Source organism: Epinephelus fuscoguttatus, linkage group LG2 (genome assembly GCF_011397635.1).
Source record: "Epinephelus fuscoguttatus linkage group LG2, E.fuscoguttatus.final_Chr_v1".
Classification (NCBI taxonomy): Eukaryota; Metazoa; Chordata; class Actinopteri; order Perciformes; family Serranidae; genus Epinephelus; species Epinephelus fuscoguttatus.
Window position 1 is genome coordinate 48,444,657 of NC_064753.1, and position 72,089 is coordinate 48,516,745.

Here is a 72,089-nt window from a genome sequence, read left to right on the forward strand (position 1 = left end):
GTTGATTTCATCAGTTTGCCTGGTTAACGTGGTTCAGGTGACAATGACTCTGTATATTCATGCTTTTTATTGGCTAAAGGATCCTGAATCCTGTCACAGCCCATCATTCAGCTGCACATGGTGCTCTCCACAGGTGACCATGAGTGCCAGCGGCATACAGGCCGGCCTCAACTCTCTTCTCTGTGCTCCGGTGGTGGGAATGTGATAGTGAGACAGGGCTAATAAAATACTGGATGGGATTTTATTTGAGATTTAAGGTGACATATCTTCTACAATCAAAAGGTGCTTATGGGAAAGTTCTGGCTGACTGGCACAAACACAGATAACACTGCTGGATTTGAATATTTATAAAGTGGATCGATAAGAAATATGGTGAGAGATCATTATACATATCATGATTCCACTCACATCTAATTTCCACAATCTGGCTTCAGTTCACCACCTCACCATCTGTGTGGCCAGGTCACCAAAATGTGCGTACGCATGGGTCAGAGTTTCCCTAAATTTACATACATTTCCAAGTCAAGTTTTTATTTATAAATCCCAATTTATGCTTAGAGAGTGGCGTACGTTATAAATGAGTGGTTATAAATGAGGCGGCTGGTGAACATATCATTTAGTGACACTTTCCTACAGGACTTTTCTCTGTTAATGCACTGCCTCTCAGCTCCTTTTCTCTTTAACTCTTCTCTGTCTCCTGCGCTGTCTCTTTCCACCCTGCCCGATCATGTGCACTCCACTCACTGCCTGAACGTCTTGTTGATGTGTACGTGCATGGGGAACAACATAATTTAATGACAGGCAGGTTTAAGTGCCAGTAACTGTCAGTTCTCATTAACTCAGGAACTTGTTTTTTCTTGCACTTTGAAAAATAGCCAGGAGCCTAAAGTGTTGGAATGTGGGGCCCATAGCAACACAAAGACAGTGAGCAAAAAGCTTCATTCCCATTAAAAACAAACACAAAAAGCCATCTTCAGCTGCTAAAATGCTTTCTGAGTGATCGAGGTCTTAGACCGTAGATTGAGAACTCTCACATAATTTCCACAATCTGGCTTCAGTTCACCACCTCACCATCTGTGTGGCCAAGTCACCAAAATATATGAGGCTGCTAGTGAACATATCATTTAGTGACACTTTCCTACAGCACTTTTCTCTGTTAATGCACTGCTTCTCAGCTCCTTTTCTCTTTTACTCTTCTCTGTCTCCTGCGCTGGCTCTCTCCACCCTGCCCGACCATGTGCACTCCATTTACTGCCTGAACGTCTTGTTGATGTGTACGTGCGTGGGAACAACATAGTTTAATGTTTTCAGACTCCTCCCCTTCCAAGATGGCAGCATGTCTATTGTCTCTGTTAGGTGTCTGTCTGTTTTAGTATTTTCTAACCCTTTCACATAAGGCTTTTGTGCTGATGAAATGGCCAACTCCTGAAGGTCTGTGGATTGTTCATGTTTTGTCTGCTTTGGAAGGCTGCTCTGCCTTGTATGCTCTGGCCTGCTCCTTCTGCTTGTGGACTGGTTTACTGGCTGTGGCCTATTCAGAGCTTCTTGGAACTGTGCGGTGTAGCTGGCTTTCTGGCCTAGAGCTGCAGCATTATTGCAGCAAGGAGCATCAGCAGCAGTGGGGCTTGACATTGATCTTGAACTACAGCAGCATACAGCAGTTTCTCATTCACTGCTCTGGGGCCTGGGGTCCACTTCATCCATCCCGCACTGCTCCATCCATTGCATCCTGAGGCCTGCTCCATCCACCCTGCACTGCATCCTGAGGCCTGCTCCATCCACCCTGCACTGCATCCTGAGGCCTGCTCCATCCACCCTGCACTGCATCCTGAGGCCTGCTCCATCCACCCTGCACTGCATTCTGAGGCCTGCTCCATCCACCCTGCACTGCATCCTGTGGCCTGCTCCTTCCACCCTGCTCTGCAGCCTGGGTCCTGCCCCATCCACCCTGCACTGCAGCCTGATGCCTGTGAGGTAACCATCTGGACATCAACCCAACCCAAGCCTCCAGCGAAGCCTCCAGTTTTACTGTTTTTCTTCTACAATGTCGCTAATCATTGTATTGTGCCTTATTTCTTTGTGTGGGCCAGCTGGGTGGTTGCCCCACATGTGTGGCATTCCTCCTCCTCCTACAACATCGTCTCAGGAGGATATATTATCTTGGGTAGGCCACAAATCTAACAAATCTAACTATGAAAATGTGACTTTCCCCCACAATGGCTGTTGCCAAACTACTCTTGTAACTTCACTTGAGCAAAGGGTGGTGGTGTCTTTGAACATATCCAAGTGGTTGCTTAAATCTGATATGTCTCTTCAGTTTTGCTGTCTCCTTGTTTTGAGTGAGCAATTTTGTAGTTCTACAACCTCCTCTACTGCTAACACTTACTCCTCCAGCCTAGTGTGTGATGTAAAAGGTTGTAGCACCAGGCTTAAACGTTTAGTTATACTATTGCTATTGCTTTCAGGGAATGTTGAGACTAATCCAGGCCTTGATACACCGGCATATTGTTACACCCCTGTAGATTTTAAATCTAGAACTGGCCTTGGGATAATTCATATAAATGTAAGGAGTCTACTAAACAAGATGGACTTGATAAAGGTCTGGATAAACTCAACAAATGCTGATGTTATGGTTTTATCTGAAACTTGGCTCACAAAATCTGTGCCTGATAAGGATATCTGTGCTTACAGAGTCAGTATCTAAAGAGCTTGAGTTGCTTGCCCTTGAAATAGAATTATCAAAGAATCACCGTATGGTAGGATGTTACAGACCACTATCTCCTCCTAAAAATGCATTGTCCTCCCTTGTGAAGTTTTTATCACAGCTGAAATATAATGAATTACTTCTGGTAGGAGATTTAAACTGGGACTGGCTTATGCCTGTGTCCGACGATCTGAAAGCACAATGTGATTCTCTTAATCTCGCACAGTTAATTAATTCCCCTACTAGACCCAATCCCAAATGTTTTCAAAAAGCGACACTCATTTACTTAGTTTTAACCAATATGCCTTCCAAATATGTGCCATCAGGTGTCTTTCCAAACAATTTGAGTCATCTCTGTGTGATAGCGGTTGTGAGAGACACAAGGCTCCCTAAAAGTAAGTCACGTTTTGTAGAGAAGCGCAATATGAAAATGTTTGTTGTTATTTTAGACAATTAAGAAATAAATTTAGCTCTCTCCTTCGAAATACGAAGGCTGAGTTTTACTTGTCCATGACTACTGAAAGTCTGAAAAATCCAAAGAAATTTTGGAAAGCAATTAAATCTTTGTCTTCCACCTCTAACTCAGTTAATCTCCCTCCCAGTATGCTGATTGATGGTAGCAGGGTAATTGACAAAACAGACATATTAAATTGTTTTAACAAACATTTTATTTATTCTGGGTTCTTGTTTAACTCTAAAAACCCCTCTAAACAACCCTCACCTAGTGAAAAGTCCTCTAATGACCCTTCACCTGTTGACAGGGCCCCTGGCAATGTACCGGCTTTTAATTTTACCCCTTTTTCCACAATAGAGGTCGCTAAAGCTCTAAAAGACCTTGATCTCAAAAAACCACCAGGACCAGACAACTTGGAGCCTTTCTTTTTAAAACTGGCATCTGAAATTGTAGCTGCTCCATTGTGTTACATTTTTAATCTTAGCTTGTTGACCAATGTAATTCCCAAAGTCTGGAAATCTGCGTTTGTTATCCCCCTCTTGAAAGGAGGAGATCTAACTATCTTAAATAATTATAGGCCTATTTCTAAACTGTCTGTTCTAGCTAAGGTACTTGAATTTCTTGTCAGTGAACAAGTAAAAGAATACCTGGCTACTAATTCTATTCTATCGATTTCCCAGTCAGGATTTCGCAAAAAACATAGTACTACTACTGCAGCCTTGAAGGTTATAAATGATATAACAGAAGCCTTAGATAAAAAACAGTGCTGTCTTTCTCTCTTTATAGACTTTTCTAAGGCCTTTGATACTATGGACCATGACATTTTGACTGAACGTCTTACAGCAGTTGGGTTTTCTGTACATGCAGTTGGATGGATTGCAAACTATCTTAAAGACAGAACTCAGGCTGTCCAGTTAGAAGGTATTTCATCTGAGGTTCTTTTAGTCCACAAAGGGGTGCCACAAGGTTCAGTACTTGGCCCTTTGTTATTTACATTGTATATAAATAATACTGGGGTGAATATTCCAAATGCAGCCTTTCATTTTTATGCTGATGACACAATCATATATTGCTTTGCACCCACACCTACAGAAGCGTTTGCATATTTGCAGAATGCGTTTAATAGAGTGCAAGAACAGCTCTGCCAGCTGCAACTTGTTCTAAATGCTGATTAAACAAAACTTATGTTTTTCACAGATTCAAAATCAGCAAGGTCAAATCGGTCTGTCATTGTCACCCTTAATGGTCAACAAATTGAACTTGTATCTACTTTTAAATATCTGGGGTTCTTGATTGATGACCACTTGTCTTTGGGGTAAAACTGAAACTTGTGGAGTCGACCTTTCTTCCAATTATTGATTATGGTGATGTGTTATATATGAATGCCTCCGCTCACTGCCTCCACGTGCTGGATAGTGTGTATCATGGCGCTCTGAGGTTTATCACAAACTGTGGTGCTCTAACACATCATTGTGTCTTATACACTAAAGTAAGTTGGCCATCTTTATATGCGCGCCAGCTTGGCCATTGGTATGTCTTGATTCACAAGGCCATTCTTGAGATGATTCCATCTTATTTATCATCTTTTTTAATCCTGAATAATAGAGCCTACAGTATCCGTTCTCAGGACTTTTACTGTTCCTAAGGTCAGAACAGAAATGTTCTGAAAACGTTTTCTGCTCCAACTTCATGGAATAATTTGCAGTCATGAGTGTAAATGTTTTATTTGATCTCGACCTGACTGTGTAAATCCAGTTGTTTATTATTTGTATCTCTTATGTCTATGTTTAATGTGACAATGTGTTGAAACTATATGTGCTGCCATTCTTGGCCAGGTCTCTCTTGTAAAAGAGATCTTTGATCTCAATGGGACAAACCTGGTTAAATAAAGGTTAAATAAAATAAAATAAAATGACAGGCAGGTTTAAGTGCCAGTAACTGTCCTGTGTTGTTTTCATTTGAATTTTTGGTCATATACACATGCTTCATGCAGTAACCAAGGGTTTCCCATACATTTATTTGTTTCATCTTACTTCATTGTAGAGTTGCACACAGAGTGCACATGCTCAGCCCCTTCTTCTCTTGCTTCAACTCTGTTTATCAGATCACAAATGAGACAAGAATTAGCTGCTTGCCACCCCACGGTCCCTCTGCCTCGCTCCCCACCACTGTGGACTGCTTCACTAGAGGTGAGCGAGCAGCAGCTGAGAAGACAAAGCTGCGGTCGGTGGCTGTTGCAGCTTGAATTTGGTGAGCATAAACTCCACAGCACCATATGTCACAGCAGACTGGTGGCCAGCGGTAGTGCCAGGTCTAACCTGTGTAGCAGCAGCAACAGAAAGTTTGCTGAGCCAGTGGGGAGTCGGGGCTGTCTGGTTCCCTGCAGCTGGGGGCTGTGTGAGCTGGATTCAGGTTGCTGTGGCCGCTGACTGGGGATCTGTCTCAGCCAGCAAGGTGGTCTGTAGTGGCCGGCAGTGAGGCAGAGGACGTGCTGTAATTGATGATAATGATGATGATTACATGTGTGGGACCAACATAATGAGATGACAGTCAGTCTACAGTTCTGAGTGACAGTACTGGTGTGTTGTTCTCACTTTAAATTCTTAAAGCCAGTCCACACCTGTTAACAAATACCAGTGTTGTGTGTGTGTGTTTTACACCAGGCTCTTAGGAACTCAGGAACTTGTTTCTTCTTGCACTTGCAGTCTGTAATCACCTCTATTTTATTCCCTGCCAATATCAGATGATCAGTTTGAACTTTTCTGTGTATAAAAGTAAGCAGATGAACAAATCAGCTCACAGCACTGCAGACGTGTCTGAGTGAGGCTGCTGTTACAACACTGAGGAGTGCGCTTTACTTTAATTGCAGACTCCAACACGGTAAGACATGAAGTCTACTTTAATTCCATGTTTATCATCACATGTCAGAAAGGGTATTTTATCAGCCTGCATTTGGATCAAGATCAGTACAGTTTACACTGAAAGATGAGACCATAAAGATTCTTAAAAGGAGTTAAGAGTTCTTAAAAGTTTTGCTCTCATCATTATTTTAAATTCTGTCTTTTAGGATTTATAATTTCCCATTTGCTTGAGATACTTTCTTTGTCTGAGTGAGGTCCGAGGCTGCTACTTACTCACTGACCACTGTATCTGTACACAGAAGATGTTTCAGGAACATATTCGAGAGGTTCTCCATCAAGTGGACGCAAAAAAAAAACTCACCCGCCATGGAAGTTTAGAAGAAAAGGTGGATCTCCTGACACTGGTCAAAAAGAAGAAGAAGAACTCAATTTTTCCCCCTGAGTATGAGGTGGTGCCTGCCACTCTTGGTGATCTTGTCCAAGCATTCGCTGGATTCTCTGAGTTTGAAGGTACGTACACACATGCACAAAGAACACAAGCTGCACCTGTCAATACTGGGCTTAGAGTATCTACCATATTTTCCAGAAACAACCCTCATCAAGGATTACAAGCACACTGGCCGGAGCTCTGGGAGGGCCAGCGTACGAGGAGGTGTTGACATGGCTTCAGCTGGAGTCAGTGCAGGAGCACTCAGACACAGAGAGACTTCATCTGTCGACATTAATGCAAAGACAGCAAACTTAAGCAAGATGAGGGAGATATGTCTTGGCCAGTATGTCTCTGTGAGCCTGTTTACACCTGCTATTTACATGCTTTTCTGTGAGCACAAATGGACAGCTGAGACACATTGTTGTTCATACCTGTGTCTATCATGTGTCTCCTGCTGACCACTTGTATTCAGATTTCGTTACTGCCTATGTCACTTACCTTACAAGGTCAAAGGGCCCAGCACACCGTTATTATGTCCGCACATGGCTTACACACGACAATGAATAACTCAGGTCATGTGATTTACAACATCTGGAGTGTAGTGCAGGTGACATATGAAAATTATGCTCACCTTTTCATAAAAGCATGAAACATGAACGTTTTGGACCCTGAACATTTTCAGAAATTGAGCCACTGTAAAAATGCCTTGTGGTGGCCATGGTGGCCTTTTTACTTTTAACCATAACTAAGTAATGTATTTTTCATCATATTTCCTGAACCAAATATGCAGAATAGGTGACGTATGGCTCAATGTTTTAATGGTCAAGGATTACAATGATACCATATACAACATCATAAACCGTTCAGGTGAATAGTTAGGGGATAATTCAGTGATGCAAGAAGGAAATCACTGTATCTGAGAACCTATGCTAGACTTAATAATATCATGTCTCCAACAGCTCATTATCCCAAAAACAAATGCCCATTGCTCCAAAGAGACACATTTGCCCTGTAGTTAATAAACCCTGAGCCTATTTTATAGGCCTCTGCTTGAAAATTGTATAATGAAATGAGTATATCTCTGCAACCACAAGGTCTATTTGAATACTTTTGATGTCATAGTAAAGGGGGCACTTGTGAGATTTGTTAAGATGTGTAAATATCAGTATATGTGTTATATGCAAAGAGTAAATGAAAGATGGCACACAGCACAAATGAAATATTTTGAGGTTCGCCTAAAAAAAAAAGAAGAATTTTCAGGATGAGTATCCCTTTGAAATGATGCAGCTGCAGCTCTAAACCTCTATTAAATCATAGCACAATATGTAAACATTAACTCTGCAAAGGCTGATTCTGATAAAGTGAAGCAGAACAATATTAGAGAGGTTTTGTATAGAACGCCGTTGTGGGGGAGGTGCCAGCTGTTGTATGCGGCCATTGTAATTCTTCCCCCCAAAGCCTGTCATGTTCACCCGGATTCATTTGAACACAACACAACATGTCCGTCTACCAGGGCCCTATTTCAGGAGGCAGGCTCAGCAAACTCAATGGCCCAATTCCAATCCGATCCCTTACAGACTCACTGACTTAGAGGCGCGTTCATGTGAAGTGCATGAGTGTGTGAGGGCTGTCCCATTGTCATATTGTCAAGTCAGTGAGTCAGTGAGTGAGCCCTTTATGCCCCCTTACCGTAGGTCAGCATCGATGTGGACTTACGGTAAGGAAATTGCCCACAGTTCATAGCGTTGTGATGTCAAATACAGGGATTGCCCTCCAACACCGGAAGTGTTATCCACCTTATTTTTCACGGAAACACGGAGGCAAAACAGAACGCAGCCAGCTTCCGTTTTTTTTTGTGCGACACTTCCGGTCCAGCACTCTTACCACTGTGTAAATGGGAATCGCCTTGTTGTTTACCTTGCTGAGTTTAGCTATATATATGTATATCTCACATTTTTCACGTCACTATATCACTGTTTAGACTAATCTCATGTTTGTAAAGTCTATATAAACACAATGACTGAACAAACATTAGTATTTTCTCTGTGTGTAATTAATAACATGGTTATCGTAGACAAGCTGGGCTAACCGTTAGCTGTTAGCCGTTAGCCGTGTCTGTAATAATTCACTAAACTCACAAAGTGGCCCATGAAAAAAATATTTTCTCCAGTGGATGTCTTAGTTACAACATGATTGAGCTAACTGGAGTAGTTTCATGTCGTATCCGACAACGGGAGGCTTTTAACGGATGACGATCCTGATGTTAGCTTTGCTGCTAGTGTTAACGTTAGCTGTCCCTGTCAGCTGCAGTCACTGATGCTTTCTAGACATCGTGATTTCCCAAAACTGAATAAATACCACACATAGCAACACAAAACCGCTTTGCTAGCTCAATCATGTTGTAACGGCTGGATGGTTGATGCGTACATGCTGATTCAGGTGCTATCAGAGCCGATCGGTGCATCACTATGGCTTAATGATCAACTCAGTCAATAAAAACAACCCATGCTGTGTTAGGAGTGTATGTCGCTGACAGAAAGAATGAAAGAAAAGGGAAAAAAACATAGAAAAGCAGCGTACACCTCACATATTTATTTCTCACAGGTGCGCACACGTGTGGCTGGCATGCAGAAGCACTGTGTGTCGAGGGCGTGAGCCGCAGCTTCAGCTGCTCAGGTAGAGAGGCTGTGTAGCACGGTGTGTTTTTTCGCTGATTTGGTTCTGCAGGTTCTCTGCTGGTACACTGGAGACAGGGATCAAGCAGTTTGTCTCACTCGGGATAGATTGTGCTTTTTTGGTTCATAGTTTATGATTGACGTGCGATTTATTCGCGTTTAGAGGGAATAAATTTCCGTTATAACGGAAACGTGGGCACAGTTATCTATACAAAATACACAGACTAACTAACTAACTGATTGACTAACATAAATAACTAAAAATTGAAAAAAAAAATAGCTTGCACTGTTAGCTCTGGTAAGGGAAAGCATGAGGGAAAGCGGCTGACCGGAAGTCACACACAAAAAAAACGGAAGTTGATCACTATTTACTTCTGTGTTTGAAAATGAAAAAAAAATGAAAACACGGTCAGCAGATATGCAAATGGTAACGTTATGGAAGGAGAGTGAAAAAAACAGATAGATAAACAATGAAACATTACATTTACAAGGATTTAAGATGGTACATAAACACACAATAAACAGTAAAATTTTAGAGAATAATTCCAGGGGGGGACAAGGAAAAAAAGTTGTAGCCTGTCTTTTATACAGCATCTTTTACCACAATTTGATGCTTTAATCTTCTCTCTATCTCTCCAACAGGCAGAGTGAATGTCTATACTAACTACACTAAAACTAAAACTAAACATTTCCTGCAATTAAACTGGTAAACTGGTTTATAAACAGTGTGCTGTGAGATCTGCCGCTGCGCACCTCACAACCGTGCGTAATAGTCGCGCATAATGACCGCTCTTCGTCGGTTAAACTGCACGTCTTTCATGTTTGTCTCACTGACAGGTGGAGAGCCTACAGACAGGTACCCATTGCTCCGCCACTGACTGCTCTTGTCCTGTCCTCTCCCTCTTCTTTCTCGCCTGTCCTCTCTATCACTAAACTTTGAGCTTAATCATTAGCTTTTAGCTTAGCAGCACTCGTAATTGAGTAGGCTTTTGAACAATGCAGGAGAAATGTTGCAGTATATTATCAGCCTGGGCCTGGGGCTTGTTCTAACAGTAAATGGGATGTGTTGTAACTTGTGAAAGTTAAACTGTGTCTGTGTGAGTGTACATCTTACCCCGTGATGCGCCATGTGGACAGCCGGGTCCAGCCACACGCTGCTACTGCTGCCAAGTACTAACGGCTGCTTGCCCCGCCCGTTGGAAAGAGTGTGGGATATACCACTACTAGGAATAGGAGGGGGGGGACTAAATCTTTTAAGATCTAAATAGCACATTATTGCGCGATTATAATGAGCACCGCTTATATTGTACTTTCAATAAATACTACTGCATTGTTCAATGTATATAGATATATATATATTCTTTGTGTGTGGAATATATGCTGACAATAACCGATAAATGATCACGCCCAGAGCTGCCAGTGTCAACAACATTTGGTAGCACTTTATAATACAGCCCGTGTTTTACGACGTAACTCCCCGTGTCTGACGGCGTAACTCCCCGTGTCTTACGACGTAACTCCCCGTGTCTTATGGCATAACTTCCCGTGTCTTACGGCATAACTTCCCGTGTCTTACGGCGTAACTCCCCGTGTCTTACGGCATAACTTCCCGTGTCTTACCATATACTTATTGGGACTTTCATGGTAACTCTCTGACATCTACATGGCATTTTAGAGGAACCTGTTGTGTAGTTTCGCTTGTCTTACAGTAGACCTGCCGGGGTCGGTACAGTGGAACTGCTACTGTCTTATGCTGTCACTCCCAGTGTCTTATAATGGAACTTCATGCGTCTTACCTTGCACTTACTGGGACTTCCCGGGTGACTCTCTGACATCTACCATGACATTTTGGGGGAGCCTATATGGTTTAGTTTCACTTATGACTTACAGTGTAACTCGCTATGTCTTACAGTAAAAACGTCTTACAGTCCAACTCTGATGTCTTACCATGTAGGCCTACTTATTAAAACTTATAACTATAAAATCAGATATGATTTACAGTTTTAAAATACACGAAAATCATACTGCAATATGTAACCTGTTTAATCACACAATGACAACTTCAGAGTTCTAAAATATCTTTATTCTTTACCACGCAGACACCTGGTACTTACATGCTAAGTGCCCAAGACTTCCCCTGTAAGTACCAGGGACCGGGCTGTATTGTAAAGTGCACACTGTTCACCCTTCCTTACCATGCAGGTACCTGGTACTTACACTCTAAGCACCCGAGACTTCTGCTGTACCTACCAGGGACTTTCCCTGTAATTACCAGAGACCTACACTGTACTTATCAGGGACCGGGCTGTATTGTAAAGTGCACACTGTTCACCCTTCCTTACCATGCAGGTACCTGGTACTTACACTCTAAGCACCCGAGACTTCTGCTGTACCTACCAGGGACTTTCCCTGTAATTACCAGAGACCTACACTGTACTTATCAGGGAGCGGGCTGTATTATAAATTGCACTGTTCACCCTTCCTTACCATGCAGGTACCTGGTACTTACACTCATTGTGTGATTAAACAGGTTACATATTGCAGTATGATTTTCGTGTATTTTAAAACTGTAAATCATATCTGATTTTATAGTTATAAGTTTTAATAAGTAGGCCTACATGGTAAGACAAAAGGAGTTGGACTGTAAGACGTTTTACTGTAAGACATAGCGAGTTACACTGTAAGTCATAAGTGAAACTAAACCATATAGGCTCCCCCAAAATGTCATGGTAGATGTCAGAGAGTCACCCGGGAAGTCCCAGTAAGTGCAAGGTAAGACGCATGAAGTTCCATTATAAGACACTGGGAGTGACAGCATAAGACAGTAGCAGTTCCACTGTAAGACCCCGGCAGGTCTTAGAGGAGTTACGCCGTAAGACACGGGAAGTTACGCCGTAAGACACGGGAAGTTACGTCGTAAGACACGGGGAGTTACGTCGTAAAACACGGGCTGTATTATAAAGTGCTACCCAACATTTTGTAGAGAGGGGGATAAGTGCTGTCCCATTCCTATTTGAGCCCTTTCAGACTCTCACACTCAATCACTTACAGCTGACGTCAGTTAAGTCAGTGACGGTTCAGGGCTTGAGTCTTTAGGGGCCGGATTGGAATTGGGTCTCTGAGTCTAATCCCGACCTCTGAGTTGACTGAGCCTGAGCTGAGAAACTCTGAGTTTTCGGTTCCAGAACAGCTGATCAGAATCAGTTCAATCAACGCTGAGTATGTTGAGCCTGAGAGAGGCGCGTTCACAGTGAGCACTGAAAGCCATCATCAGTGGAGTGCAGATAACGTGATATTCAGTGGCCGAAAGCAGAAAGCCACTTGTTTCATCCCAGTTCAGTCGGAGATTTTAATGGCCGTGAAATTAAAAAAAAAAAACCCAAAACAAAAAACTAATACATCAGCTGCAGCTAAACAGCGTGAGGCGTGATGGGAACAGACTGCAGAGTGTGTTAGTAGGTTATGTGAAGTGATGTTATGTAATGTGATGTGTTAATGTGTCTAATATACAGAAAATACAGAAACATTACACAGATTCATATATCTTAATATAATTTGCTGTATCATCTTATTCAGCTGTAATCTGATGGAGCCCAAACACACTGGGCAGCAACACAATATCAACCACAAAAATGTTGTACAGACTGGTAAAAGTTTTGCTTATACTTTATTCATTCTGTCAATATCAGGCTGAGATTAATTGAATTGCTGAACTACTGTGAAATGACTTCTGATTCACGTAATCCCTTTATGCTCAGATGGAGCTATTATGGGATGCTGAGTCTCATAAATGAGCCAATTACACCGCAAAATCTTTGAATAGCCTAAATGAAAAGTATTCATGAATCACTGCATCATGTAGGCTAACGTAGATTAATTTCTGATTAACACTGACAAACCTGCAGTTCTGTGGAATTCCTCTTTTTTTTCAAGATTATTTTTGGGGCTTTCGTTGCCTTAAATGGCAAAACAGTGTAATGTGGAGGGGAGAGAGGGAACAGCGCGCAGCAAGAGGCTGCAGGCTGGCTTTGAACCCGCGGTCGCTGCATCAGGCGCCGGGCGTCTGATCATAGGGTGTCTGCTCCATCCACTACGCCACTGATGCTCCGTTGCAAATACTTTGATAATTGATTCTGATTTATGTCCAGGGAAAACCACAAAAAAGGAGTCAAAAGTCTTTTCAGAGCCAGAGTCACTTTTCTTATGGCCCGACAAACCAGTGAGACAGTGGGAATGCATAAAATTTGCTCCGATGATAATGCAAATCCACAATGTGTAATATTTGATAGACCTGTATCTGGGTGCACAGATTGTTAGATAAATAAAAGACTGTGAGATGATATTGTCATAGAGACAGGGAGACATCCAAACTGGGTCTAATCACTTTCTCCTTTTGCAACAGCCTCTGTATAAACTCTGCACCAACGTCCACGACTTCATTCATTAAAGGAAACGCCATGTTTCTCCTACCTGCTACACGCTCAGCCTCAGGCTTAGGTGAAGCAAACCTGCCAGCCAGCAGGTTTGCTTCACGAAGTAAGTTGCCATAGATACACTGCTGCAGATCTGATGATACAACCACAGTCAGTCATCGATCTTTGGCCTAGGGTGTTCTGGTACCAGGTACACTTATCAACCTCCCTGTGCTCGAACATGGTGTTTGTTATGGCCAGTCCATGACGTCCAATAACAAAACACCACTCGGGTTTAGGTCAGGCAGGCTGTCCTCCCAATCACCCCGCTCCAGGTTTCTCTGTCATTGCCCATGTGAGCGTTGAAGTCCCCCAGAGGAACTATGGAGTCCCCGACCAGCACCCCTTCCAGGACACCGCCAAAAGACTCCAAGAAGACCGAGTACTCTGTACTACTGTTCAGTGCATTCGAGGCTACCCTCTTGTTCACCGGGGAGAACCCCAACACGGTGGCACTCAGCGGGGGGCTCTTGAGTATCCTTGAATCCAGCCCCTCTCTAGGAGTTTGGTTCTGGTTGTAATAGTCAGACAATAAGTCTGACTATTACAACCAGCAGTCTAAATCTGCTGCTTTAACCTCTGCTTCTCTCTTTCTTTCTCAATAACCATAGGACATAGAAGCCCAAAGAAAACTTCACCTGTTTCCCACCATCTGTATCCTCTCTCACCCGTAGGAAGATAAACCATGTCCACATGCCAACACTGAGGAAGGGAGAGGTGTTGGGTTTTGTGAGCAAGATTGTGTTCAACACAAACGACGTCCACCTCTGTGGAAGAACTGAAGTGGACGGCTCCTGCGAAGCACGTTGGAAGATAATGAATTTCTCTCTGAAGGTGAGCTCTGAATAATAACCACGTATGAAACCACAGCAGAACGATGGTGATGAGTGTTAAACAGAGCGGTCTGTCCTCCAGTCTGTGACCTGGAAATCATTCCAAGTCCAACACCTGGAAGGACGTCCCAGTCTGTCACATGTCTGTGAAAAGGCAACACTTACTGATGGCGTCTTCATCAGCATACACACCTGTTCTGTACTCACTTCAGAAAAGCAGCAGCTTCATCACAAAACAAAGAAAGGTCGGGTTGGAAACCAACAAGAAAAAACAGTAACTTAACATGATAATCATATGTCAAAAAGCCAGTTGCGATTTGCATGTAAAATTGACATTTTCAGTTTCAGAGTGTTTGTGTTGTGTGCCTTTTGCTTTGTGTTTCTAAGTTGTGGTGTGTGTCGGTCTTGTTATTTATTGGTAACATGCTTTGGGTTAAGTTGGTTGGACAGCATTGACAAGATGTCGTGGTACACCTGTTTGTTTACCTGCTGTATTTATTGTTTAATCAGGGCAAGAAGAAGGACAACAGTTCCTTTACTGTACCAGCAGGACACATCTATGGCTACAGGTTCAACGAGATCAAATTCAAGGAAGAGGAGGACATCCGTAAGAAACAAAGTGTCTGAGCGTGTTTACACACCTGCAGCATCTGTTATTTTTTGATATCAATAGGATCCCAGATTATTAATGATTTATTGCAATTTCTTTCTTTCAGAAATCCTGAATACGTGCCGTTATGAAGCGATGGAATGGGTATCAGGAAGAAGTAAAAAACTTTTCACACTGTTGCTTTGCTCTGTTTCATCTTGTATTTCACAGTATGCGAGCCAATCAACTGTCAATAACTCACTCTGTCTCTGACACTTAAAGTTCTTTCGTTACTTACAATTTGCTGACACCTCAGCTGCTTTCACTTTGACCTTTAAAACTGATTTCTGTTGTTTAAGTGACAGTTCAACTAACGGCCAGGCTCCACCGGGCACGTCAGCGGCGCGACACATCTGCAGTGCGAGTCCTGTAGCAGTTCACCCCCCTGTTAATCAATTACAGCGGCTCCACCAGCAAAGGGAGCAGCGCAACAACCCCCGCCTGTCGTGCGACTACTCTCTATTTTACGCGGCTCTTCTATTTTTGTCACGCTATGCTCCCCTACGCGACCCTCCAGCAGATAAAAACTACATGAAATAGTGTGCTAAACGAGCACAATGTGTTTTTAAATGAATAAACCATTATCAGAGGTGATATGTGATGATTTTTTTTTCATGCATTTACCCATGTTTATCCGTGATCCTACCGTTTAAACTATGTATTTTAATACAGTTTAAACTGTTTATTGTATTCTGTGGAACCCTGCATAAAGTAATAACTTCATGCAGCCTACATGCAGCCTCTCGGTTCAGCAAACGGTAAACAACCCCGCTGGCTTCTCTACCTGTTGCTTCTGTACGCCGTCAGTGGAGCCCAAATGGATACGCCGCGATGCTATGCTGACATGACGCTTACGTTTGCAGCTGGTGGAGCCAGGCTGTAACAGTTAAAACACCATCTGATATTTCAGTCCGGAGAGACAAATTTTCATCAGAGAAGGTAGCTAAGTCTTATCTGTGTGTGTGTGTGTGTTTAAACTAGTGGCAGAAATAACCCGGGAACCAAATATATTTAAATCTGGTGACTCCATTAAAGTGACCTTGAACTACCTGCAAAAAATGCAAGAAGGTAAGAGAGTGCAGATTTTACATTCCCTGCAATTCAAAGTCAAAAGTCTACAAACAAAAACTTCAAAGTGTTTGAGCGTGTTTACACACCTGCAGCATTTGTTATTTTTTTTTATATCAGTAGGATCCCAGATTATTAATGATTTATTGCTCTTTTCATTCTTTCAGGAAAACGGAAACCCAGCCTTCCCAGTCCGATAAGATGTAAAACACTTTTCACACTGTCGCTTTGCTCTGTTTCATCTTGTATTTCACAGCATGCAAGCCAATCAACTGTCAATAACTCACTCTGTCTCTGACACTTCAAGTACTTTCGTTACTTACACTTTGCTGACACCTCAGCTGCTTTCACTTTGACCTTTAAAACTGATTTCTGTTGTTTAAGTGACAGTTCAACTCACAGTTAAAAAACATCTGGTATTTCAGTCAGGAGAGATGGGTGAATGAAGTTAAGATAATGTTTATTACAAATTACAGGTGTACAGATTAACAGATGATGTGATGATAAACATTAGACAGACAGTTTTTGGTGCTTAGACTCTACAAGGAGATTTTGTATTCAAGGGACATCTGAGCAGCAGCAAGATAAATCCACCATGGAGGCTAGACACTGGTGGTGGCGGTGGCTGGTGACTCTGAGACTAATGCAGGATTTTATACTTCCATGTCAAATCGCTGTTGTACCTATGGCGTAGCTTCTTGAGATGTGCACCTATTAACACTAGCCATGTTTTATTTGTGGAAAATGTCTTTAGTATAAGACAGTTTCTATTGTTGGCGAATGTTGTGAGCTGTAATGGAGCTGAATTTTGTAATGTTATCTTTGTGAAATGTTGCTGTTGTCCCTGGCTTCATATGAGAAGAGGAAATCTCTGCTAGCTGCTAGGCTAATTTATGCAATGTAAAGTGTCATAGGCTTGTGCTAAAATCATTAGCATGTTGTATTGGTGGGGAAAATTTGTCCAGATAAAGACAAGTGTTTGTCTGTGAATCCTGTGAGTTGTAGGGAGCCAATCAGTGTACTAGTGTTTAAAACTGTTACTGCCAAGCCATGTTTACCATGTGCTTTTGGTGTGTTTTGAATCAATCAAACTTTACTGTACTTCACAGAAACCCAACTGCTGACTCGTGTTTTGGAGGTGTAACTGTAGAGCGACACAGACACACAACTGCACAAGTATAAATATTCACAATGCAGTGGGGCATGTGACATGGAATAGGCTCTGCACAGAGCTGACACACAACTATAAATCTGCCCTAATGGCTGATGAATCTGCAAGGACTAGGTGGCGATGGGGGGCTGGAGTGTGCGCACAACTACACAAATTATCTCATCCTCTGCTCAGAGGGTAATGAGCCCCTGGAGCTCAGTGTTTTTCCAATTTATGGACATTTACGGCCACTGTTCTTCTTTGAGTTAGCTGCTAACTGCTATCAGCTACTTTAAAAATCTCCCACAGTGGATCATGAGCACATGTCGTCAAACGTCACACCTGTGCTGACCAGCCTTGCAGGCTGTCCTGTTTATAAAGACATCGTTTTAGCACTGTTACTGCCACTGGTGGAAGCTTAAAGCGACTGCCAACTCCACTTCAACCTTTTTTTTTAGAATTTCAACTATTTCAAATGTTTCAACTGCAAATTTTCATCAGAGAAAGTAAGTCTTATCTGTATGCGTGTGTGTGTGTGTGTGTGTGTATGTGTGTGTGTGTGTGTGTGTGTGTGTGTTTGAACTAGTGGCAGAAATAGCCCTGGAACCAGGAACATCTGAATCTGACGACTCCACTGAAGAGACCTTGGAGACCCTGCAACAAATGCAAGAAGGTAAGCGAGTGCAGATTTTACATTCCCTGCAATTCAAAGTCAAAAGTCTACAAACAAAAACTTCAAAGTGTTTGAGCGTGTTTACACACCTGCAGCATTTGTTATTTTTTTTATATCAGTAGGATCCCAGGTTATTAATGATTTACTGCTCTTTTCATTCTTTCAGAAAAACTGGAACCCAGCCCTCCCAGTCCGATAAGATGTAAAACACTTTTCACACTGTCGCTTTGCTCTGTTCCATCTTGTATTTCACAGCATGCAAGCCAATCAACTGTCAATAACTCACTCTGTCTCTGACACTTCAAGTACTTTCGTTACTTACACTTTGCTGACACCTCAGCTGCTTTCACTTTGACCTTTAAAACTGATTTCTGTTGTTTAAGTGACAGTTCAACTCACAGTTAAAAAACATCTGGTATTTCAGTCAGGAGAGATGGGTGAATGAAGTTAAGATAATGTTTATTACAAATTACAGGTGTACAGATTAACAGATGATGTGATGATAAACATTAGACAGACAGTTTTTGGTGCTTAGACTCTACAAGGAGATTTTGTATTCAAGGGACATCTGAGCAGCAGCAAGATAAATCCACCATGGAGGCTAGACACTGGTGGTGGTGGTGGCTGGTGACTCTGAGACTAATGCAGGATTTTATACTTCCATGTCAAATCGCTGTTGTACCTATGGCGTAGCTTCTGCGTAGATGTGCACCTATTAACACTAGCCATGTTTTATTTGTGGAAAATGTCTTTAGTATAAGACAGTTTTTATTGTTGGCAAATGTTGTGAGCTGTAATGGAGCTGAATTTTGTAATGTTATCTTTGTTAAATGTTGCTGTTGTCCCTGGCTTCATATGAGAAGAGGAAATCTCTGCTAGCTGCTAGGCTAATTTATGCAATGTAAAGTGTCATAGGCTTGTGCTAAAATCATTAGCATGTTGTATTGGTGGGGAAAATTTGTCCAGATAAAGACAAGTGTTTGTCTGTGAATCCTGTGAGTTGTAGGGAGCCAATCAGTGTACTAGTGTTTAAAACTGTTACTGCCAAGCCATGTTTACCATGTGCTTTTGGTGTGTTTTGAATCAATCAAACTTTACTGTACTTCACAGAAACCCAACTGCTGACTCGTGTTTTGGAGGTGTAACTGTAGAGCGACACAGACACACAACTGCACAAGTATAAATATTCACAATGCAGTGGGGCATGTGACATGGAATAGGCTCTGCACAGAGCTGACACACAACTATAAATCTGCCCTAATGGCTGATGAATCTGCAAGGACTAGGTGGCGATGGGGGGCTGGAGTGTGCGCACAACTACACAAATTATCTCATCCTCTGCTCAGAGGGTAATGAGCCCCTGGAGCTCAGTGTTTTTCCAATTTATGGACATTTACGGCCACTGTTCTTCTTTGAGTTAGCTGCTAACAGCTATCAGCTACTTTAAAAATCTCCCACAGTGGATCATGAGCACATGTCGTCAAATGTCACACCTGTGCCGACCAGCCTTGCAGGCTGTCCTGTTTATAAAGACATCGTTTTAGCACTGTTACTGCCACTGGTGGAAGCTTAAAGCGACTGCCAACTCCACTTCAACCTTTTTTTTAGAATTTCAACTATTTCAAATGTTTCAACTGCAAATTGTCATCAGAGAAAGTAAGTCTTATCTGTATGCGTGTGTGTGTGTGTGTGTGTGTGTGTGTGTGTGTGTGTGTGTGTGTGTTTGAACTAGTGGACGAAGTAGCCCTGGAACCAGGAACATCTGAATCTGACGACTCCACTGAAGAGACCTTGGAGACCCTGCAACAAATGCAAGAAGGTAAGAGAGTGCAGATTTTACATTCCCTGCAATTCAAAGTCAAAAGTCTACAAACAAAAACTTCAAAGTGTTTGAGCGTGTTTACACACCTGCAGCATTTGTTATTTTTTTATATCAGTAGGATCCCTGGTTATTAATGATTTACTGCTGTTTCATTCTTTCAGAATTTACTTACAAGTCTCACACTGAGTACGTTAGTGGTAAAGCGGAGGAACAGCAACTCAGCCCTCCCAGTCCGATAAGATGTAAAACACTTTTCACACTGGCTACGGTTACATGATAGCTTCTCATTCGGAATGAAATAAATCTGAATGAAATCACTCGGAATTAAAGTCTTTCCAGCTGATTTCTGTTGTTTAAGTGAGATCAGTTCAATCACAGTTTATTCATCTGCGCAAGGTTTGGGTCAGGGAAGGTTTCTGATTGGATAGGGGGCAGGGCGGATGTTACGTGTTTACGTTTACCGGAAGAAAACACTGTAGTCCTCGCTCCGGATAAGAAGATGTTTGACGATGCCGTTCTTAGTGCGTTTTTTGGGCGTGTTTTGCTTATATTCTTGAAGCAGCAGTACGACAACAACCTTGTTCTGCTAATGCTTCATCTGTTGAGCAGGAGAAGGGAGGTAGAAGACCGTGCTGTGGCGAATGGAAACCGGTGAGTGCAACGAGTCCGACTGCTCTATCTCAGCCTGTTGCTATGCAGCCCGTTGCTATGTACGCTATATACGTCATCGCGCCAGAAGGGCAAGGAAACGAGCATGCGCAGAAAGACTGGAATGAATTTAAAGAGGAATGAGTGTATACATGCACACAAAATTCTTTCATACGGAATGACAAACGGAATAAACCACCCCCTTTAATCGGATTTAACTTTCAATCGGAATGACCGTTTTTCAATCGGAATGACCGTTTACATGACCACTTTTAATAGGAATGGCCTTTCATTCCGATTAAAAGTGGAATTAAACTGTGCATGTAAATGTACTGACTGTTGCTTTGCTCTGTTCCATCTTGTATTTCACAACATGCGAGCCAATCAACTGTCAATAACTCACTCTGTCTCTGACACTTCAAGTACTTTCGTTACTTACACTTTGCTGACACCTCAGCTGCTTTCACTTTGACCTTTAAAACTGATTTCTGTTGTTTAAGTGACAGTTCAACTCACAGTTAAAAAACATCTGGTATTTCAGTCAGGAGAGATGGGTGAATGAAGTTAAGATAATGTTTATTACAAATTACAGGTGTACAGATTAACAGATGATGTGATGATAAACATTAGACAGACAGTTTTTGGTGCTTAGACTCTACAAGGAGATTTTGTATTCAAGGGACATCTGAGCAGCAGCAAGATAAATCCACCATGGAGGCTAGACACTGGTGGTGGCGGTGGCTGGTGACTCTGAGACTAATACAGGATTTTATACTTCCATGTCAAATCGCTGTTGTACCTATGGCGTAGCTTCTGCGTAGATGTGCACCTATTAACACTAGCCATGTTTTATTTGTGGAAAATGTCTTTAGTATAAGACAGTTTCATTGTTGGCGAATGTTGTGAGCTGTAATGGAGCTGAATTTTGTAATGTTATCTTTGTGAAATGTTGCTGTTGTCCCTGGCTTCATATGAGAAGAGGAAATCTCTGCTAGCTGCTAGGCTAATTTATGCAATGTAAAGTGTCATAGGCTTGTGCTAAAATCATTAGCGTGTTGTATTGGTGGGGAAAATTTGTCCAGATAAAGACACGTGTTTGTCTGTGAATCCTGTGAGTTGTAGAGCCAATCAGTGTACTAGTGTTTAAAACTGTTACTGCCAAGCCATGTTTACCATGTGCTTTTGGTGTGTTTGAATCAATCAAACTTTACTGTACTTCACAGAAACCCAACTGCTGACTCGTGTTTTGGAGGTGTAACTGTAGAGCGACACAGACACACAACTGCACAAGTATAAATATTCACAATGCAGTGGGGCATGTGACATGGAATAGGCTCTGCATAGAGCTGACACACAACTATAAATCTGCCCTAATGGCTGATGAATCTGCAAGGACAAGGTGGCGATGGGGGGCTGGAGTGTGCGCACAACTACACAAATTATCTCATCCTCTGCTCAGAGGGTAATGAGCCCCTGGAGCTCAGTGTTTTTCCAATTTATGGACATTTACGGCCACTGTTCTTCTTTGAGTTAGCTGCTAACAGCTATCAGCTACTTTAAAAATCTCCCACAGTGGATCATGAGCACATGTCGTCAAACGTCACACCTGTGCTGACCAGCCTTGCAGGCTGTCCTGTTTATAAAGACATCGTTTTAGCACTGTTACTGCCACTGGTGGAAGCTTAAAGCGACTGCCAACTCCACTTCAACCTTTTTTTTAGAATTTCAACTATTTCAAATGTTTCAACTGCAAATTTTCATCAGAGAAAGTAAGTCTTATCTGTATGCGTGTGTGTGTGTGTGTGTGTGTGTGTGTGTGTGTGTGTGTGTGTGTGTGTGTGTGTGTGTGTGTGTGTTTGAACTAGTGGACGAAGTAGCCCTGGAACCAGGAACATCTGAATCTGACGACTCCACTGAAGAGACCTTGGACACCCTGCTACAAATGCAAGAAGGTAAGAGAGTGCAGATTTTACATTCCCTGCAATTCAAAGTCAAAAGTCTACAAACAAAAACTTCAAAGTGTTTGAGTGTGTTTACACACCTGCAGCATTTGTTATTTTTTTATATCAGTAGGATCCCAGGTTATTAATGATTTACTGCTGTTTCATTCTTTCAGAATTTACTTACAAGTCTCACATTGAGTACGTTGGTGGTAAAGCGGAGGAACAGCGACTCAGCCCTCCCAGTCCGATAAGATGTAAAACACTTTTCACACTGTTGCTTTGCTCTGTTCCATCTTGTATTTCACAACATGCGAGCCAATCAACTGTCAATAACTCACTCTGTCTCTGACACTTCAAGTACTTTCGTTACTTACACTTTGCTGACACCTCAGCTGCTTTCACTTTGACCTTTAAAACTAATTTCTGTTGTTTAAGTGACAGTTCAACTCACAGTTAAAAAACATCTGGTATTTCAGTCAGGAGAGATGGGTGAATGAAGTTAAGATAATGTTTATTACAAATTACAGGTGTACAGATTAACAGATGATGTGATGATAAACATTAGACAGACAGTTTTTGGTGCTTAGACTCTATTTTTGCTGTTTAAAGGGACATCTGAGCAGCAGCAAGATAAATCCACCATGGAGGCTAGACACTGGTGGTGGCGGTGGCTGGTGACTCTGAGACTAATGCAGGATTTTATACTTCCATGTCAAATCGCTGTTGTACCTATGGCGTAGCTTCTGCGTAGATGTGCACCTATTAACACTAGCCATGTTTTATTTGTGGAAAATGTCTTTAGTATAAGACAGTTTCTATTGTTGGCGAATGTTGTGAGCTGTAATGGAGCTGAATTTTGTAATGTTATCTTTGTGAAATGTTGCTGTTGTCCCTGGCTTCATATGAGAAGAGGAAATCTCTGCTAGCTGCTAGGCTAATTTATGCAATGTAAAGTGTCATAGGCTTGTGCTAAAATCATTAGCGTGTTGTATTGGTGGGGAAAATTTGTCCAGATAAAGACACGTGTTTGTCTGTGAATCCTGTGAGTTGTAGGGAGCCAATCAGTGTACTAGTGTTTAAAACTGTTACTGCCAAGCCATGTTTACCATGTGCTTTTGGTGTGTTTTGAATCAATCAAACTTTACTGTACTTCACAGAAACCCAACTGCTGACTCGTGTTTTGGAGGTGTAACTGTAGAGCGACACAGACACACAACTGCACAAGTATAAATATTCACAATGCAGTGGGGCATGTGACATGGAATAGGCTCTGCATAGAGCTGACACACAACTATAAATCTGCCCTAATGGCTGATGAATCTGCGAGGACAAGGTGGCGATGGGGGCTGGAGTGTGCGCACAACTACACAAATTATCTCATCCTCTGCTCAGAGGGTAATGAGCCCTGGAGCTCAGTGTTTTTCCAATTTATGGACATTTACGGCCACTGTTCTTCTTTGAGTTAGCTGCTAACTGCTATCAGCTACTTTAAAAATCTCCCACAGTGGATCATGAGCACATGTCCAAACGTCACACCTGTGCCGACCAGCCTTGCAGGCTGTCCTGTTTATAAAGACATCGTTTAGCACTGTTACTGCCACTGGTGGAAGCTAAAGCGACTGCCAACTCCACTTCAACCTTTTTTTTTAGAATTTCAACTATTTCAAATGTTTCAACTGCAAATTTTCATCAGAGAAAGTAAGTCTTATCTGTATGCGTGTGTGTGTGTGTGTGTGTGTATGTGTGTGTGTGTGTGTGTGTGTGTGTGTTTGAACTAGTGGACGAAGTAGCCCTGGAACCAGGAACATCTGAATCTGACGACTCCACTGAAGAGACCTTGGACACCCTGCTACAAATGCAAGAAGGTAAGAGAGTGCAGATTTTACATTCCCTGCAATTCAAAGTCAAAAGTCTACAAACAAAAACTTCAAAGTGTTTGAGTGTGTTTACACACCTGCAGCATTTGTTATTTTTTTTATATCAGTAGGATCCCAGGTTATTAATGATTTACTGCTGTTTCATTCTTTCAGAATTTACTTACAAGTCTCACATTGAGTACGTTGGTGGTAAAGCGGAGGAACAGCGACTCAGCCCTCCCAGTCCGATAAGATGTAAAACACTTTCCCAGTGTTGCTTTGCTCTGTTCCATCTTGTATTTCACAGCATGCGAGCCAATCAACTGCCAATAACTCACTCTGTCTCTGACACTTCAAGTACTTTCATTACTTACACTTTGCTGACACCTCAGTTGCTTTCACTTTGACCTTTAAAACTGATTTTTGCTGTTTAAATGACAGTTCAACTCACAGTTAAAAAACATCTGGTATTTCAGTCAGGAGAGATGGGTGAATGAAGTTAAGATAATAGTTTTAACTTAACTAACATGGATTTACCCACAAACATTTGAAAGAATTTGTACTTAAACACTTATTTTTCACTTTAACTTTTAACTTTTTAACTTTTAATTTAAAGAGCTGCACATTACCCCCACAATCAAAACCCAAACTTAAATCGCTGCAGCCACTGTTTGCCTAACACCTGTGCCAGTAATTTCAGTATTAACACAAATATTTCTAACATCATCATAATCAACATCAAATATCAAATATCATAAATTCAGTGTCTTCTAACGATACCAGAGACGTCTTTGGGAGGAACCACAAGTTGAATTGCCTTCTTCTGTTTAGATGTTTCTCCATTCCCAGTGCAGGGTGAGTGCTGCTTGTCTCACAGATGTCCTCACTTTCAGTGATGAGCAGCCTGTTCTGCTCTGCTTTGCATTGCATTATGGGACTTGTAGTTAGTTGTAGTTGTGGAGGGTTTGAAGTGAAGTGAAGTGAAGTGAAGTGAAGTGAAGTGAAGTGAAGTGAAGTGAAGTGGTTTGATTTGAATCTTCTGCATCTCAGATTTATCTCAACATTATCCCCCTTATTTGCCCCCCAGGTCACCTTTACCCACCACCTTTCTAGAGGAATAACATGAAAATAATAACATGAAATAATAACAGAAATCTCAGCGCTCCTGCCATTGGGAACAAAAAGTTCTTTCAGAGCTTAATAATTAATACATCGGAGCTGGAGGACCCACCTGCCGGTTCCCAGTGTGCCGGTCAGCTACAGCAACACCAGAGAGAGAGAGTAATGAATAAGAATGAGACTGTGTGCCGGTGTTGCTCTGCAGTTGTGGGGGATGTGAATGGAAACATATCCACCATAAACTAACATCACCCAGATGTGCTGATCACTGGGATGAGGAAACACCAAATTGGAGGCCAGCTCCTTATCCCCACTGCTTTCAGGCAGCCTTAGCACTTAAAAGCAGAACGACATACTGTATGTTGTAGACATTGCAGATATATTAATGAAAACACACTGAATGCACAATACGGCATGACCCAGATGTACCGATCACCAGCAACCTTCTAGTAGTCTATGATGACAAGACACAACACACTGTGGGAGACAGGTCTATTTTTTCTGGTGGCACACTGGTGGAAGTGGAGCGGTGTGGATGAATGAAAAATGCAAACAATAAACAGTTGATTTCGTGTGGTAACCTGTTGCGCATTCCCAGGAAGCACCACTGTGTTTGCCCAATACGCAAAATGCGAATGAGTCTGGACACAGAGTGTACCTTTCCTCTATTCCCGAGGGGCGGTATCAACAGCTGTCACTCAAAGTGCCCCTACATGCAATTGGAAAGACGGAAAACCAATCAGAGTAAACGAAACGTGTGACGAAGGCTAGCACAATGCCACTGTAAACAGACCAGCAAGCAAGTGCAGCATGCAGCAGAGATGAGCTGTGATGATGTCTGGGAAAGACTGCTGCCGTCTTTGCGGATTTCCTCCTCACTGTGGACTCCGAGTTGCATGGCTGTGATTCCCAGCTTGGTTGCTTCCCTGACCTGCTCCTCCATGAGAGCAACTAGCAGAGAAACAACAATAGCCACTGGGTTTTCACTGAGTCCCATCTTTTTATCGATCAACGGAGCCAGTTGGTAAATTAAACTTTTACCAAACCCCGTAGGAAGGACGGCAAACACATCCTTTTTTTCAATAAAAGCTTTTAGTGCAGCCATTTTTTCTGCTTTTAAAGAAAATGTACCTTCCAGTTCATTCAACACATTTACCATTGCAGTTTCAAAATCAGTAGCCATGTTGGTTCTTTACAAAATGCATTCACTCCACTCCTTGTCCCTCCTATTCTGATGACGGGATTTCAAATAACCCAGCCCAAAGTAATAAACAGCTGTGATTGGCCCGGTAAGCTTTAACTGATGCCAGAATGCGCCTTAATGATTGCATAGCCAGATTGATCTGTGGAGCAAAATAGAATATGAGCTCCGCAGATTAGGATGGTTTCACCAGGCTACCACTGTGGTCCTTTGACTTGTTGACTTGTGTTGTCCTGCAGGTGAGCAGCCTGATGGAGGACGGTCAGGCTCATCTCTCTGAGTCTCTGCCTGCTGCTCTGCAGGATGGAGGGCAGCTCCACTGGCTCGCCGTGTTCCTCTGCTCCTCCGACGAGTCCCTGAGAGAGCCGTCTGAGCAGACGATAGTGGCAGGAGATGAACCGGGAGTGCTGCTGTTGGCCCTGTGTGTTGCTGTGCGGGGACTCAGCATGTTGCGGCAGTAGAATTACGCTGACCTGTTGCTTAGTCTTATAGCTGCAGTTATGATGATGGGAGACAAAGGGATTCTGGGTACATTTATGTGTCCTGCATTTAGGACCACTGGGAGTCAAAGTAATGGTCAGACTAAATTGTCTTTGTGTTCATCACCTGTTCTGTATTTTGATCCTGGGTATTTCTGTCTTTTGTATTTTTCATATAGTTTTCTATAACTGTTTTTTCTCCTGCTGTTGGACAGAACATTTCCAATCCTGTATTCTATCATTGATTTAAGACGTAGTTCTAATGGTCTTTGAAATGTCAGTCACTGATTATGTTTGACACTTTTGATGTTACAGTATATGCTTTTAAATTTGATCAGGTGTTGTACTAATTTTCTGTCATGTCGTATTGGTTAACCTGGTCCAGTTACCTGTCTATAGAAGGAGGAGCTAACCTTTAGTCTTGAGGACAGGAGGAAGATCCTGGTTGGCTAGAAACCTTGTCTTGGTAGTAAATCATGAAAGGACCATTGCTCATTGCTCATCTTAATTTTGGCTTTGTGCAAAGACTAAATAAAGTTCTTCAGTGACTGTGGTGTTGGTTTCCTTGGGACACTGGGACAGGACATTGAATCTCTCCTGGTTTTCACTTCAGGGTCGTTACTGTGTAACAGCAGTGTCAGTAAACCTGTACCACCTCAGGCTTTTGTAGGTACAATGTTGCACTGTAAGTAGACCTACTTTACAACATAAAGACCTACAGCATGTCCTGACTCTTTTCCAAGTATTTTAACAATGATAAATAGCTCTTTGATCAATGGCTGTGTACCAAATTGTTTTAAACATGCTGTCATTCACCCTCTGATCAAAAAACCCAACTTAGATCCATCTGTTCTTAATAATTACCGTCCAATTTCAAAGCTCTCCTTCTTATCCAAAATCCTTGAAAAAGTAGTTTTTTCACAACTTATCAACTTTCTGGATCAATCAAACACACTCGATAAGTTTCAGTCAGGATTTAGGAAACATCACAGTACAGAATCTGCTCTCCTGAGGGTGACAAATGATTTGTCATTGTTTTTAGATTCAGGAAATCACTCTGTTTTAATTTTGTTAGATCTGTCGGCAGCATTCGACACAGTCGATCACTCGATCCTCCTGGATCGCCTTAAGCATGTTGTTGGCATTCAAGGCCAGGCCCTTAAATGGTTTGCTTCCTACCTTCAGGACAGATCAGCCTCCGTCAAAATTGGAAATGTGTAGTCGTCTTCTGCTCCAATCCCCTGCGGGGTGCCTCAGGGATCTATTTTAGGCCCTATTTTATTTTCATTATACATGTTGCCTCTGGGGTCTATTTTTAAAAAACATAACATTTCTTATCACTCCTATGCTGACGACACCCAGCTTTACCTCCCTCTGAAACCCTGTGATCCATGCAGTGTCTCATCCCTTTTAAATTGCATTGAGGATGTAAAAACCTGGATGGAAAAAAGCTTCCTCCAGCTGAACCAAAACAAAACAGAAATCTTAATCTTCGGCTCTGCAAACTGCCCCACGTCAATAATTGATGCCCTCGGGCCTTTGTCAGAAAATGTAAAATCCCATGCAAGAAATCTTGGTGTCATATTTGATTCTGGTTTAAAATTCGACAAACAAACAAATTCAGTTGTTAGCACTGCCTTCTACCACTTAAGATCAATAGCAAGAGTTAAATCACTACTGTCCGCCAAAGACTTAGAGACCCTACTCCATGCATTTATTTCCTCTCGCATCGATTACTGCAATTCCCTTTATACTGGACTCAGTCAGTCAACACTTTCACGCCTGCAGCTGGTTCAAAATGCAGCAGCAAGACTCCTCACTGGTACCAGGAAGAGAGACCATATCTCCCCTGTACTGGCCTCTCTTCACTGGTTACCAGTGAAGAACAGAATTGATTTTAAAATCCTTTTATTTGTTTTTAAAGCACTGCATGGACTGTCACCAGGGTACATTTCTGATATGGTCATCCCCTATTCCACTTCCAGACCCCTTAGATCTGCTGACCAATCACTGCTCCTCATTCCACACACCAAGTTAAAAACCAAAGGTGATCGTGCATTTTCAGTTGTCGGCCCAAAATTGTGGAATAGTTTGCCACTAAATATTAGAACTTCCCCGTCCATCGAAGTCTTCAAAGCACGTCTGAAGACTCACCTTTTTTCTTTAGCCTTTTAATTATTATCGTGTAAATAGGCTCTTGTGTTTATTCGATTCTATGTTTTATTTGTTGGTTGTCCGATCGCTCTTTACTAATTTATTATATCTTCTTATTTATGACTTTTGCTTTGTTTTGTTGTTTTTTGATTGATAATTTCTGTGTTATGTGAAGCACTTTGGTCAACTTCTGTTGTTTTTAAATGTGCTATATAAATAAACTGACTTGACTTGACTTTTCCCTGCACCTGTTTGTTCCAAAGTAAAAACACAGTTGTACCCTGCAGTACTTTAGTTAAGTACACAAGAACTTTGTAGTTTGACTCATTTCCTCTCTTTGTTGTCATCTGTCCCCCCAGTGTTGTTACATTATATATGGTCACATTCAAATATATCAGATTTTATGACAGCACAGTCTCACTCAGAGGGCTTCAAAATATGCCACTTGGGCAGAGTTCCCACGCCAGGGCCACCTGGCTCAGAGGTAGAGCGGGTTGTCCACTACTCAGAAGGTTAGTGGTTCAATCCATGGCTCCTCCAGTCTGTATGTCAAAGTGTCCTTGGGCAAGATACTGAACCCCAAATTGTTCCTGATGACTGTTTGATCAATGTGTGAGAGTGTGTGAATAGTTACTGAGCAGCAGATGGCACTGTGTATGGTATCCTGTGTGTTAAGAGGCTTGTTTGAGATGGACTGCACCTTGCATGGAAAGCCAACGAGAGCAGGCGGCTGCAGCAGGGGGCGGTGACGAAAAGCTTCGGTGAAGTCGGACAGCTGAAGCTAGGAGAGCCAGATCCTCTGCAAAAACCAAAGATGAAATTGTGTGGCAGCCATACCTGACAGTCTCTGCACCTTGACGGCGTCCAGGCCTCTGTCCACCACAATCACAATAAGATAAGGCAACACAATGCCTGGCATGACTTCATGCCGAGAACACAGAGGAAGTTCTGACTCTGGTTATATATTAATTACTGCCTGGAAATTCACACTGTGCAGCTACAAGTTAGGTGTGGAGGTACAGGTAAACACTGTGGCTGATATCAAATTACAAACATTAACACTGGCTCACATGTTGCATTAGTTCCTGGGAATCCTTCTCATTGTGGTCTGCAAACTGGATCTGGTGCAGGATTGGTGGTAATTACTGAGTTTAATTACAACTTCAGTGCTCATTGCTGAAAATACAGACCATAAATAGATTCAAAAAATAATTTAGATTTTGTTAAAATCTAAAGGAGTATGACTTTAAAGATGGGGTTTGCAGAAATCTGGAAAAAAACATATGCACACGCTTTATACAGTGACCCAGTGTTTTCCAGACTCTTTTTCATGAGTCTGTCTTTCTTCTTTGGGTTGCTTTGCAGTATAGGCAGATTTATTAAAGCCTGAAATCGAAGCCAAGAGGAGGTGCAGAGGTCGTTTTCTCTCAGTCCACTTGAATTAGAATATGTTTAAAGTTTCTGATACAGTGACGCTAAAATCAATCTGCCCTCCCCCAGCTTTAATTAATTCAACATGTTTGCAGCCAAATGTAGATTTTTAAAAAACATTTATTTGATTTAAAAAAAAACAACAGTTTATATTTGATCATGTTATCAGTGATTGTCATCTGTTGTTTTGTGTAGTTTCCTCTCTGTTTGGAAATGAGTTTGTATAATTATAATAGCAGCCACAGAGAGGAAATGGTTAACACAAAGGAAACTACAGAGAGCAGACTGTGGCATCAGTGAGTCATCACAAAAAATCTTATCTTATGTTAACAACCAGAGTTGGACCGGGATGAAACATAATCTAATGTCAGCTCAGGACAAATTCCACCCATTCACATCATGTTTTCCCTGTTTACTGTTTAGTTTACTGTTTACTTTTGTTTTTAGTTTTATTACTACACACAAAGAGTGCTGTTAAAAACATTCAGTTTCAGGTGTTAGTCAGTGTCACTTTCAGATTAAAAACTGCAGGAATGAATCTAAAATGTTTGTTTAGCAGCTCTGACTGGAGTTGGATTTGGAGCTACTTCCATTAACAGAAACCAGCACAGCTCTTTGTTTTCTACAGTTTGTCATGCAGATGCATCTCCTGATTTTAAACAGATCATCGTTCAATGTTCTTTGTTAAAAGACAGAATCAACTCAGGAAGGGACGTTGTGATATTTATATGTATGATATAGATATGTATATAAGACAGCATATATCTTTTTAGACACTTACCCATGGATGTATAAAGAGAACTGGATACAGCGTTGGAGGCAGGGCAGCATTCATCGCCATGACAGTTGCTCAGTTTGACTTCCTGGGTAGAAAATTTACCAGATCTTCTGCATGTTTGGCCCATACAGTAAGCACACTACAGACTTTAGCAAGCAGAGCACCTAACTTCCACTGGCTCAGTGGCTAACTTTTGGTTTAGCACTCTGCTAACTTGAATGGTAATGAAATGATTTAATCTTGTGTCTCCTTTAGACTTTTGAAATGTTATTGGACCGAATGGATCAAATTCTGATATTGAAACGAGTCATTTCATGGGGGTTATTATGCTCAAGCAAATATATTTACTGATTAACAGACGCCTGTTTTACAGTGTAATGGCCCTCTGGTATAATGTGACAGACCCAGAAGCTGTAATTCCCCTCATTCAAAAGCACATGCACCATGCACTGCGCTGTCAGTCCTTATAACTTGGTGCAGGTGACGACAGGAAACATCAGACTGATAGTAAATAAGCAGATACTCCGCACACAAGAGGGCTGAATTGCTTCTTCTTTTAATTTAGTCTTCATTTGAAATGTTACGAACAAAACGTTTCACCCACGACGTCATCAGGTTTGATGATGGAGCCACTGTAATTCCACAATTTGGCCACTATGAAAACTGGCGCACTTCCTGGGGGGCTACATTAACAGTTGGTATTTTGGCTGAATTTCACGGAGGCTACAACAATGGATCAGAGAACTGTTCCAAAGTCAAGAATCCTTCGAATCCTGCCGAGGATCAAGTCCTTCCTTCAGAGCATTTTCAAGGATGCATGTGTGTATCTTCTGCGGGCATCAAGTACCCGCAGTTCTTTCTTTTGCTTCAGTGATACACACCTGGGTGCTCGCTAGCCTGTTGCAATGAATGTTCACTGACTGTTAGGAAGGATTCTTGCCTAGCCTCTGTAGGACCTGATTTGGAGGACCCGTCCCACCAAGGAAGCATCCTTGACTTTGAGAAGCACCATGAGCGTTTCTCAATACTCAAGTTCAGCGGTTCGGACTTGTGGACTTGCCAAGTTGGTGCAGTTATTGCAGCAGGATTGCTTTACCTGCAGGCTGAGGAGGAGGCTGCCCAGGTGAGGAGGCAGATCCGAGAAAGACAGCAGAGAATGAGGTGGAAGATGAGGATGAGACGTGCTATGCTTGCATGTCTCTTTTGTTTGATATGTTTGTCCAGTTGTGGACAAAGTACCCAGGAAGAGTAGTAATATCACAACAAAGAACAAAAAATCAGTCACAAGTCAAAGTGCTGCAAATCTGACTTGAGTAAAAGTATCTGGGTATTGTCAGCAAAATGTAGGCCTACTTAAAATTAAAAGTTCAAAGTACTCATTGTGCAGAGTGACCCAATTTCAAGTGTTGTAATCATCATATACATGAATATGTATTGAGTATTAATTGATCCATTTACACGTAGGCTACATGTAAGCAGCATTTAAATGTTGTCATGGTAGAACTAATTTTAACACCTGTCACTGGTGCACTAGTCTCATCTATAACAACACACAGCAACTTGTAAATATGAAACTTACAACATATAAAACAAACTATCTGAAAAGTAACTATAGCTATCAAATAAATGTAGCTTGAGTAGAATGTACAGTATTTCCCTCTAAGGATAAAGTAGCACAAAATGGAAATACCCAAAGTACAAGTACATCAATTTTGTACTTAAGTACATATACTTAGTTACTGTCCATCACTGCATTTGTCTCATCATTATGTTTTTATTCAGTCTGACATTTTATTGAAGTGTTGAGTTGTAGATTGTGGTGCTGTTGAACTGTACTGGATTATACTGACAGCAGTTTGTCATTTAGTCTGTCCTCACCAATATCAATGGATCAAACAGGTCAGATGTGAAGAGGAAAAGTTTATTCAGCCACACTTCAGACATCAGGTATACAATTCATATCAGATAATCAATATTTAAAATGATGTTGAATAAATACTACAATAAAGACAATTAATCTTTAAATACAATAAATTCTTAAAATCATTACTGAATGGTAAAAACACACAAATAAGCAAAAGAATACAAAGAACAACAATAATATAATAATATAATAATATATCTTATGCACTGAGACTTAATATTGCCCATTAGACATTCCCCAAACGAATTACATTTCATATTTAACCACTACAGAGATTTTAGCGACAAATTTCAAAAGGACTACCCGAGAGAGGCTGCTCTCGGTGGGGCAGCCTTAGCGCTCATACACACGTTTATTATCTATGAGCACTGACACCGCTGTCATCTGGCGGGACCTCACATTCAAGTGGGCTCTATATTAATACATCGACCACAGGTCTGAAGTTTAAACTACACATGAAAACATTCTGTGACAAAACAACAGCAACATATCGGTAATTACAACTTACAATTGTGCGCCTTTCCCTCACTTGCCATTTCCAATGATTGCTGCGAAATGCATGCTGGGATACCTGGCTGTCTGAAGTCCACACAAGTCTGCTCCGATGCATCCCAGTTAAAGGGGCGTGGCGAGAACACGTCCGGGCATTTGGACTGAACTTGGCTACATGTGGACTTTGAATTGGAACAGTACTTGGGCTGTGACTGATGACGTGTCACAAGTCCACAAGAACACAAATCCGCACATTGAGAAACGGCTTATATGTTGCCTGGTGAACATATCATTTTGCAGCATTTAGTGACACTTTCCTGCAGGACTTTTCTCCTCTACATGCACTCCCTCTCAGGGCCGAATTCACAAAAGGATTGCGTGGCTTTTGTGGCCACTAAACCGGTAAAAATGGAGCAAACAGATACCGTCTAATTCAAAAAGCATGCGCAGAGGGTGAAATGCTCCACTAACTGCGCTGCCAAGCAGATTGTGTCTCGGTGCTCCGGTGTTATTTGCACATATTTAAATGAGGTACTATGCATATATTTGGCGCAAAAATTGCCCCTTTCTATGCAAATGAGCCTCATTGATAAACAACGTCTAATTCACTAACACCAGCGCTAATAGCCACACGCAGTTTGAGCGAAGTAAATAACGTCTTTAGAAAGCTGGTGTAAACTGGGCGCTCCTCTGTGGAAGCCTCTCACCCAGACTTTCCAGTGAATATTTTGACATTATTATTATAATCATTATTACTTTAATGGCATCCGAAGATACTGATGTGTTGAACAGGTGACAGTCTGCGGTCGTTCTCAAAATGCACTTCTGTCACGCACTTCAAAAGCAACTTTCAATAATTTATTTTACGAAACAGGGGAAACAAATGTGAAGAAAACCGGTTCCATAATTCATATTAAATTCAAAAGATAATGAAAAAACAGCTACAAGTGAGAGGGAATAGTGATAAAGTGGTCAAACTGGGTCAAATCCACGGCCTCAACCCATCCGACACTGTTAGACTGACTCACCAGCAGACATCACTACATGAGGGTCTACAGTATTCAGTACCAGAGTTGGGTATAATGCATTACTTTGTAACGCGTTAGAGTACTTTGATTACTTTTTGCAATAACGAGTAACCTAACGCGTTAGTTTGCTGTTTGAGTAATCAAATACTTAAGTACATTTTCAAACAAGACATCAGTTACTTCTGTTACTTTTAGAACGCTGGTCCTTCAGCTCCGAAACAGCAACGGCTGTCGTTTGGTTCTAATAACGGAGATAACGTTAAACCTATCAGTCTGAAAGAAGCCATGAAGCTTGTGGCTCGCTACGTGGTAGAGGAAATGCTGCCGTTGTCTACGGTGGAGTCTAAATAGGTGGAGTAGGACTCGCTGACAGACATATTTCAGACTCAGGTGTGGTGAGCATGGACTTTTGGCTTTTATTTTTGTACATTTCCGGAGTCTACTTCCTGTGTGGGTTGTTTGCTGCTGTGTTTGCCTGTCCCCAGAGGCTTCCCCCTTCCCCTGCCCTGCACTGAGGCTGAGTGCGCACATCGGTGACTCATCTGTAATCAACGGGCTGTTAAGACTGCCACCGTCTCTAGCCTCAGTGCCAGAGTATTTGCAACTGCACGCAGTGGTATCTCGGCTCCTCTGATCCTCCAGTAAATTAAGTATCTTGCAAGTTTGATGGTATTTCTTGCTCCTCGTGTGTTAACCCTCGTTCTCCTGCTTTTTTGTTCCAGTGTCTCCCTCCGTGCCTCTCAGCAGCCCACAGCTCAGCACTCTCACCTGGTTTCCTCACTCTGAACCTCGACTCCGGATCTCCCCAGTTCTCTGCACAATTCTGACACAATAAACCTGTTAACCCTCTTCCCTTTGTGTCTGCATTTTGGGTCCTATTCCTCACTGACATCAAATCAGGACTTGCATTATGCCTGGTACACGCTACACGCTGGTACTCACCAGTTATCCCCGGTCGTCTTTCATGACGTGTGTGATGTCATCGGGTTATTCTTGTCCTGTTTTTATTACTCTGACTATTATTTGAGTCCCTGTGTGTTCATGTGCCAGCTGACATGTTGTAGTAGTCACCTAAAAGCGTCAGCGATGGCAGGAGCCACATTTGAAGCGCCATATGTAAACTATCAAGCTACTGTATCCTCCACAGGAAGTTCTGACATATGTTTCAGAATAAAAGCCTATTTAGAAATGGAGGGATTCTCTCAGCCGAGGTTATAAGGGGCTTTTAATTTGAAACGAGTTTGAAATGACGGTGCGATATGTTAACTTTACAAAGACAACGGAGCGGATAAAAAGTAAATATATAAACACACAGAGGGATTAATAAATAACGGAGCGTCTATAATGTAGTTTGTTTCAAATGAAGCTGGGAGCCTCTGCAGTTGTGGTGAGTAAAAGCCCCGCCGCTATTTGTTAATGTTATTTCTTTATGTCCGACCGTGAGGATGTACCATTGTTTGCTAGCTTGATGCTAATGACAGTAACGTTAACTCAGCGGGTTGACAAAGTGCCTCTGCTGTTTCACACCATCATTTCCCCCTTTTACTCTGTGTGGTAACATCCCTAGAGGAAATATTAAAACGCTGGGGTGTTGTTGTCATATAGTTGTCTACGGCAGCAGATCGTTGTGTGTTTCTACTGGTCAAAGTGACGGCTGTGATGGGAGAACTGGATCTCAGTGAAGGGCGAGTGGTCCATAACTTTAATTTTGGAGACAAAAAAATGTAGGCTTAGCGCCCTGTGGTCCATTTCTCAGGGAGTAACGCTGGAAGTACTTTAAAGTAATTGAGTTACTTTAATCAGGGAATAACGCAATAAAGTAACTGGTTACTTTTTTAGAAAGTAACGCAGTAACGTACTTTGATTACTTTTAAAGTAACCCTTACCCAACAGTCTAATTAGCCTAACTAATACCAGCGCTAATAGCCACATGCAGTTGAAAAAAATAGCTTCTCCATGTGGCTAATTGCAATTAGGGGCAAACTGCACTCAGCTGCCAAACTTTGTGGGCGTGTTTGCGCTGGTATATCATTAGCTTTGTGAATAGGACGTTAAGACGGAGCAAACTGCAAGTGAAGTGCAATTCAAGGTGCTATCAGTGGCCGCAGTTCATTCTTTGTGAATTCGGCCCTCAGCTCCTTTTCTCTTTCACTCCCTCTCTCCTACTCCACATGCACTCCACTTACTGACTGAAGTCAGGAACTTTTCTTCTTGCACTTCTTGCAGTCTACAATAACCTCTATTGTATTCCCTGCCAATATCAGATTATCAGTTTGTACTTTGCTGTGTATAAAAGAAACCGGATGAAGCAATCAGCTCACAGCACTGCAGACGTGTCTGAGTGAGGCTGCTGTTACAACACTGAGGAGTGCGCTTTATTATAATCGCAGATTCCAACATGGTAAGACATGAAGTCTACTTTAATTCAATGTTTATCATCACATGTCAGGAAGGGTATTTTATCAGCCTGCATTTGATTCTCATCATTATTTTAAATTCTGTCTTTTAGGATTTATAATTCCCATTTGCTTGAGATACTTTCTTTGTCTGAGTGAGGTCCGAGGCTGCTACTTACTCACTGACCACTGTATCTGTACACAGATGTTGTTTCAGGAACATACTCGGGACGTTCTCCATCAAGTGGACGCAAAAAAAACCCTCACCCCCCATGGAAATTTAACTGAAAAGGTGGATCTCCTGACACTGGTCAAAAAGAAGAAGAAGAACTCAATTTTTCCCCCTGAGTATGAGGTGATGTCTCTCACTCTTGGTGATCTTATTCCAGCATTCGCTGGATTCTCTGAGTTTGAAGGTATGTACACACATGCACAAAGAACACAAGCTGCACCTGTCAATACTGGGCTTAGAGTATCTACCATATTTTCCAGAAACAACCCTCATCAAGGATTACAAGCACACTGGCATGATCTCTGGGAGCGCCGGCGTACGAGGAGGTGTTGACATGGCTTCAGCTGGAGTCAGTGCAGGAGCACTCAGACACAGAGAGACTTCATCTGTCAACATTAATGCAAAGACAGCAAACCTTCGCAAGATGAGGGAGATATGTCTTGGCCAGTATGTCTCTGTGAGCCTGTTTACACCTGCTATTAACATGCTTTTCTGTGAGCACAGCTGAGACACATTGTTCTCCTGCTGACCACTTCTGAACATTTTCAGAAAGTGAGCCATTTTACTTTCCACCACAACTAAATAATGTATTTTTCATCATATCTCTATTTTAACATTCAGACACAGAATAGGTGATGTATGGCTCAGATATCCCTCTGCATATCAATCAATCAATCAATCAATCAATCAATTTTATTTATAAAGCCTAATATCACAAATCGCAATTTGCCTCACAGGGCTTTACAGCATACGACATCCCTCTGTCCCCATATGTATTTTGAACTTATTAACCTTATATTCATGAACTGATCAGCTCACTCACTAAAATGGGCTGGGGAATTACTAAATTCTCCTGGTGTGCGACATGAAAAAAAGTGTCGAGTGACTTTTTTTTCCATAGAAAATGCATAATTTGTGTCAAGTGTCAAGTGCTCCAACATAAATTAGGCTTAAAGGAGACATTGAAGAACAGGTTTAACAACAACAAAACAATCAAACATGTTTCTGAAATATATTTCTCTGAGTAAATCTTTGTGTTTGACACATTCTTTTAAGCCATGTTGCTACGGTCATGTTGAATATTGTTTTACTTTTTAAAGTCACTGTATTGTCAGGGTTAATGAACACATGATTTACGACAACATGTATGCAACAGACATGATATAAAAAGTCAAGCAGAGGTTCTCAGATACAGTGATTTCCTTCTCGCGTCGCTAAGACTACTTTCCCACTCTTCAGCACGATGTAATTTAAGTCTCAGATAACGCTGCATTTTTGGGTGGTGTTTTCAATGTGTCTAGATGTTCCGTTTTAAGATTACAGTTTGTCGTTTACATCCTGCACCACTGACATTTTACTGTCTAGTCAACAAAACACTGTTGCTACCATTTCATCTCATATGATATAAAGTAGTCTTCTTCATTCATGGTTCTGATGATGACGCTCACAGTTAACAACCCCGCCCCTTTTACATGAATGCGCTCATGGCTGGATAGCAAAACCCAGAGCTGACCGACCTAGTTGATAATCAGCTTTGTATTACAAGTTATCCAGAAGGCCAATATTAGGGTTAGTCAAACCTTATACGAGAAGATATCCTGGGTAAGTTCAACTGTCTTCATAGTACAGGCCTCTGGACGAGTGTATTTTGTTTTGTATTTGTCCCGTGAACTATGTGCAAAGTGCGGGGAGTGTCGGGGAATATGTTGTCAACACTTGTCCACCAAATTAAACATAAAAAAGACAACATTTGTCCCACTGTCCATTCGATAGGACTGGGAATCGGTACTCAGTACCTTTAAGGTATCAGCTGAAATAACCCTGTACCAAGTAGTATTGAAACCTCTCTGGACAAATGACCGATTTGATCCTTTATATGTCAGGGCTTCTGATCTTACTGAATTTTGGGCCAATCGGAGCGCAGGGCAGTCCACAGTTTGGAGTGTTAGCATGCCGACATTTGCTAATTAGTATAGTGCAGCTGAGGCTGATGGGAATGCCATGGTATTTGGTCACATGCAAGTGAACATTTCGACCGGGTTACATGGCAATGAATTGAACAGTTTTCAAGACATTTTAGGCCTTCTTAGTCTTTGTCCCTGCAGAGTGCTGGTTGTAATAGTCAGACTTATTCTCGCAGTCTAAATCTGCTGCTTTAACCTCTGCTTCTCTCTTTCTTTCTCAATAACCATAGGACATAGAAGCCCAAAGAAAACTTCACCTGTTTCCCACCATCTGTATCCTCTCTCACCCGTAGGAAGATAAACCGTGTCCACATGCCAACACTGAGGAAGGGAGAGGTGTTGGGTTTTGTGGATAAGATTGTGTTCAACACAAACGACGTCCCCCTCCGTGGAAGAACTGAAGTGGACGGCTCCTGTGAAGCACGTTGGAACATAATGAATTTCTCTCTGAAGGTGAGCTCTGAATAATAACCACGTATGAAACCACAGCAGAACGATGGTGATGAGTGTTAAACAGAGAGGTCTGTCCTCCAGTCTGTGACCTGGAAATCGTTCCAAGTCCAACACCTGGAAGGATGTCCCAGTCTGTCACATGTCTGTTATAAGGCAACACTTACTGATGGCGTCTTCATCAGCATACACACTTGTTCTGTACTCACTTCAGAAAAGTAGCCCAGTGATACCTTGAGGTGTCTGCATCTGTCACATGCCTCACAAATCTGGAGATCTCAGGCACAGCAAGAGTGTGGCATACACCACATGACAAGTCACACAAGAGGCGTAACTGAAATAAGACCTCAGATTTATTGGCTCTTCAAGTTTTTACTCATTAATAAATTCATTTACATACATTCTTTTAAATACTCATTTTCAGATTCTTTTACAAATCTTTTGCATGTTTAGAGCTTTTTGCACATGTACCGTGACGTGTTGTACAGCATGGCTGGCATGGCTGACATGGCTGGCTGAGTTGACGCTGGACGACGACAGGGATTTGCTGAGGTCTGATGGACTCTTTGCAAATGTTTTGTTCATTCTTAAATCTAAAATACTTCCAAAAGGTTTGATAAAGTGATGATTTTCAAATTTGCCCGTCTGCAGCTGTGACATTCAGCAAAGTTTTTCATAGGCTGCCACTGCAGGGTGCGTATATAGAATGGCTACTAGTTCAGCAGGTGCTTGATTTGATATGCAGCAGAGTTTTCTATGAGCAGAGCATGAATTTTATAGGTCAATATCACAGTCAGTCATGTTCATTTATTTGTGCATCCATCCATCCGCCTATTTTCATCCTCTTATCCGGGTCTGAGTAACAGGGACAGCCGGCTGAGCAAGGTACTCCAGACATCCTTCTTCCCAGCAACGCTTTCCAGCTCCTCCTTTGCAGATGACCTCCTATTCTCCTTCTCTCCACACACATTTCAAATGGTGTAACTACAGTGTTAGTCCCATATGTTTTGCTCAGGAGGAGGGGTCCTTGAGGCTTTGTTGCTGTTTCAGACTTTACAAAAGCCTTCCTGTTCAGCTTAACCCTATGGTCCCTAGGCGTTTTTGGGGTATTTTTACTGCCTTTACTTTTAAGCTCATATCACAGTCATTATAAAGGCTACATACACATGCTATATCTTGTGTTTTTCAGGACAATCTGGGCTAACCAGATTTGCCATCATTCCATGTCCTTCTATGTGCCTGTATTTTATATTAATTTTTATATCAATGAAAAAAACAAATCCATGTGACTAAATTCTTACATTTTTACATGTATCTCATCATAGCAAGTTGGAAGTTGACATATTCTGCCATATATGAAGAGGGGAGACTCTCTGGAATCTGGCAATATAAGAACCATGATGGTGGGACATTCTGTCACTTCACAGCTGTCCAAAACATGTGGTTTGTGCCAGGCGGACATGATTGCCAGTATTTTTTCATTATTGCAAGAAATTCCATTGACTCATTCACAAGTCAAAAATGTGTTTTATCTGAAAGAAACATGCAATATTTACATCTAAGATCATAGAGGAATAGTCAACCAAGTGCAATGATGTCCTCCAAGATAATATTTGTTTTTCAGTTTCAGTTATATATTGGGGAGACATTTTGGGCATGGGGGTGGGCACGTGTCCCCCTCAATGTTATGGTGACTACGGCCCTGTCAGCATGCATAATTAGGCTACAGTTGTCTGGGTGTGCAAAGGTGAAGTGGCTGGTCTTGTCATACAAAGTTTGATGGAGTGTCAACTGGACAATATGGAGATATTTGCATCTTGAAAGCCGGACTACAAATGTGGATAGACAGGGAGAAACACACGCAAGCCTAAGACGTGGTAAGATAAGATATTCCTCACTATATGAAGTGACTGATAACAAGATCTGTATCATGGATTGTAAAGAAATTCATCAGGTTTTTATTTTGACAATTTGGACAATTGATCTGTAATTATAGTGGGTATTTATGATGGGATGACAGCACAATGATGTGTGTGGTCCTGCGCTTTCATGTGATACGCGTGGCATTTCTGTGCGAGCCTGCATTCGCGAGTAATCCATCCAAGAGTAATGTGTGTGCAGAGCTGTATGAAAGCTCTGTTATACATCATTTTAGTGTGGCTTTATCATTTTTTTTCGCTGTGAAAATATTGGACTATCGACAAGGCCTTGTCGAAAAGCTACGATTCCGCTATTTCATGTGATATGCGTGGCTTCTTGCTATGACGCATGGTCGCGGAGAAAATCAATAGAGAAGAACCGGTGTGAATTTGGACGCACTATGCGTCATTCGGGCCCATAGGGTTAATAAATCCCAGGCAGGCATCCAAAGGCAGCAGGACTGATATGAATGCATTTAAATTTGTCCGTTTAAAGACAAAAACAAAGAAAGGTCGGGTTGCAAACCAACAAGATTTGTGTTGTGTGTCTTTTGCTTTGTGTTTCTAAGTTGTGGTGTGTGTCGGTCTTGTTATTTATTGGTAACATGCTTTGGGTTAAGTTGGTTGGACAGCATTGACAAGATGTCGTGGTACACCTGTTTGTTTACCTGCTGTATTTATTGTTTAATCAGGGCAAGATGAAGGACAGCAGTTCTTATACTGTACCAGCAGGACACATCTATGGCTACAGGTTCAACGAGATCAAATTCAAGGAAGAGGAGGACGTCGGTAAGAAACAAAGTGTCTGAGCGTGTTTACACACCTGCAGCATCTGTTATTTTTTTTATATCAATAGGATCCCAGATTATTAATGATTTATTGCTATTTCATTCTTTCAGAATTTACTTGCAAGTCTCACATTGAGTACGTTGGTGGTAAAGCGGAGGAACAGCGACTCAGCCCTCCCAGTCCGATAAGATGTAAAACACTTTTCACACTGTTGCTTTGCTCTGTTCCATCTTGTATTTCACAGCATGCGAGCCAATCAACCGTCAATAACTCACTCTGTCTCTGACACTTCAAGTACTTTCATTACTTACACTTTGCTGACACCTCAGCTGCTTTCACTTTGACCTTTAAAACTGATTTTTGCTGTTTAAATGACAGTTCAACTCACAGTTAATATTTCAGTCAGGAGACACAAATTTTCATCAGAGAAGGTAGCTAAGTCTTATCTGTGTGTGTGTGTGTGTTTAAACTAGTGGTAGAAAAAGCCCTGGAACCAGAAACATTTGAACCTGACGACTCCACTGAAGAGACCTTGGAGACCCTGCAACAAGTGCGAGAAAGTATGAGAGTGTTTAAGTGCAGATTTTACATTCCCTGCAAGTCAGGGTCAAAAGTCTACAAACCTAAACTTTAAAATGCATGTGGGACTGATGTGACTGTGTTGTAGTTGCTAATAACAGCACTGTTACTGCTCCTGTAGAGTTACTGAGGACAGAAACTGTTCTCCGGCCACTGGCTCATCTTCCCCGGGTGACTCGTTTCGCTTTGTTCCAGAGTCTCAGTGTGCTCTCAGAGGACAGAGACGCTCTGACTCTTCTGAAGAAAAAGGTATTTGGGGTTTTTACTGTTGGCCTCCACACACACCTTCATCACCCTTGTTGTTAGATCAGGAGGAGGACACGGGTTAAATGAACAACTCAAGATCCAAACACACCCCTACTACAGTACCACCATGCTCTGCAGCCGACACAATCTAACAGTCAGGTGTGGTTTCATACAGCCAGCCACCCCGTGACCTCAATCTTTACTAAGAGACGTGGGTTTGTAAGCAGCTCTCAGGACTAGCAGGCAAACAGGCAGGCTACAGGCTGGCAGGTCTGCTGCTAACACCTGTCATGGAGGTCCTCATGGTTTGCATACAGTCAGTCACTTTTTCTCCACTCACTCATCCCTGCATTCTTTATGATTTGGTGGGTTGGACGTTGTTGACCACTCGCAGACAACAGCACTGGTTTATTTTTATCTATAAAGCAATATTGGGCAAACTTCTAGCCTACCTCTGCTGCACCCTTCTGTGTGTCAGCTCTGGTAGTTTCCAGCTACACTCCTCCAACTCTTTAATGAACCCTGGGTTTTAATAGATCTGGGGAATGTTTCCTACTCTGCACCTTGGGCATGGAACAATCTTCAAAAAGATCTTAAATTAGAAAAGCGGATATCCATTGATGAATTTAAGGGCATCATAAAGAATGTGATGACAGAGCCATGCGCTTGTTTTTCTTCAGAGGGCACTATGTTTGAATAGTTTTTGTTTCACTGTGGATTTTTGTAATTGTTGCATTTTAACCTCTTGCACTCCACCCCCATTTTGTAGCGAAAACGCCTAAAATGACATACCCAAATTAAAATGACTGTAGCTTCTGAACCGCTCTGACTACATGCATGCATGAGGTCTTGCCAGAAAGAAAACTCCCTGACGTTTCTTGTGAAAGTGTCAGAAACACTCTAGGTGATACAGAGACAGAGTAATGCGTCTCTGAAGTCAGTAAAAAATTGAAGATTTTGCCTAAAATAAAATAAAAAATGTTTTTCAGGATGAATAACTGTCTGTGGCTTCATCTGAGCAGGTAAATGACACTGTGGAGCTGCAGGCACACTATCAATGAACACTTGTTTCAAATTTGAAGAAGACTGCTCAAAGTATGACCATTCTACAGTGTGTTTTATCCATGAAAAGATCCAGGCGGAGCTCCAAATGACAAGAGCACTTATCACTCCCTCCAGGAATTAGACGACACCATTGGGTTTCAAATACTGATGGATTTATTCTCATTTCTCCGCCCTTCATCACCGTCATCAAATCCACTGTCAAACTGTTCAAATATATGACATTTTACAGAATGACAACATATTAATATTCCTTACACGCTGTAGAAACATGACAGTAAAAATGCACAATGAACACACAGTAAATCCCAAAATGAAACATACCTCGCTGGCTGCACACAACCGAGAGGGAATGAGTCCACTTCAGCAAAATATAAAAATAAAAACTTCAAAAAACGGCAATAAAATTACTGCTTCTTCCTTTGTCTGATGATGAAATGTTACTTTAAACTCTTAACTTTCTCCGCTCTCAAGTCGTTCTTTGAGGAGATTACAATCGCAGCATCTCTGTACCTGCTCTGCACCTCATGTAAACATCTTGCGCAACACCCAAAAAAGTCCCTGTGCAACACAATACACAACCACTACCTCTGCAGCCCTGATACAAACCAAAATTGAAATTCAGGAAAATAAATCATTTAAATAATATATGTAAACAAAACATATCAAATAATGACATAAATAATATTTATGGCAGTTAAAGCTCTCACTCCGCTTCAAAACAGTACTATCAGTGATCAAACAACACTCAGCCAGCTTCAAACATTGTACCATATTAAAATCAGGTGTGATTATGATAGCTGATGTTGTTTATGACACAGAAACACCATAAAATATCACCAAATAAAGCCATATGAAACGTGAAAGTTATGATCCCACTTTCTAGCCTCTTGCACTCCACCCCCATTTTGTAGTGAAAACGCCTAAAATGACATACCCAAATTAAAATGACTATAGCTTCTGAACCGCTCTGACTACATGCATGCATGAGATTTTGCCAGTAAGAAAACTCCCTGAAGTTTCTTGTGAATGTGTCAGAAACACTCTAGGTGATACAGAGACAGAGTAATGGGCCTCTGAAGTCACTAAAAAGTTGAAGATTTTGCCTAAAATAAAATAAAAACTGTTTTTCAGGATGAATAACTGTCTGTGGCTTCATCTGAGCAGGTAAATGACACTGTGGGGCTGTAGGCACACTATCAGTGAACACTTATTTCAAATTTGAAGAAGACTGCTCAAAGTATGACCATTCTACAGTGTTTTTACCATGAAAAGATCCACGCAGAGCTCCAAATGACAAGTCGGTCACTCTGCTTCAAAACAGTGCTATCAGTGATCAAACAACACTCAGCCAGCTTCAAACATTGTACCTTATTAAAATCAGGTGTGATTATGATAGCTGATGTTGTTTATGACACAGAAACACCATAAAATATCACCAAATAAAGCCATATGAAACGTCCTACTTTCTAGACGGTATATCTCAGCCAAAAATAGTGGTAGGAGTGAGACTCTTACCTTCTGTAAACCAGCTAACTCCCCGCTAGCAGCTCCACAAAAGATTGCCAGTAATCCTTTAACTTTTCCCCTCGAAAAACAGCATGCCTTGGACTCGCGATTTTGGACTTTGTGTGTTTAGGCTGCTCTGGTGTGAAATACATAAGAAATAAAAGAAAAACGATTTTTGAAAAGTCGAGAGCTTCCCGAATCCGGCAATACCAAACATCACATGGTTTGATGATGTAGTGCGCCTGGGAGATACCATTTAACAGAGGAGGGGGGGGGAGCGAATAAATTTAAAAAGTTGCCAATATATCTCTGCTGATCATCTCATCAGTTAACTGACTACTTATTACAGATCTAGTCGACAACTACAGAATTTAAACTGGAATACAAGGTTGCTGAGATCAGATTAACACAGCTTAGATTTGCTGTGTTTATCGACGCCAGCATTGTGCTTCTAGAAATGTCTATTGGTCATCATGTTGCTTTGAAATATCACAACAGCTGTTGCATGGATTGCAATTAAACTAATGATCTGTTATAATTTATAGCTGACTTCATCCAACGCATTCATCAGGTCTAAACTTTGATTTTTCCTGTACTTCAGTTTATCTTTGTCTCCTCTCAGCTGGATCAGTGGCGTGCAGGTGAGCCTCTTGAGCAGCCGCAGTCCCAGTCGGTGTGTTCTGTTCTTCATCTGCTCAGTGGCTTCGCAACCCCACCGTCACACACAGGATCTCGTATGACTGACTCGACCCTGGAAGCTGTTTACCTGCTGGTCAGCGCGATGGACAGTGAGTCAGCTGTACAGTGCTCTGAGTCTGACTGGTTGGCCGTGTGCATGCTTTCTCTGTCTGGATGTGAAAGGTGGATTATATTCTCAATACAAAATGAGAGTTTGTGTGTTCTCACGGGTAGATGTGCAGATTTGAAAGATGAAGTGTAAATAATGATCAGACCTCGAGTTGTACTGCTTTAAAGTAACTAACCAACAGCAGTCTGACATGTTGTCTGAGTCAGCTCACATGTACCAACAGTTTCTGTGTGCTCCACAGAACTGCCAGAACATGTGACATCACTGATCGCCAAGTACCGCCCCGACACACTGAGAGGCCTCAACCAACTGGTAAGTCCACTGGTTAACAAAGATCACTACGCTCTGTCTAAAATACACACATACAGTGTAGAGATCCTTTCTTTTGGCACATTTTTATTCATCTTTAATAAAAAATACAAAAGAGACCAAGTTTCTACTTCTGTCTGAATTTTTCCTTATTCCTTATCCTCCTTATTTGCCCCCCAGTTCACCTTTACTCTCCACCTTTCTAGAGGAAACTGTCTGAATAATAACATGTATGAGTGTGAATCAGAAATCTCAGCGCTCCTGTCACTGGGAGCAAAAGTTCTTTCAGAGCCTTGATCGCATCCGTCCATATTTATTTCTCAGTTGAGAGGTGTTGATCCTGATCTTGCATTGATCCTGAAGACAGTCCCAGATATAAAATATTAAATAGACAGTATTTTGGTTAATTCATGTAGAGGCTTCCAGCGCTGCAGTCAAACTTGTCAGGCAGATTTTACGTGTTCTTTTAGAAATGGAAACTTTAGAGTCAGCATTGAACTGTGGTGGAGCAGGGGCCATTGGGAAGTGGGTGTTGTATTTCAGATCTTGATGGACAGCAGCATAATCTTTACATATTTCATTCTACAGTATTTACTGCAAATCATGTACAGTATGTCACATTTCACCAAAATAAACAAAATGTTTTGCTTTATTTTTCCCAGAGGGAGATTTGTTTTCTCAGCCAGTACCTATTCCACTCAGGACCATACAGTGTTGGACAAGTTACTCCCAAAATGAAATATATATACATACTTAGTTTGAAAATAACAAGTAACTTTACAATATTACTCTCTGTGGCGAGTAATAAGTTACTTATCACACTACTTTTGTATTACTTTCACCAAAATGAGCTCAGATGTTGATTTCACAGCAGCTCCAGTTTATTACGGTTCATTTCAAATCCAGTGCTGTGCAGGTCTGAGCGGTGTGGATGAATGCAAACGATAAACAGCTGATTTCAGGTGGTAACCTGTTACCAGGGGCGGACTGGGACACAAATTCAGCCCGGGACATTCAGGCACACCGGCCCACACACTGGTCCACACACTGGTCCACACACTGGTCCACACACTGGTCCACACATTGGTCCACACATTGGCCCACACACTGGTCCACACGTTTCTACCTATAATCCTCTATTATATATGCTTGAACTACACAAACACTGTCCTCAGAATCAACTGCATAAGAAAATCAGCAGTTTGTTTAATTCCAGCTATAAAATAAATGCAGTAATGAATTGGCCACAAATGGCCATGTGCTTATTATTTAACTTAAAATAAGAGCCTATGACTCTATCCTAATGCATCTAATTTTATGCACAGTATAATTGTCTGCCCTGTCCTGCCCTGCTCTTGTATTACATGAGCCCAGTTTATATCTCCATGGCTCACAGCCATGAACTAAGGAGGTATAAATTGAGCAATAGGCCCTATAGTCAACTTGAAGTCAACTTATTATTCCAACAAAAGAATCCCACTTAGTACTACTAAACAGGTTTTCCTCTCGCTAAAATGTAATGCATAGTAGGCTGTGCCTTCACTTTGCACCTGTCATATTTCTGGTCTCATCCTCCTCCTCATCACGACTGGGGTTAGTCTGTCCCTCAGCTTCATGGTCCTTGGGACTGGGAGCACCACATAACGTTAATTGCATGATGCATCCACAGGAAAAAGCAAGCACATATTTTATTTTAATACAGGTTTAAATTATAATGACTTAATGCAATACCTAGTAGGCTAGCTGGCCTCTTGAAACGGACACCTAGAAGAAATACGCAATTTGCCAAAGCCAACCTTGCACATTAAACACTGACGAACGTTAGCTAACGTTAATGCACCTGCTTTCATGGCCCTGTCAGCTCCAGCTCCATCTCCGTTGTTAGCAACACCAGCAGCCTCAGCCCGTCGACCAACGCCGCGGCCAAACAGGTCGGTTATACTGGAGCACTTTGCTGCCTCTTCTTGTAAAGATTTAGGTTTTTTTATTTGCGTTTTTTCCGCGCCAACCGTTCTGTTTTCAGTGTTTTCTGTCTAACGGTCAAACAAGCCCGGTCTGCCATGAGTAATGGCTGATGACTGCAGCCAATCAGATTTCAAGAAGAATGAGGGCCTCTTTCATATTGGAAGAGGCCGCTTTTATCTCCTCCTTCAAGCATCAAAGCACAAGATTGACACCTATGTTCCCTCTGAACATCTCACAGCAAACAAACAACATGGGAGGGACGCGTATTGCAGCAATGACTGCTAGCAACTAGCTTGACATTCACCAGTCTCACCAGGCCGGCCCCCACCAGCCCACTTGGTGACCGGCCCATCGGGATTCGTCCCGAACGTCCTGATGGCCAAGCCACCATTGCCTGTTACGCATTCCCAGGAAGCACCACTGTGGTCCTTTGACTTGTTGACTTGTGTTGTCCTGCAGGTGAGCAGCCTGATGGAGGACGGTCAGGCTCATCTCTCTGAGTCTCTGCCTGCTGCTCTGCAGGATGGAGGGCAGCTCCACTGGCTCGCCGTGTTCCTCTGCTCCTCCGACGAGTCCCTGAGAGAGCCGTCTGAGCAGACGATAGTGGCAGGAGATGAACCGGGAGTGCTGCTGTTGGCCCTGTGTGTTGCTGTGCGGGGACTCAGCATGTTGCGGCAGTAGAATTACGCTGACCTGTTGCTTAGTCTTATAGCTGCAGTTACTATGATGGGAGACAAAGGGATTCTGGGTACATTTATGTGTCCTGCATTTAGGACCACTGGGAGTCAAAGTAATGGTCAGACTAAATTGTCTTTGTGTTCATCACCTGTTCTGTATTTTGATCCTGGGTATTTCTGTCTTTTGTATTTTTATATAGTTTTCTATAACTGTTCTTACTCCTGCTGTTGGACAGAACATTTCCAATCTTGTATTCTATCATTGATTTAAGACGTAGTTCTAATGGTCTGCTTTTAAATTTGATCAGGTGTTGTACTAATTTTCTGTCATGCCACATTGGCTTTACTGGTCCAGCTACCTGTCTATAGAAGGAGGAGCTAACCTTTGGTCTTGAGGACAGGAGGAAGATCCTGCTTGGCTAGAAACCTTGTCTTGGTCGTAAATCATGAAAGGACCATTGCTCATCTTAATTTTGGCTTTGTGCAAAGACTAAATAAAGTTCTTCAGTGACTGTGGTGTTGTGGTGTTTAGTTTGAATCTCCAACTCTGAGAGGACACAAGTTTAAACCTCCAGACTAACATGTTGCAGATGAAGAAATAATTCAGGCTTTAATGAAGTTAATTTTCTGCTTCTTAACAGTCAGATGGATAAGTTGAGTTGAGTTGAGTTTACAGTGCATATTCTAGCATGTTTATTGTGAATGAAAATGATGTACCATCTTAAGATTTGTTTTATTTTGCTTTTGTGTTGCATTTATTTTTTTTTTGCATTTAAATTTTTATTTACATTTTGTGCTTGCAATATGTATTTGACTCCTTGTATGTTGAGCATGAGGGATTTATCAACACATCTGTTGTATAGGAACCCTCCCCAGAGCTCTCTGCAGGGAGCTGCTGTGAACTTCCTGTCCTCCCCCATCTGGCTGTGGTAGCCAGTGAAATCTAATCCTGTAAAGAGGTAATCCCGCGGGGCGTTTAGAAGACGGGCTAAGTCCTTGTAGCCCCTCTAGCTGCTCCACACAATTCATAACACATTAAAAAGCTGACAGCTTCACCTCTGACCCTCCGTCTTCAGTTGTCCAACTGCCTTCTCAAGTATTATTCTGGCACAGCTGGACTCCTCTGAGAGCGCAGGGATTACACCGCCACTGCTTTGCCACAACTGTCGTCTGTTCAAATCCCCAAAGAGGTCGATGTCCATCCACAAGTTCACATATAACTTCACATGTATGCACTCTGGAACACACACAGATGTATATGTGCTCCCTGAAGACTTCTGTTCAGCTAAAAATAATACCAATTACATTCAGCCTCTGATCATGGCCGCATCCGGGAGCATTTACAGTGCAGATATCTTTAGTTTGAGTTATGCAACTTATGATTTGAATAGAAAGATCGGGAATTACAGTTAGCAGGAAAAAACTGACAAAATTAGTTTCTATGGTGCTATTTCCTATTTGTTTTTAAACTTCTTACGAATGTTCACTTTTGTCATTTCAAATCAAGAGAAAGCCAGGGAAGCAGCACCCCTGCTCTCACCTTTATTATTTCTTTGTTTTTATTGAGCCAGTGAGGAATTAACCAACGTATCCTCATACTATAATGGCTCCAACACACTCTCACGCCGATCTCGTCACATATTGATGTTTAATCATGGACTTTCCACGTCCAGATATGATGTGCAAGGTACCCTGGGTGTGTTGGTTTCTGACGTTCTGGGACGCCGGCTCAAATTCTGCCTGTCACATGCATTGTCTGTTTTCAAAATACGCTTCTGTTTTCACAGGAAATTTAACATTTACATAGTCTCTTTCAAAATAAAAGCACTACGTTAGTAGAAAACTGTGAATTTTTTTTTCCTTCAACAACAAACACACATGGTTGGGTTTAGAAAAAAAGAACAAGATTTGGCTTTACAATATTATGGGACATGAACCGCTCTACCAGGTGAAAGTGGACCCATCCACCACAGCTCCCACCCACCCTACTGGGACTTTCCCCGCCTCAACTTTTGCTCTTGACTGGTTTGTATCATGCTGACATTAAAGGACGGCTTTGTCGTGACGCTGCAAGTCCCTGCACATGCACTGACTTTTGTCGACTTCAGACTGAGAACAGGCCCACAGTTCATACAATATCTACGAAATTAGCGCCCAACGTATGACCTCATTAAGTTATGCATTTAAACGTAAACTTAAGCACTTACTTTAAGTTACATAGATCAGGTTTAGGCAAGTAAAGTTACATAGGTTAAGGAAAAAAGAAATGGGACAATGTATCTTCTCGTAGATAAACATACAAACAGTGCATGAAAACAGCATGGATTTCCATCCATCATACTGATACGTCAATGCTCATTTCAATCGACAAAAAAGAGTTTTAAATAATAAGTTCACGGATGTAGGACAGATGATGCAAAGGACAGGATTTTATAGACATTATGAAAAACAAGCAATTAAAAAGAGAAAGGTGTTTTTGTTTTTGTAAATAAAGGAAAGAATAATTAAATTAAAAGAACTTACAAAAACAAAATAAATGTGCAAATAAAGGAGGACATAAAGTGAATCAAAGTTTAGCAGCATAACTCAGATAAAGGGGTCTAGAAATGATGATTCCTCTCCTTATCTCCTCCATTAGTCTTCCTTATCTTCCTGAACCTCCATTGGTCCTCTCTCCCCTCCCCTTCTCTCACTCATTACCTTAATAATAAAAATGAAACAGTGGATAAGTTCACGCTACAACTCAGGAACACCTACGTTTTAAGGCGTGATATGGGGGGTCGCCTGTTATACTGTGGGAGTCTGCCCTTTAAGATGTATCTTATTCTTTCAAAATGAAACTTACTGATTAGATCACATTGCCACATTTGAAGGTAGGATTTGTCGTCCCTTTACTGGACATAAGAATTTTTTTTTCTTTTGCTTTTTGCTGCAATGAGGCAGTAAGAGAGGAATTGTTATCTTAATGCTTCAGGTACACCCAGAATGATTAATAAAGGTTCTGGTTCTCGTGAAATATTAATATTTTTTCAGAGATGTTGTTGAAGAAAAGAATCAACCTTGAGGCATAATAAATACAAAGCTGAACATTTTTACCTTGTAATGGCAAAATGGTTTCACTCACTCACCTGGAGGAAACCCACGCTGACACAGGGAGAACATGTCAGAGCACCTGGAGGAAACCCACGCTGACACGGGGAGAACATGTTGGACCACCTGGAGGAAACCCACGCTGACACGGGGAGAACATGTCCGAGCACCTGGAGGAAACCCACGCTGACACAGGGAGAACATGTTGGACCACCTGGAGGAAACCCACGCTGACACAGGGAGAACATGTCAGAGCACCTGGAGGAAACCCACGCTGACACAGGGAGAACATGTTGGACCACCTGGAGGAAACCCACGCTGACACAGGGAGAACATGTTGGACCACCTGGAGGAAACCCACGCTGACACGGGGAGAACATGTCAGAGCACCTGGAGGAAGCCCACGCTGACACGGGGAGAACATGCATACTCCACACAGAAGGGCTCCCCCAAATCAGGATTCGAATCCTCCACCCTGGATTTGAACCAGGAAACATCTTGCTACAAGGCGACATCGCTAACCACTGCACCACTGTGCTGTGAGACTCTTTCAGTGATTCTTAAAAGGGATGTTAAAGTTATCGGAAAAAAAACCCCTAACATTTTCTATAGATATGTGATTGGTAGTTAAACATTCTATATCAACAGTTTCTAAGTTTTGCTCTCATGTTTTAATGTTTTAAATTTTCCATGTGCTTGAGATACTTTTGTTTTCTTTCTGTGCCTGTGTGAGGGTATAGGTTGCTATGCTTAAGTTCACGATGAAGTTACATCAAGTAAAAAACAGTGAATCCCCCTGCTTTGCAGTTTCAGTCATCTTGGTAGCATTACTTGCAAAGCACAGGCCCAGATTTGAGAGATTGTTCAGTATGAATAAATGATCTCATGTCTCGCTAATAGCCATCACCTCTCGCTGAAATGAACCACAGGCAGACTCTCCCTCTTCCATCCTCTCGGTCTTTATAGATTTGCCTCCTAATACATTTCTCCCCAGAGAGCCAAGGGCACCTTCAAAGGCACTTCCTGTCCTCTGAGATGTAGGAAGCCTCGGGATGTAGAACTGAGTTAGGAGTCGGAGGGGGGACCACAGCAGGGATTGCAAACTATGTGCAGAGTGCCCAAGGGAAGGAGGTAGAGTGGTCAGGAAAATGACTGCAAAGGGGTAGGAAATTTTTATTGCCATTGTGATTTATGGATTATAGGTTTTTAATGGTTTGCTGTATACGCCTGCAGATTTTTCTGGGGGAAAGGAATTTGTATCTTACTGCAGGGCTATAGGGACGCAGAAAAAATGACACTTCTATTTTCCTTCCTATAAAGAGGCCAACCACGCCATCCCCTGGTTTCTCTTATTTGCATTGAAAAGAGCTTATGACACAGTTTTGATGTATTTTAAAATAACAGATATTATGCAACATGTGTGACGAGTTGGATGCAATATGTTAGCTTTGATGTGCAGCAGGGGGTCAGCAGTTAGGTCCTACCATGGGCCCTTTTTCAGCATTATTCATTGTGGGGCCAAGATTTTACAGATATGGAACAAATTCTGACCCACACATTTTTACTATATCTAGTTTTTTATTCATTTACTGTTTCTAATGTAATGTTCCCATTAGCATGTTTGGCTGATAGAGTCACAGCAGCTTATGTTAATTCTCATTTGGCAAAACATGATTCATATGTGCAAATATGGTTTGTGATGCACAATAAATCAGTGCTCAAAACTTCAGCAGTACAGTCCAGGAGGATTATTAATGTGCGCCTCCTCCTGTACTGCCTTCATATGCATATTCCGTGCATCTACTGACCAGTAAACACTGACCAGCGGGACCAGACTGGTTGACCCATATGTACATGTGTAGCCTACAGCCCTGTGGTGGCGAGTCATGTTTTGGTTCCAGCTAAAAAAATGACTTCATTGTGACGTCGGCTCTAAGAGGGTCTATATAGTACTAACTGGACAAAAATCTGCAAACAAACAGGAGGAAACTCACATTTGTCACATGGTCCACAAATGTGTCAGTCTGACTTTACACGTATTTATTATGGTGAAACTTCACATTTGTAAAACAATTTTACGTAAAACTACAACACGCGTTTACACAGTATGTTCTATGTATTTTCAAATCACTCGTTTGTGGAACAAAGAACACAACTGTGGAGTCTCTGTTGTGGGTTACAACCATTAAAGTCCACTAACAACTTCCATATTTTGGAGTTACATTATGGTACTGTGCATTTCTGCCACCACCACACAAGGGCAACATTCGGTCTGCCTGGTGCACAAGAGAGACTCCACATGGAGCAACTTGCAGCCAAACAGTCTCCAGCAGTGATTAGACTCCTGATGTTGCTTTATATCTAGATCAGGGCACAGCAACCCCATTTTATATTCTCCTCACCATTTAAGTGAGAAAAATAATGCAGCTATTAGGGCATTCTTCCGTAAGTCAAGAGGAGGATAAAACTGAAACTTTTAGACGTATTTGAAGAAACAGTATCACAGATCGAAGCATCTGAGGTTGTGTTGATGTTTGTTAGAGACACACTGTAAACCTCTGTAGCAACTTACACAGACTGCAGTGCACACAGAGCTGGTTGTAAAACTGTGGTTAGTTAAAAATAAAAAGTGGGTCAGTAAGAAAGTAAATGTTACTCAATTACATTCAGTGTTGGGCTAGTTACTCTACAAATGTAATTTATTACTCATGACTCTCTCCTTCTTTTCGTTACGCTTTTAGTAATAATATTACTTTACTTATTACTGTCTGCCAACAGCAATTCATTACACTACTCGTTATATTACTTTTCTGTTACACCCGATTAAATTACGAATTGTGTATCCCCCCAAAATTCAGATGTGTGTCTATGTGTGAATGTCAGGATAATCACCAGTACGTGTCGCTGAGGCTAGATAGATATTTTTACCTGGTGATCTTCAGTTACCTGTGACCGGTATTTTCCCAAAGATGTGCCTGAAAGACGGAGAATCACTCGTGGAGCAACATTTCATCCACAACATATCCAACCACAAGCTTCTTTACTTCTCTGTAGCTGCAGCCGTCCACGAGTACAATCCAGTCTTGGTTGTATATCCAGTGTGGAGCTAACAGCCAATGTCTGCGGCCAAGGAGGGCTCACCTTTGGTGGGGTGTATTTCCTGGAGTTCCATGGTGCTGTGCTGTCGGTTGTAGTAGCTAAGGAGGGAAAGAGTTTCAGTTCTCCTCCCTGCAGCAACAGTGTTACTGTCGTATTTCCTCGCGACAAAATTAAAGTAATGGGAATATTGACAGTAGCCAAGGTACGTGTTTCCATCTTTCAGATTAGCTTGCTGCTTTGTGTCATGTGTGCGTGGCGCGATGATTATGGAAATTAGTCTGCTAATGTGATGTAATACAAGTCAGTAGTGATGTGATAACAAAAGTAACGTTGTAACGAGTATTTTAGTTTTGGGGTAACTGTAATATAAATTACTGAAATTTTAATAGTAATTAGTTACACTACTTGTTACTGGAAAAAGTAATATTACTGTAACACGTGACTGCCCAACACTGATTACATTTTTGTGAAAAAGTGTTTTATGATTACAACCATCTCCACTGGGTGTAAGCCTGAAGGGGATCATGCATTTGGTTGTGTGTGTATGAGTGTGTGTATCTGTCTATCTGCAGCTAATCTTGCAAACTACTGGACCAATCAGCCTAATATATTTGTGTGCACATTTATGACTGTATACTCAAGGACCTCTCTTGCGTGTTCCACAGTTGTTGAAAAATCTGTTTGACTGTTTTATATCATCATTGACTTCTGACTCCTCATTCCTCTTAGCCGGCTGGTAGGGGCCGTATATTTTCTGGAAATCAGCCCCACTTAAAACACCAAACCTTACTGTCTGTAGCAGGACACATGTTGGCTTTCGTTGTGTCTTTGTCAGTGGATTTTCACGTCTAAGTATGATGTCCTAGGTGGCCTCCTGTGTCTGCTGTTGACGTTCCAGGATGGCATGTTAATTGATGTTTGTTACATGAATCATAGATTTTCAAAATACACTTCAGTTTTCACTGGAAATCTTGGTTTCTGCTCATAAGATGGATACAGACTTTTTCAACATAGACTTACATCAGTAAAGCACCTTGTATTTATGTTTATTTCCTTGTGCAATAAAAGCATGTGGTTAGGTTCAGAAAAAACATCATGGTTTTTGGCTCAACATTTACATGGGAAGCATCCAGTGGGCTCCTGGGTGAAAGTCTGGGGTTCGTTGGACCATCTATCTTCCCTCCTGCCCACCTTTAGGGACTTTTCAGCTCTCTTTATTACGATGTTGCCGGCGGTGTCACAACCTGACACCATCCATAGGTGTTACACACTGACAGCGTATGACACTGCCGTTAAAAGGTGCCTCTTTGAGTTGGCGGTTCGAATTAGCCCCCGATTTAGTCATCTTCATTGCCATCTTGGCTGCAATGCTGTGTTCACATTACATGCGACAATGCAACAGTGTGAACAGCTACAGTATCGCTGAGTCACCATCGAAACGTTGCTTGAATGCTCCTTAATGTTGCTACGTCATCACAGGCTTGTATGTGTCTGCTACATGGCCACAAAGGACCTTGACTCTAAAGCTTGTATTTTGTCACAAAATAATTTGTGCTGCAGAACGTGGTTGGTCTCAAAGAGAGGAGCCTGACAACAGCAGTCACACAGGTAACTCACCTTGACCTGCCACTCTTATCCTTCACGCCCTGCAAATTATGATAATGTACACACAACAGCATGACAAGTGTCCCTATACACACCAACGTTTGCACACTAGGATGTTCAGCACCACTTTCATGCCTACACTTATTACTTACACCCCTCGACTACTCAGCCATTTGAGAAAATAGCTGTTAAACTCTCCACACAGAGCTCAGCCTTTAGAGGATACACATCCACACTGCTGGAGCATCCCCCATGTCTATCTACACCTGATAGTCCTCCAGCTGTCGCCGACTCTCTTCAAACCATCACTGTCATCACTTTCTCACTCCACCCTCCCCTCAGCTCTGCCCTGCCTCCACCCTCACGGCCTGTTATTGGTCGGGACTTACGTGAGCTGAATGTCCACGGAGGAGAGTAAACAGTCCAGAGACTTGAAGCTCTTTCTCTGCCCTGATAGGTCAAGTTTACCTCTGGGCCCAGCCGGTGCTCTGCAGTCTTCTCACAGCCTGGTAACAGCTTATGGGACTACAAACTCCCAGATGTACACATGGCAGATAGGGTGAGACAGAAAGCTCAGTTTGTCAGTGTAGAGTGAAGATATATTTATTAAAAACACAAAACAAACCTGAACCAGTCCCTGTTTTCTGCTTCTGCTGTAACGGACATGATACACTGAGTGCGTTTGTATTCTTCATCATATAACATAGTGTTTGACTGTATGACAGACATACAATGACACTGCACTGTGCATCATGCGATGCGTGTCAAGTGCTGCCCCAGCACACACTGGACGCTTCGCGCTGCAGCTCTGCAACTAAAGTGAAACAAACAGGGGAAGCATGATGAACACAGGGAAGAAATCCAAAACTGAACACAAGAGGCAAAGAAGAAATAACGCCATGAACACAAAAATAAGCACAGACAAAGTGGCAAGGAACAAAGGGACACACTCAGGTATATACACAGCAAACTAATCACCAGAACGAGACACAGGTGGAGCAGGAGGACACGGGCACAAGGAGGGAAATGGGGATTGGCGGACAACAAGGGTGTGCAGGGGAACACTAGGGTGGAGCAAACAAGACTAACACAGAGCAGGTGTGAAGGGAAGACTCTGGGAACAGGGAGGGACTAACGAGACAGGTGTGACATTAGGAAACACATTAAAGATGAATAACATGAAACAAGGAAGAGCGCAAACAGAAACCCCCAAAACATTCTATTGTTCTTCATCAGAATATGGAGGCATCGCATTGTTATGTTGCTTGTGACAACAACCCTGAAGTCATCTGTGTCAGGCAAACATGCCAGTTTTTTCCGTAAGTACTGAAACATGTGAGGGTGTTTCTGTTGTAAATTTATTTATTTAAACCACACGTTTTTGATATTTTACAGCTGATATTTACACCGGATCTTCTGTATTTGGAGTGTGCATGCAATGATGAAGCAGTGAATCAGAAGACCCTTTACAGTCGCAGCACTGAAGCCTTTTCAGAAATAATGGCTGCTAAAAAACACGCTTGCTACGAGCTGCACAAAAAAGGATGCCACAAAAGATAAACACATTGAACACATTGAAGGGCTTGCCAAAAAAGATCAAATGATACTGAGTCTACAACAAAACTGGAAATAAAGGAGGCTTGTGACATCTGTGCCCAAGACGGTTAATATATGTGTACATACACAGAGTGTGCAGGTTCATCTATGTGTGATCTTACTGTATAAATAAGATTTAATGCTGATAAAAAATCCTTGAAACAGGCAGGCAAGAAAACACAAGTCCAAAAGAAAGGAAAACCAAAACTAAACTGAAACAAACAGGGGAAGCATGATGAACACAGGGAAGAAATCCAGAAGAGAACATGAACACGGGAATGAACGCAGACAAACTGACAAGGAACAAAGAGAATAGGAGGATTTGGAATCCATGGATAGCCTTGCTAAAGAGACTCCGGGCTACTGCTACTGAAGCTCAGCAAACTTCAGAGTAAAAGGCACCAGGTCGTAGACATATGGCGCACATTTTAGTTGATGAAACGTTAAAACATTTTCTTAAATTTGATTTATAGGCTACACATTTTTACAGATGTATAATGCAATAATCACTCTCAGCCTATAACAATGACAAATGAAAATCAGAGTGTTAAAAAGTAGCCATTATTCATTTCAGCATAATTTTATGTCAAAGCCACAGGGAGCCAACAGAGAGGGGCTAAAGAGCCGCAGGTTGCCTACCCCCGGTCTACATCTGCACGGTTCAGTGCTGCATTCAGTCCCTAACTTGCCTTGAACACCCACAAGTACCAACACTTTTTGGGGCTGCAGAAAATAAGCAGAACAGTCAAGCAAGTAACCAGTGAAAATGGAGTTTACCCAGAGTGGATGTGAGTGTGCAGTTTGAGCCAAACTCCCCTCAGAGTGCCTCCTTTTTTTAGATGACGATTTTGTCCTCAACATTTAAGAGCTGAATTTTTAAAGTGCAGGAGGTTATTTACTGGATCCCAAACACACGGCACACAGGCCCTGCTGCCCTCTGCACAGAGCTGCGGGGGGGGGGGGTCCTGTGTGTGACTCACGCACACACACACACACACACACACACACACACACTTTGTAATATTTAGGGAGAACATTTTGACACAAGTCTGCTCCAAATCTTTGGGGAACAGGAGGTTTTTCCTCCAGTGTTGCTGATGCTTTTAAAGGCACTCACCACGGTTAAAATATGTCAGCATTTTCAAAACATCTTCCAGTGCACCCACCGGGGGAAGAGTAAAAAGATGCATGGAATCCCAGGGAGTAACCAGACTAAAAGGCTAAAGCCTCATCGCACATGCACACCTTGTTAGATTCAGCATCCTCCATAGGCTGCAGTGTTTGTGGCATCCACAGGAAAGTTCTGCTTGTAAAAAACATCTTGACAGTGCGTCTGCTCTTGGAGCTCTGTAGTTGGACTAAACATGTAAAGGCAATATTTTTAAATCAAAATTAGGTGGTTTATTTCTCTCCTGTTATTTACCTGGTGTCTGGCTGCCTGGAACAATTCACAGAATCAGTCTGTCAGATTGTTATTCAGTAAGTTTATGACATTTTGATTCAAACAAACATTTAATAATGTTGCTTATACATATTGTTAAAGCTTAAAGTTCTCATGCTCACACCACAGACTGAAAATAATGGACATGGCTACCGTGACATCCTCCATTGGTTTGTGGACTCCTACTTTGAAGCACAGAGTTTATCATTTCTTGTTTTTTTGGGAGGTGGAGGCGGACCATATTTGGATGAGAGCCTGGAAGTGTGGTGGAGTGAGGGGTGGATCTGAGTGAGAAGCCGAGCACACTATCAGCAGACAGCCTGTCACTCAAAGCCCTTATTTATGCACAACTTTAAGCATTAATAAAATGTAAAAAGGGGAGTTATACAGAACTTTCTTCCCTGTACATGTGTCATGAATGTTGGAATTAGCTACAGAGACCAATCCTGTTTTTGTACCAGGTTGTAAACATGTTTATTTCTGCTGTAAATTTGGGCATTGTAACATGGGGAGCTATGGGGATTGACTCTTTCTTGGAGCCAGCCTCTAGTGGCCATTAGAGGAACTGCAGTTTCTAGCAGCTGTGTTGAGGGTAGGCGATACCATAAAACTTGGTTTCTATATGATATAATACAATACAGGGCCAGATTGTGAATACCGATGATGATAAGATTCTTTTTTGATTATTAAAAGTGGCTCTCAGTTGCTTTCATGTGAAGTAGTGTGTCATGATTTATGAGGTGAATAATCAATCTGCCAAAAAACATCTAAAGATGACCAATACAGCTTGAAAATGTAACATGATGCAATGCTGAAGATCTGATTTGACCAAAATATTAATTTCACTATTGTATCCCTGGATATTCCTTGTCTCAGTCTCTCTGAACAGACTGACAGTAAGCTCTGCCTCTGTGTCAGGGGTCTGGATGATGAAGGCATTTCCCTCCTCCTCCTTTCTTTTGCATTGTGATTCCGAGTTCTCCCTCTTGAGTTTTTATTCTCTTTTGTTCAGCCATCACTGCACTCGTGTTGGATTAAAGAAGTCAGGTTGTGTTGGGTGTGTGTGTAACCTGCAAGTTGTTTATGCATGTTGTTATAGTGCAAACAACACGATACAAACAGGGAAGAAGCAGAGAGCACATGCACTAGTTGTATTTGTGACAACAAAGTCACACAGAGTCAGACTCTTGAAATGCAAATGGGTATAATGTAGGGCTGCAATGATTAGTCGACTAATCGATGACTATTTTAGCAGTTGACTAAACGGTTTGAGTCATTTTTCATAGAAAAGTACTATAAAAGTACCCCAAAATACTCTTATTGCAGCTTCTTGCATTCAAACATTGGCAGCTTTACACACTCTCCCATGACGGTGAACTGAAACCCTTTGGCGTGAGAACGAATCAAGACATTAGATGACATAATTTGGGGGTTTGGGAGAGACAGACCGACATTTTTCAACATTTTAACACATTTTTCGATAAAATGCATTCAAACAACTTACTCCAGATCCAACAGTGTCTGCTTAGTTTTACTTTGACCCGGTGTCAGCATTGGGCGAAGGCGTAATGAGAGTTTACTCAATTTGCCATGGCAGAAGAGAGCAGCAGCATCAGACGGCCAAACTCCTCCCAGGAGGAAACTGATGTTTTGGTCCGGGAGGTCCAAGCTCGCAGTGTCCGAATATATGGAACTGTGAGCAGACCTCCACGGGCTGATGATGCAAAGGTAGCCTGGGAGGAGGTCACCACAATTGTAAATCAATGCTGCGTTTCTCTCGTGCGCGCGCTCTCTCTTTCTCTCTTGTAGTCTCACTCTGTTTCTTTTCTTTTGACTTTTCTAAGATGACAGATGCTGAATATATACTCCCTAACTGATGCTGTGGCTGTTTGTGGTTGGCTGAGAGGGATGTGAACTCATTAGTTTGCAGCTGTGTTAATCAAATCAGGTTGGGTTTCCATTACGCGTGCCAAACATGCTAAACGGTGCCAGTCCCCTTTGATCTGACATCAGATGTGACGGGACAGTCGATACAGAGATACATTTATGTGCTGATTGCAGATAGTTGCATTGAATAGTGGTTTTGTGGGTATTTATTGCATCGTTAATGTGTCTGATATTCTGGAAACCTGCCTGTGAGGTTTTGGTGACGTGTGCGCACTGTCCGCCGGTCAGCCAAACTTCGGCTTACACCAGCTGCGCTCCCCCTGCGCTGACAGTAGACCTGGTTTCAGCTGGCGAGCTTTTAGCGCGCCTTCGGCGAAGCCTTTTGGCACAAAACTGTCACTGCGCCAAGCTGGATCTGTCGACACCTCCCCCTGCTGCGCCACCACTCGCATCTCAGCGCACCTCGGTCTGCCAAACTACCAAACTGAGCGTGCCTCGGGTTGTGCTGCTCGAAACTAGCTCTGCGCAGGGTTCGCCACCCTGTGCCACCCTGCACTGTGCCGGGAAACTAGAGCCCCTAGTGTCCGACACTAAAATGCAAAAATTTTGCATTTGGCTACTGGAGGAGAACAACATGGCGGACTCTGTGGAAGAGGACCTGCTCTGTATGTAGATATAAACAGCTCATTTAAAGGCAACAAAAACCAACACACATATTGATGTTTGGTCATGGACTTCCCACGTCCACATATGAGGTGCAAGGTACTCTGGGTGTGTTGGTTGTTGACATTCTGGGACGCTGTGTCAACTTCAGCCTGTTTTTCCCCTAACACATGTGGTTGGGATTAGGAAAAAAGACCAGGGTTTGGCTTACAGGACGCAAACACCACTCTTCCAGGTGAAAGTCAGTGTTTGTTGGATCCATTTTAATTATGTGTTTTTGGACGTTTGAATCTGGGGCGCCGTCAGCCTCCATTAGGTGGAGTTGTGTTGTTACCTCCTCTCCCCTTGGATCTCCGCAAGTGATGTGAGGACTCTAAAACTTCACTTGAGCCTCCCGTGGCATATGGGTGAGTAGATAATGGCTGCATTTTTGTTCTTGTCCCTGCTGCGTTTCCCACTGATGCTGCCTAGCGCTGTTAGACTGTAACAGTGACCGGCCGTGAATTAAGCGCCAGACTTCGATGACTGAGAAGATTATAAACTGATGGAAACATAGTTATAACAATTCTAAACCATTTCTGCCAACAGATGGCCCTACATCTACACACTTAACCTTTAAACCAGTTAAAGGGTTTAATCTCCATAAAAATATTTCGTCTAAACATTTTTTCCATTTCTTAAAAAGTACAAATACTTTTTGTTGATTTGAACTGTTCATGTGATTGAAGTCACCTGACAGACTTACAAAGTTAAATCCATGGCCTTCAGAAGAGAAACTAAATATGAACTAAGTTTATAAAGGAGTCACATTTTGTTGAACCATACTGATATTCTATTAAAAAATATTTTCTGATATTAGTGCCTGCAGAAAGTGCTGCTCTGGATGTAAAGTTTTTTTTTTTTTCACTCATGTCATGTTTGTTTCTCCCCATTTGCTGCTGCACGGCGCAGTCAGACATCCCAGTCATTAATGTTTCATAGACCTCGTGTGTAATTACAGTGGACGCCTGATCATGTGTTGATGAATCATTGGGATTGTGTGTAGACACTGACTTTGACTCTGACTTTAGATCACATGAAACAACTTCTGCCAGCCAGCTCCGTGCACCAGGCAGTGTTGTTGTTTTGCCATGATTAATGACTCGTCTGGTTCCTGAATTTGACTACAAATTTCATCCTCACTTCCATTCACTTGATGACACGCACACACACACATGCGCTTCCCTCCTCAGTCCCCAGGCAATACATCCATATCAATTTAATGCAAGCTGACTTTCTAATTACGCTAATGGCCTGAGCCAGAGCCATGAGGAATGTATTATTCAGACAATATATATTTTTCAACATTCTCCAAAGTGACTGATCATCTCCTGAGGGTGGCTCCTGGTACCAATAAAACCAATGGCATCAGTCTTTTTAGATTTAAGAACACTGGTCAGTGAGATGGTTACAGACAGCCATTAAAATGCTGTGTAACACACACACAAACACAAACATACATGCCCCACATACACAAAAACAAAACAATAAAAAAACCCAGACCAGACAGAGATAAATACAATGTTTAGCCTACAACATGAACAAAAAGGAAAATGTCTAAGAATAACAAAACTTAATCTAATTATTTATTTAACCAGAAAAACCACGAGATTAAAAAATCTCCTTTTTAAGAGTGTCCTGGCCGAGACAGGCAGCAACATAAGTGACAGACAGACAACACAGAACAAACATACACAAATAAGATTACTACAAAGAAATACAGAAAAGTATGTCAACATATGATAGAGGTGAACCATAAACAAATGACAACTATACATGATTACAAAGACCAGTTTGGCATAATAGGAGACTGTACAAAAATCCTGCAGTAGAGCTTTGAAATGGCCGAGAGGAACCAATGAGAGCAACTTTAAGTCCTTCTGCAGAAGATTCCACATACAAGGAGCTGCAGACATAAATGCTCACTTGCCAAACTCTGTTCATACCCTCGGTACGGACAATAAAAACATGTTCAGTGAAAGGAGAGAAGAGCCATTTTCAATTTTTGGCTTAATTTACACACATCAGTATGCTGGAAGTAGGCCAAGAATAGCTCTGTAAACAAGAGAATGCCAATGAAAAAGTCTACAAAATTTAAAGAGAGACAGCCAACCTGAGTATACAAGATACAGTGATGAGTTCGGGGCCTGCAGTTGCTAGTTAAATGTCACAGAGTGGGGACTCTGCTAATATATAGAACAGTTAAGATGCCTGATTATTAGGCCCCAAGTACTCTCCAATTCATCCTGCAAAAACCCAGTGTATTATTTCAAAGTCTGAAGATGTATCCCTGCTTTTTGTAATTGTTTCTAACGAGAATTAAGCTTTCTGCTCACTGTTTTCGCGTTGCATTGCGCCTCGCATTTCTGCGATCTAGGCAGCTGGCATTTTTGCCAGAGCACTCTGAACTCCTCGAGTAAAAAAAAGACTTAACTCACAGTGGAAAAACGCCCCATGTCATCTCTTTTCCCATTGTCCAATCTTATGATTTAAGAGGCGGGTCTTCTGTGGTGGTCACGACAAGACGTTTACAGTTGGTAAACAATGGAGGAGAAACTGGTGGTAGCGGTTGCTGGATGCAGAGCTATATGACCCAATGATAGACAGCAGGTTGTCAAACTGCCCCTGAGTCATCCTAAAATATGCCTGGAAATGGCCGTCATCAAGGCGAAGCTCCTGTGGGAAAAAAGGGTTTTGCATGCATTTTCCATAGGATATATAAAACATTCTACGAGAATATGTTGCATACCTAACATAAAGCCATGTACTTAAAGGGAAATTTCGGTTTATTTCAACCTGTCTCCTATTGTCCTAAATTTGTTTCAAGTGACTAGTGACATAAAAATAATAGTTAGCATGTTAGCCGTTAGCCTAGATACAGCCGGGGCACATAGTAGTGTCAGACCTGTTAAAACGTAAGTGAACGGGCAACCTTCAAGTGCAAAGTTAGTCCACTAAACAAGCTTTTTTTCCACAAAGACCGCCTCATATCGTTAGGATAAATGTCAGAGAACATATAGAAAACAACATGTAAACGTGTTGTCTTACCTTACCGGTGTGCTGCCATGTTTGTTTACCATTTAGCTCTGCCATTTAGCGCAGCCGAAATCTCGCGAGAACAAGCAGCAACAGCTGGAAGGCAGAACCGGACAGCAGCCTGAAAAGTTCATTCATTTATTTTATGAAAGATTTATAGAATAATGGCTGACTTTTTGCCAGACTTCGACTTTGTGGAGGAGGAATTTGATTTTGCAGAGTTTGATGGCCGCCCCTTATTTATTTGAGCCAGAATACACTGACGAAGAGCTTCGTGAAATTGAAGAACGGAGGAGGAGAGAGAGAGAGGCGCAACAGGTAGAGGATGAGAGAGGAGGAATGGCTGCTGCAAGGCTGCTTAGCTCTGGAGATTGGTGGTGTACCTGTGAATGCTGTGCCCCAGTGCCCACAGAAGAGGAATGCCTCTGTTGCAAGGAATGGGACCGGTTGCAGCCTTATTTTCAAGGTCTGGATGTGACCGAGGGCGAGACACCTCCACCTGGAGTAGTATCCAGCTGGGCTTTATCTAGAGCTTGCGAGATTTCAGGCACGCTATGAGATCGCTGCTTGTTCTCGCGATATTTCGGCTGCGCTAAATGGCAGAGCTAAATGGTAAACAAACATGGCAGCACACCGGTAAGGTAAGACAACACGTTTACATGTCGTTTTCTATATGTTCTCTGACATTTATCCTAACGATATGAGGCAGTCTTTGTGGGAAAAAAAGCTTGTTTAGTGGACTAACTTTGCACTTGAAGGTTGCCCGTTCACTTACGTTTTAACAGGTCTGATGCTACTGTGCACCCCGGCTGTATCTAGGCTAACGGCTAACATGCTAACTATTATTTTTATGTCACTAGTCACTTGAAACAAATTTAGGATGATAGGAGACAGGTTGAAATAAACCGAAATTTCCCTTTAATGTTAAGTAGTAGGCAAGTGAAGTTAGGTTAGGTTTTGGAGGAGAAACATGGTGATGACGCACCCTAAAATAACTCCAAGTTCACTTGGTGGTACTCCCAGTGATCCACTCTCTTTTTTAGGGTCTTATGTACCTACACAGATCTCCATTTCCCTGTGCCCAACAAGTATTTGCTGACAGCCAGAGTGTGGCTGAAAAGTTCCCCTCATGACCTAAGAGAATAAAACTACTACTGCCACCACTACTGCTAGTAATAATTATAACAATTAAATTTATTTTTGTTAAATCACTGTTTCTATCCTGTTAATTGAAAAACATGCGCTTGCTAAAACCCTACCAACCCTCGATGCCCTGATTTACTGATATAGTAGAAATGCTTCTCCTCTTTTCTGATGATGTTTCAAACTCTTCTGGGGAATCTAACCCAGAGGCTTGTGGGTAATATCCTTGGAATAGTGCTGTATTCTCTGTCATGGCTGGTAAGCAGGTAGCAGGTGTGCTGGCAGATAAATGGGAGGTCAGTTGGTGTGTCTGGCCTGATTAGCACTAACTTCTGCTGCTGAGCTCACACTTTGCTAAGTAGCACAACATGCTCTCAAAAGACCCACAGAACTATGGAAACACGTTAGCCTTTTTGTTCTGGGTCAGTAAAACTACAGGGTGTTAAAACTATTTATTCAGATTTCTCTCAGAGAGAAAACTAACAAATGTTATATTTCACATTGTTACTTCGACCAACTGGTGTCATCCCACAGAAAGGGCCAGAACAACTTACTGCTGTCAATGCAATGCAGTTGCATAGCAAGAAATATTGTGATGTTTCCTCATACAGTGGCTTGTATGATATCTAATGAATTAACGCTCCACGAATTGAGCTGTAATGTTACATACTTCAGGCTCTTATGACATTTTTATCATATGTTTTCTTATGAAAAGAAGTGCATCCAATTTGTAAATATCCCATGTATTTTGAAAGGCTTCAATCATGTCACCAGTATGCTGATGGCAGTAAAGAAGGAAGCAGTCCAGAGTATTCGTAAGGAGGCAAGCTGGGGTGGTGGATGGGTCACGAAAAAAAATTTCCCCTGGAATTGCGTGTTCCCTTTTACACTGCCAGATTTTCGGCGAATGTCGGGCCGTTTTGCCGGCAAGCTGCAAGCATTTAGACACACAGAGCCCGATTGGCGAGTTGATCCAAGGTGCCCAATTTTCCGCCTTTAACGTTTAAAGAGACTGAGGCGGCCTTCCCCAACAGGAGGGGCTGTTGAAGACTTGTGGGAGGGGCTGTTGATGACGCCGCACATGCGAGCCACTGGCAGTGGATAAACAGGAAACAGCTGATAGCAGGAATTAGCGAGCAGCTAGTAGCAAGAGGGAAACACAAACCTGACAGACACTGTAAAGATGAGCAACTGGGGAGACAAGGAATTGCGCGCCCTCCTTGTCCTCGCAAACGAAGAGGCCATTAACCGTCAGATGACGAGGACGGTGAAGGACGGGCCGACTTATGAGAGAATCGCTGAAGGACTGACCAGCCGCGGCTTCCCTCCCACGTCACTGCTTACGTCACACGCTGAGCTACATGTTTTGTTTTTATACTGCCAATGCTGAAAAAAGACTGATTGGGCTTTCCTGCAAATTTGCACAATTCCTGTTTAAAAAAGGTTATCCATTATCAAGCACTAAGACAACTCATGCAGTATAATCCATGTCTCATTTATCCAGTCGCATGCAGTACTTCTCAAACATATGCAGTTTCACTAAAATGCAAAACACCTCTGCCTACAGTACAAGTAGTGAAAATGCCTGAGCATGTGCATACATAATCTCTGCTTGGGCAGAGTTAAAACATGGTACTCGGCCTGCATGAGATAGTTTGTATTTTTGTTTAGCACAAGAAGTTACGGAATATATTGGACAGTGTGTTTTTCATGAGAATCACCCCAAAGTGTGTGTGCTCTATGGGCTTAACCACTGACAGTGTTTCAAGGGAATAAGTTTGTTCGCCCTACTGCACTGACTCAGTGTTCAACCAAACATATCTCTCTTAGCAACGCCAGCTGTGAATTGTTATTAATATCCATGTTTACATTTTCTAAACAAGTGGCAGGGAGTGTCTGATAAGTTTGATGGAAATGACTGAACAGCAACTCCAACTCATTAATCACAGTTAATTGTACTGCCCTCCCAAAAATATGCTTTCCTTGCAACTTTAGATGGAATAATGCCAACTGTCTTTGAAGAACATTGGTGGCAGGGTCTAGATTTGTATGCTCAGGCAGTGAACTAAGTTCTTGTTGGATCACTACTGTGATGACGCCAGCATGTGTGATTTTTTGAAGACTTGACTCTTGAACACAGTCGACAACCATCAAGTCCACGGATTGCTGAAAAACTCTCTTTCATTTTCGTGGTAAAGCTGTAAATGTTTCAGCTGCTTTTTGTGAGTCGGAGTTTTAACAGTACATCTCTGACACTGAATGCCTCCATCATTCATACCCACAGCTCACAGATAAATGATGATATTAAGTCTTGAAGTCCATTGACCTTTAGCCATGTGCAGACGTGGTCAACTGACTACAAATTTGTCATCCTGTGTGGGACAAAGACAAACATGGACACTATTAGTGCACAGCTAAACAGTGTTGAAGAGGTTGTGTAACGTTACAGACTTAAGTGTTTTTAATGTTGTCTGCCTCTTAGCATTTAGAGCATTTAGAGATGTGAAAAGAGAAAGAGAGGCAGCTACAGGCAAGAGACAAAGAAAGCCAATACAATGAATTAATAAGATACAAGAAGCAGGAATAGGTTTATACTCTGGTCAAGAGACTCTGACTATATGGAGGGAACCTGTCATGGCAGTATGACACACGGACAAGCGGCGTCAGTTTGTAACACAGCCATACATCACCTGTTGTGGGGTGATGGATGGGTCCAACAAAGCCCAAATTTTCACTTAACCTAAGCACATGCTTTTGTTGATGTCCTGGCATTGGTAGTGGCCTCCCAGGACGTCAACAGCAGATGCAGAAGGATACCTAGCATGTAACGTGTAGTTATGAAAGTCCGTGGACAAAGTGCCAAAATGTGACGACTTGGAATGAGAACGTGTTGGACTGACTTACCTGCCAACACACAGATTTTTGAGGGTTCACCTTATTTTCAACCTTCTCCTTCCGGTAATTGCTCCTGCTAATCTCCTGACGTCATAGTGATAAATAAATCAAATAGGTCTTTCTCATATGTTTCTGTGTGGGATGTGTGTTGCTGGATCAGATCTGGAGGACAGTATCATCTGCTTCACACATTACCCTTAATTTATATTCTGGAACCTGGCAACCCAATCTGAAGCATGAATAAACCCCAGTGCTCCTGCAAATTTAAGCCCACTTGGTGTGAGACCTTCCCCTTTCTATCTGGTAAGATATGTTGGGAAAAACAGCATCAGCTAACATGCTAACTGTGCTCAACACAAACAAGCCATGAAGGCACAGAGGGGCGGGCACTGCTTGTTGTTCCAATGGCCTAAAGTTCCAAAGCTCGAAAGTTTGAAAAATGTCCCATTGGTCTGAAAGACCATTTCTTTGGAAATACACACTCCAGTCCCTGCAGATAGACAACTCAACTGCAAGAACAAGTGGAGTGTTAGTTTATGTAAACCATGGATACATTACATCTGACTATATCTTACTATATAATGACGAAATCTCTGTCTGTGTGTCTGTTCCAGGTTTTTCTCCTCACTGACTTGGTCAATCCATGTGAAATTTGGCACAGTGGTAGAGGGTCATGGGAGGATGCCAATCAAGCAATATTACATCAATTGGCCAAAGGGGGGCGCTATAGCAACCCATTGAAATGTCAAACTTTGAATGGGCATATCTCATGCCCCGTATGTCGTAGAGACATGAAACTTTGCACAGAGATGCCTCTCCTCATGAGGAACACATTTGCCTCAAGAACCCATAACTTCCGCTTATATAGATTTTCCGCCATTTTGAATTTTTTGAAAAACACAAATGGATCTCTTCCTAGGAAGTTTGAGCAATCTGCATGAAACTGGGTGAACATAATCTAGGGAGCAATATCTAAAGTTCCCTCTTGGCAAAAGTTGGAAAACTTCCTAAAACTGAGCTTCTATAAGGCAATGAATATTGCGGAGGGCGTGGCTCATCACATAAAGGTGTAGAACATCTCAAGGGTTTCACCCATCACCACGCAACTTTGTAGGCATATGACCACACATAATCTGAGGGGACCCTCCATTATTGACCCCATCAAACAAAATGGGGGCGCTAGAGAGCTCATTTCTTATCTAGGCCTAACCGCCATATGGATTTTTACTAAACTTGGTAGATATGTAGAACAGGACGCCTCAAGGTGACTGGAGAAATTTAACTCTAATTGGCAACTGGGTGGCGCTATAACAACAGAAAAATGCTTCAAAATGGCTAAAATGTGACAGATCACTGTGGCTCCCCCTGTGGACCAATGTTGGTGTTTTTTTTCTAATGTTTGGTATGACTAAGTCATGGTATGGTATGCTGTACATAATCACGGAAACTGTCAGTGTGTCATTCTGACATTCTGTGACTATAAAATACAATGTACAGATGATTATACTGACAATAAAAATAAATATACAGCTTTTACTTTTTATAAGTGCTCTGATGACACAATAAATGTTCATTAAAAACCTAATACACAAAGTTTGTAAAAAAAAAAAAAGAAGAAGTATATGACAAAAGAAACACACGCAATAAACAAACACAGCTGTGTAAATTAATAAGTCAACTGAAAATGCTGCGGTCTGTTGTTCCTGGGCATCCAATAGAAAGGCTGTTAATGACTGCCTGGAGGCAAAAACTCTAGACCAGGACAGCGTGTGTCTTAAAGTCCAACTGACATCATATTTAGTCATTCCTTTTGCAGTCGAAAATAATGCCAGTGTGTTTCAAACGT

The 72,089-nt window shown here is 42.0% G+C and overlaps 1 protein-coding gene across 1 annotated transcript; it reads left to right on the forward strand.

The window, feature by feature from the left end:
* Positions 1-6,419: 6,419 nt before the first annotated feature.
* Positions 6,420-50,173, forward strand: LOC125902715 (uncharacterized). Its single transcript, XM_049599264.1, has 17 exons — positions 6,420-6,529; positions 6,606-6,792; positions 14,271-14,430; positions 14,940-15,036; positions 15,146-15,196; positions 16,060-16,146; positions 16,314-16,349; positions 19,702-19,788; positions 22,305-22,391; positions 22,556-22,636; positions 24,161-24,247; positions 24,413-24,493; positions 43,068-43,154; positions 43,295-43,422; positions 46,613-46,778; positions 47,040-47,110; positions 49,532-50,173. The coding sequence occupies exons 2-17, from the start codon at positions 6,680-6,682 to the stop codon at positions 49,751-49,753; spliced, it is 1,641 nt and encodes a 546-aa protein (XP_049455221.1). The 5' UTR covers positions 6,420-6,529; positions 6,606-6,679; the 3' UTR covers positions 49,754-50,173.
* Positions 50,174-72,089: the final 21,916 nt, after the last annotated feature.

Bases quoted from the DNA above. Each gene is read 5' to 3' on its own strand.
- LOC125902715 (XM_049599264.1), top strand. From the start codon at position 6,680: ATGGCTTCAGCTGGAGTCAGTGCAGGAGCACTCAGACACAGAGAGACT. The intron at 15,037-15,145 runs GTAAGAAACAAA...TCTTTCTTTCAG, and splicing joins CAAGGAAGAGGAGGACATCC to AAATCCTGAATACGTGCCGT. The intron at 24,248-24,412 runs GTAAGAGAGTGC...TCATTCTTTCAG, and splicing joins CCTGCTACAAATGCAAGAAG to AATTTACTTACAAGTCTCAC.